At 38.0% G+C, this 72,089-nt stretch overlaps 2 protein-coding genes across 3 annotated transcripts; one reads left to right on the top strand and one right to left on the bottom strand.

Moving 5' to 3' along the window:
* The first annotated feature begins 780 nt into the window (after window positions 1–780).
* LOC140233825 (echinoidin-like) lies at window positions 781–4,029 on the top strand. Its single transcript, XM_072313916.1, has 3 exons — window positions 781–899; window positions 2,082–2,250; window positions 3,790–4,029. The coding sequence occupies exons 1-3, from the start codon at window positions 781–783 to the stop codon at window positions 4,027–4,029; spliced, it is 528 nt and encodes a 175-aa protein (XP_072170017.1).
* Window positions 4,030–20,682: 16,653 nt separating this feature from the next.
* Window positions 20,683–71,650, bottom strand: LOC140234126 (hippocalcin-like protein 1). Of its 2 annotated transcripts, none has more exons than XM_072314200.1 (5): window positions 71,550–71,650; window positions 59,301–59,380; window positions 27,400–27,766; window positions 23,282–23,550; window positions 20,683–21,631 (listed from the first exon to the last, which is right to left on the bottom strand). In XM_072314200.1, exons 3-5 carry the CDS (start codon window positions 27,506–27,508, stop codon window positions 21,425–21,427), a joined length of 585 nt encoding a protein of 194 aa, XP_072170301.1. In that variant the 5' UTR covers window positions 27,509–27,766; window positions 59,301–59,380; window positions 71,550–71,650; the 3' UTR covers window positions 20,683–21,424. The 2 variants fall into 2 exon arrangements, with proteins under 2 accessions (XP_072170301.1, XP_072170302.1); XM_072314201.1 differs by having other exon boundaries at window positions 71,520–71,600.
* Window positions 71,651–72,089: the final 439 nt, after the last annotated feature.

Raw genomic sequence — 72,089 nt, 5'->3', positions numbered from 1 at the left:
TACGAAGGGTAGGGAAAGGGGCACAGAGAGAGGAGGTTTGAGAGGGGCATGCCCCCTCCCAAGCACAAGAGATATTGCCCTTTTTGAATTGAACTTCAACGATTTGGTGTACACTTTGAGTGAAATATTGAAAAAAAAATTATGATCTTACTTGAGAAAAGGTCCGCTTCATGCACATGCATACAGTATACACGCATTTTTTTTTTTTTCCGCGTCCCAAATCCCCGGTCCAAATCTTTTTTTTTTTTTTTTTTTTTTTTTTTGGGGGGGGGGGGGGGGGCGACCGCCCCTCTTGGCTCCGCCAGTGCTATCAGAGACCTTTGACTCATGACCCCACAATTCCAAAGAGAGTCAGTGATTCCGAATGCTCAGAAAACAAAATGCATCTTGACTGCAAGGTAATGAGAAAAAGAAGACAAGAAAACAAATGTAAAAAACAGAAAACAGTGAAGCCGAGGAGGCGTGCATGGCTGGAGAATCTTGTGAAGTGCTAAGACTATCAGAGATCTTTGACTCATGATCCCACAATTTCCAAGAGAGTCATTGTCAGTCAATAAGGGGAGACTAATTTCATGAAAATATCTTGAGCCATTTCCAAGATAAGAACAGAAAAAGTGAAATCATTGTGTAGTTGTATTTTACTAACCAATGCGATCAAATGTCAGAGAGTGTCTTTATATAGCAGGGCTGACTTCAGGAATTTTTCATGTTCTCCAAGGAGGTACGAAGCAAGCTTGTTAATACCACTTCCAGTGATTCCGAATGACTGCTATATCAACAATGTACGCAGTCGCTGCTCTTACCCTTCTTCTCTTGGGAACGGTGGCCGAAGCGACCGAGGTGGCTGCTGGCTCTCGATGCCCACCACTCTGGACCGGCTTCAAAGGCAACTGCTACAGGTACTGCCCTGCAATTTTCTTTTGTCTCACCTCCCTACTTTGAAATCTGTCTCTTTCTTACTTCATTAAAAACCATCTCGCAAATTTCATCAGTTCTTGAGTTTTCTTAGGAGATTAAGCTTAGATTATAACCTTTATGACCCCTATATGACCTTTGACCTTTCATCTCATGACCCCTAAACTTATTCTGTAATTGACGTCATAATTCTTTCATCCGTTTTCAAGTTATCTTGTACACAAATAGATAGACAGACAGACAGACAGACAGACAGAGACAGACAAATGACAAAGTAATAATTATGGAACCGAAAACAACCTTCGCCGGCAGTAGGTTTCTCCTATGAAGATGATATTATGCTGGCACGACTGGGGGATATTTATTAGCCGTATCAGGTAGGTAAGAGTATTCCTTGGTCGTACCAGGATGTCAACATTAAGCCGTGTGCTGAAATGCTTTAGTGTCGCCACATGGAGTTGAATCTCCAGGCTGCCAGATTAGATTTACAGACAGAAAATTTAGATCTTAAACATTGTGAAAATGATGCACATAATGGATAGGATAGGTACCTTGATTTTGTTGTAGCGGTTACTCCCATTACGGCTCAACATCTCTCCCTTCACTTGCGTACAGTGCACTCTCGTTATAATGAACACGCTTATATCGAAATTCAGGTTACAACGAAGTAAAAATTCAGGCGGCAACATTATGCACTCTGTGTATCCTTATTGTTTATTTGTTCGGTTATAACGAAAGAAAACTGCCGGTCCCGAGGACTAGTTCGTTACAACGCGAGTCCACTGTATCAGAAAGTTTTTTTTTTTTTTTTTTCATTGGCGAAACATAGTATAAACGACTTTCATTTGATTTCATCTCCATTCATTCCTGACAAAGTGGGTTTCATTGGTGCTTGTCATGGTGATGACAAAGTTTACTTTTAATTGTCACGTTTATATCTCTTTTATTGCTCTTCCTGCTTTAAGCATAAATCTCTAGGTCATCGCTAAAAGGTGAGATAAGGAGGAAGGAAAATTATTTGTATTTTCATTTGCAAGATTGAATTTTTCTTTAAATTCACCCTTAAGTCTTTGACAATACATGGCATTGATATAAAGGTCACTAACCATATTTATGAGAAAATGATTCACGTAACAATATCAGCTTCCCATTTCTTCCATTGTCAGATATTTCAACAGACTCAACCAGTGGTATAATAGCGAGCTGTTTTGTCGAAGTTTCAGTGTACCTCCCAGCGGGTCAGGACAGGGGGCTTTTGGCCATCTCGTGTCCATCCATTCACGAGAGGAACAGGATTTCGTCGACCAGCTCTTCATAACAAGCTCAGAGTATCAGGTAATACATGCACACATTATTGATACATTACTATACTGTCGGCAATTACAAAGGAATGAATAGGACCAGGCGGATATTATGCGGTGGATATGCAGGCCTTCTGCTAGATAAGGTATTTCGGCGTTTGCCAAGTATATAACTCCTTTGTTTGTTCCTTATATACTTTCAGTGTATTACCACAGCAAAAGTAATGTTTGTAGACATTGATCATCCTTATCAAGAATAGATAGCATTTACGAAGAGCCCCAACTCAATTTAGTCTTATGAAAAATAGGCAAAAATCAAAATTCCGAATTAAACATAATTGATATTGATGAACCTGAAATGTGTAATGGTTCTTTGTTTAACCCTAAAAGGGCAGGGGGCGGAATCCGCCCCCCCCCCCCCCCCCTCGACGTTTCTCGCTATCATTATTCTGTAACGCGAGAAGGCCTCGTCGCGAGGCTTCTTGACTTTATTTGTTCAAGTCTCGCGCAACTTGTGAGACCAACTTTGCAACGTCCGGCATACTTTAGCGAAGCCACGCCCATATTTGTAATGGAATGTCGCCCCAAAACGGGCACAATTTTGTGATTTTGTGTGCATTTCCTATGGAAAACAGTGCTCTGTCATGAAAGTCATAAAAACCTGATTTTTTTTTTTTTACAATTAATCACTTTCATTGATTAATTTTGTGCTAATTATTATGGTAGAAAAGTGGTCAGTGACAATTTCCAATGAAAAAACAAAGAAAAAAACAAAAGTTGAAAAACATAGAAATACATAAGAAATTCTAAAAACAATAAAATACATAAGAATTGAAATTAGTTTTGGAAGTTTTTGTGATGTACAATTGTGTGATATGTTAAAACAGATTTACAGATCAAAAATTAGACTCTCAATGCTTTTGTAGGCTAAAATATGATCTTGAGCCTAATTTGCATAATTACTTAATCAAAATTAGAAATTGATTGTTTCAAAAAAAAAATCTTATGACACAATCTTGTAGATTATGACGTGGGTCTCGCGCATGCAAAATTTCAACGTGATCGCACCACCGATGGCCGAGATCTCGGGGGGGGGGGGGGGGCGGCGGAATCCACCCCCCCCCCTCCCCCGGACTGAGCATAGCCAAAAAGCCCTGCCCTTTTAGGGTTGAGGGATCATTTCCAATAAGCCTCATTGTGTGTTTTCAATTTTGTGATCCCTCCATTCAAGATATATAGGCCCTATACATTGTAACATGATAATTGTATTTTGAATTTTGTAAGTAGGCCCATTATGATTTGAAATGGAAATGAATGAATGAACAGTAGTTCAAATTGGCATTATAGGGAAACCGTTACGACCAGTTTTTATTCATATCAAGTATCGATGTTCATTCCTTCATGGTCAATAGGTCTTTGCCAGTTTTGATCCCCGTTAAAATGAACACATGCGCATAAATCATGTTATACAAAACCCCCCTCTATTTTTCTTTTGGTGACATCCATCATGAATCCCGTTCTCTCCATAACTGACACAGCTCCTTTTTAAAACTCTTACCACATTGTACCACAGGCAGATAAAAAGATGTGGATAGGGTTAAAAGACTTTCGCGACGAAGGCAACTTCACCTGGAGCGACGGCACGAAATTTGATTACACCGACTGGTCAGTCGGCAGCTCCAACGGGACCAATGCTGGGGGCGATAACTGCGTGGCTGTGAAGCGTGAAACTCTCGAGAAAAATTGGAATGTCGTTCCTTGCGGGGAGAGCAGAAATGTTGAACACATCGTCTGCAAGTTACCTATGTGGTAGATTGCTCAAACAAATCAAAATAGTCGAGACACTGTTTGGCATTGTGGTGGCTTAACCTTCACATAACGTCACTTTGCTGCCTGATAATTTGTAGAATGATGTCCAAATGGCTGGGAAATATCTAATACTCTCCATGCGTCAAAATTAATATGACTATGGGAAATTCTGAATGAGTGGAAATCCTGTCATTGACTGGTTTTACTTTCTCTGTTTTGAATGACTTAATAATCATTTAATACTTTGCATACCTTTTTTATTTTTTCCTTAACGCAAACTCAGATATACCATTTTTTTTTATATATGTTTTATTCAATTATTTATTTATTTAGGTGACTATTATTATTACTATTACATTTCTGTTTTGATAAGCTGGAAACAGTGTGAAACAGTGCCACCAACCCTCTATACTCGACACCGGAACAGGAACGATTTTAATTCTTTGAATTTTAGTTAAGTCCGTCTTGTTTTTGTGAGTATTAGTCTTTGTCGGTATCAAACTTCAATACTGCATTTACATAGCTTTAGATTGCATGTTAGTTTTGTGAGATTAGTGGATAGATATCATGCTTGAAAACTGAAGTAATAGCTGATGCCTTTACGAAAGAGACTCGGCGTTTTACTTGAAAAGATTGACACAGATGTCGCAACATTCATTAAAGGTCCTGTTTACCTCAGGGAGCAGTGATTCAAAAATTTTTCAAGATATCACTTTTAATGCATATGTGTAGGTCAGTTGCATCACAAAACTATACCATATAAAATTTTTGCAATAAAGCCCAAACATAAGGAGATGTCATTATTATTTTTTATCAAACTAAAACTGTATTACGGTTTAGTCTGGAAACATTCTTATTATAGCTATTGTTCACAAATTGTATAATTAGCAATACTTAAAGGGATTGTATAGTTTTGGTTGAGACTTAACTTCAGGTTTTTATCATTTCTTGGTGAGATAGTGTAAAATCTCTTATGAAATATGAAAGAGCATGTAATTCCATGGGGATTTCAACATTTATTTGATGAAAATTGATCTTGAAATGGCTGAGATATCCAAAACAGAGCGATCCTAATAAAGTGTGGGACCCACATTTTATTACGATCGTTTTGTTTTGCTCTGTTTTTGGATGTTTCAGCTATTCCAAACCCGATTTTCATCAAATAAACTTTAGATTCCTCTTAAAATGGTATGCTCTGTACTATTTCATTAAGTGTTTTCTTGGTATCTCGCAAATAGTTAAAGCCCAATTTTCATCTCCACCAATACTGTACCATCCCTTTAAAGGTCCAGTTTACCTTTGGGAGCAGTGATTTCAGAAATGTTCAAGATATCACATTTGATGCATATGTGTAGGTCTGTTGTATCACAAAACATCCTACCACATAGAATTTTTGCAATAAAGCCTAAAATATGAGGAGATATCAGCATTTTTCTCAATAAACCATAACTGTATACGGTTTAGTCTGAAAGCATTCTTATTATAACTATTGTTCACATTTTGTGTATTTAACAATACTTAACATCGATTATACGGATTCAAATTTTTACAGTGGTTGTTTCTATCCCTAACTCTCATTATAGAACTATTTTAAAGCACTAATGTTGGGTTTTTGTTTCATCTGCAAATGGTAAATTATGCCTTTAACATTGACTCTACTGGTTCAAATTTTTACATTGGTTGTTTCTATCCATAACTCACATTTTAGAACTATTTTGAATCATGAATGTTCGGTTTTTGTTTCATCTTCTGCAAATGGTAAATTATGCCTATAAAAGTTTCTCGGACTGATTCTAGACGAAAGTAGATAGGTAGGTTCCCAACTTGGTATAACTCTGTTGTTATTTCACTGACAACGTGTACATCTTGTCACAATGAATAAACAGATGCATGGAAACATAAATGACGCAAAAACAATGACTCGCTGACCAATTTGCATTTTCCATCATGTTTGCGTGATGTTTCACCTCCACACGATATTATCTACATTATTAGTCATCAATGGAGAATATTTCTCAGCACGGATGTTTTGAATTGACTTCACTTGATTTGTTATTTCTTCCATGATGGTGATATGATGCAAAATCCGCAGGAAGGAGAAGAAAGAGAGGAAAGATTAGGAGCTGTGAAGAAAAGATAGTGGAAAGAAGACAAACAAAAAAGAATGATGGGAGAGAAGAAGATATAAGAGAGTATAGAAGAGAGAATAGGAGAACAAATGAGAAGGGATGGTGAGAAAAGAAGAAACAAGACACACAAAGCAGCTCGAAGCAGTTTTCAATTTTATCTTTACAATTGTGAACTCCTTCCTATGCGGGTACTCATACATTCAAAGATACCAGTTCTATAGTGGGCAGTGGATCCAAAGCTATCCTCTTTTTGTCATCAGCATAATCAATGTTTTAACCCATACAATGTAGCATGGTTAAAACGGTAAAACGCACGAACACGTTCAGTTTGTATTTTGACAAGGGAGGAGTAAACGGCATAAGTCGAATGTGATTCTTGTCGCTAAATAATGCAGTAGTTTGTATGATTTCAGCTACTATAAATACATTCCGTATCAATAACCTTGAAACTTCCATACAGTGTGTATTCATCAAAATTATCCATTGGCTTTAAATCATGTCGCGACGCTGCATGTTAGACATTTATATGTACATTGATTGTGTGTGTGTGTGTGTGTGTGTGTGTGTGTGTGTGTGTGTGTGTGTGATTGAATACGTGTGTAAAACTACACATACAAGAGTGGTACGTGTATAACATATATGCTGAAACAGCAACGGATGGCGAGATATGTGGGCGCACAAAATACACAACATGCAAAAGAAAAAGAAATAGACTTACGATATCGAATATCATTACATCCATTACACTATGGAGGTACAGTGTATAGGCTTACCCCCTTGATTACATGAGTGATCATACATTCACATGAATTCCGTAGTTAAATTCAGCCGCTGACCCTTAACTTTGAGGATACCTAACCTCGAGGATAAGTTCTATGGGGCGCCGCATATAGAACGTATTCTTATTCACCGTCCGAACGTAAGCTTAATAATAATCATAATATACTGATCCTGACTAAATGTTATGATTTCCTTTCCTCGACAAACCAAACTTGAGATTTGGGCATCACTCGTAATAGCAGCCCTGCATTTACCTTTGGACATGACATTGTATGTGCTTTCTTAAAGGGGAAGTCTCCGCAAATATGCATGTGGATTGAGCGAATGCGGTAACCTTTAGAACACATCAGAGAATAATTCCTCAAAATTTAACTTTCCTATATACACCCAAAATGAAAGAAAGAGCAACTGACTTACCTCTTTCAGAAAGCAGGGGAAAAATTTCCTAAACATTATTATGTCAGTAAAAGAAAAAGTCACAGGAATATGTGCTTTCCATGAAGAATGGTTTTTAACGAATTCTCTTTGCATTGTTGTTCTGCAATGACGTCAGGAACTGTTGTAGTCTTCAGGCGCGCCGGAAGCAGTTTTGGATTGGGGGGGGGGGGGGGCAAACATTGTAGGGGGCTCAAGATTAGACCATGCATATGTTACACAATACACACACACACACACACACAAGCACACATATCTATTATATATATATATATATATATATATATATATATATATATATATATACATATATATGTAAAGTGGCGTACTGTGGGTCGAAACATGGGGGAACCATAAAGTAATTTTGACGGTCTGTATATGCTTGTGCGTGTGTGCGTAAGCAATAATGGGACTACAATACATTACAGAATGTGATACATTCAACAACGCAGTCATTGAGGAACATTGTAAGTTTTCCTAACATGGATTATGGAATGACGGTGTGAAACGACGACAAATTATATACTGTCATATTTTTTTTAATTGTAGCTATAATATATTTCGCTTTGGAAATAAATGGGGGCGTATCGGGCGCAACTGCTGGCAATTATTGGCAGCAACATTAGGAGAATTGCATAACGATTCAATGCGAGCGAGCGAAGCGAGCAAGCTTGAAAATTTTGACATTCTACAGTCCCAAAACTGCGGTTTGTAGCTATATCTTTCACTTTGGAAATTAATGGGGCGGCGCATCGGGCGCAACTGCTGGCAATTACTGGCAGCAACATTAGGAGAATGGCATAACGATTCAATGCGAGTGAGCAAAGCGAGCGAGCTTGAGAATTTTGACATTTTACAGTCCCAAAACTCCCGTTTGTAGCTATATCTTTCGCTTTGGAAATTAAGGGGGGGGGGGGGCATCGGGCGCAACTGCTGGCAATTACTGGCAGCAACGTTAGGAGAGTAGCATAAAGATTCAATGCGAGCGAGCGAAACGAGCGAGCTTGAAAATTTTGACGTGTTACAGTCCCAAAACTCCCGTTTGTAGCTATATCTTTCGCTTTGGAAGTTAAGGGGGGGGGGGGGCATCGGGCGCAACTGCTGGCAATTACTGGCAGCAACGTTAGGAGAGTGGCATAACGACTCAACGCAAGCGAGCGAAGCGAGCGAGCTTGAAAATTTTGACATGTTACAGTCCCGAAACTCCCGTTTGTAACTATACCTTTCGCTTTGGAAATTAAGGGAGGCATCGGGCGCAACTGCTGGCAATTACTGGCAGCAACATTAGGAGAGTGGCATAACGATTCAATGCGAGCGAGCGAAGCGAGTGAGCTTGAAAATTTTGACATTTTACAGTCCTAAAACTCCCGTTTGTAGCTATATCTATCTTTCGCTTTGGAAATTAAGGGGTGGGGGCATCGGGCGCAACTACTGGCAATTACTTTCAGCAACATTAGGAGAATGGCATAACGATTCAATGCGAGCGAGCGAAGCGAGCGAGCTTGAAAATTTTGACATTCTAGAGTTCAACAACTGCCGTCGTAGCTATATTTTTCGCTTTAGAAATTAAGGGGTAGGCGCACCGGGCTCAACTGCTGGATGCGAGCGAGCGAAAATTTTGACATTCTAGAGTCCAACAACTGCCGTCGTAGCTATATTTTTCGCTTTAGAAATTAAGGGGTAGGCGCACCGGGCTCAACTGCTGGATGCGAGCGAGCGAAGCGAGCGAGCTTGAAAATTTTGACATTTTACAGTCCAAAAGCTGCCGTTTGTAGCCATATTATTCCCCTTTTATTCATATATGTACATATTTATTTTATTTTCTTTGTTTATTCATTTATTTTTATTATTATCATTTTTTTTTTTTTTGGGGGGGGGGGGGGGCAAAAATGCGTTTTGCCCCCCCCCCCACTTTTTGGATTGGGGAGGGGGGGGGGCGGCCGCCCCCCCCCCCCCCACTTCCGGCGCCTATGGTAGCGAGCGATGGCAGTATGAAAGTTTCGAAATTCCATCCTTTTGAATAGATCCTCAAATTTCACTGATGTGTTGTACCGATATTGCTGCATTCATTCAATCCACGTGCATAGGGAGGAGGGGGGGGGGGTTAATATTTTCTATAAAATGATTGGTCCTGATAAGGCCATCGTCAGATCATGCAATTAACGCACATTTTACAATAAAAAACAACAACTACGTTTTGATCAACGACGTCAGTTATTCCACTCCATGTCCAAAACAATTTGAGAAAATTCGGACAAAAAATAGCCATATAAATAATCCGGTTACTCACATTATATGCGTAAACTTACGAAGGTTGTTGTGGTGGTGGTGGTGGTGTGCAGTGGCGGATCCAGAGGGGGAGCACCGAATGCGCGTCCCTTCTTCATTTTTTTTTTTTTTTTTGGGGGGGGGGGTGGGGGGGGGGTTAAAACTAAAGAAATAAAAAGAAAAATGGGGGGGGGGAGAGCGCGCCCCCTTTAATTTTGTAAAGGCGCCTCCCCTTTACGGAATCCTGGATCCGCCTCTGGTGTGTGTGTGTGGGGGGGGGGGGAGGTGGGCCGTTTGATTAATGTGACACTTCCATCGTCTCGTTTGTATCGCCCTTCTCTTTCTCTCAGAAGTCATCCTCTAAACATGAAGCAGTTACCCTGAAAGAGATCACATAGGCCACGCGCAGACTGTTCGCAAAAACTTACCAATTGAATTCCACCACGTTTTCCATTACCTGCGTTATACTAGTAACCGAGTTATTCGTTACAAAGGGTAAACAAAGAAGTACAGCGGTAGTCGGTGCAGTATAAACGGCTACGGCACTGGTACTGTACTAGTAGTTGCATAGCCCCCTCTACGACAAAATTGAAGCTAGACGAATGGATGCAACAACGTCAACAACAATGTAAAGAGTACTATCATAATAGCAGAATAGCAGAAGATCTTATACATGTACTAGTAATTGCTCACCCGGTAGAGAGCTCCACAATTCAAAAGAACAACAACAACAACATCTTATAAAATTGGAAGTAACTAAGACAGCAATAAGATTCTTCAGTTATATAGTGTAATTCTTTGACATGTTTGTATTTGTTTCTATTATAAATGAAAGCACATCGGAAACCAAATGCATCTGTACGATATAAACAAAATTGGACTCATTACATCAACAACCTTTTTTTTTTTTAAGTTTAGAATTTTGCATATCCCAACGAAAAATACGATACCGGGAGCAACCAGAAACGTAAAGCAGAGGAAGTCACGATATGTGAAATTACCTCACAATTTTCCTCACAACAGCAATGACTTTTTTTTTTTTGTTAATGGTGAAACATTATTATTTGTGCGTGAGTGTGTGTGTGTGTGTGTGTGCATATGTGTGTGTGCGTGTGTGTGTGTGTGCGTGTGTGCGTGTGTGTGCACATACCAGTGAGATGGTTATGAGGTTACTGGCCACCATTTCCTCTTCCAAAAGTTGCTTGTGTGGATCTGACTAGCACGCTGTATCATTCTCCAGCTAAAACAGACCCAGAATTCCATAAATTTGTTTTTTCATGTTTGATTCTCCACTGAAATATCCACCATACCGTTCATCTGATTTCATTCGTTCATTAAAGGCATGATTTACCATTTGCAGATGAAACAAAAAGCCAGCATTAGTGCTTTAAAAATATAGTTCTAAAATGTGAGTTGGGATAGAAACAACCACTGTAAAAATTTGAATCGGTAAAATCGATGTTAAGTATTGTTAAATATACAAAATGTTAACAATAGTTATAATAAAAATGATTCCAGACTAAACTGTCAGATGCGGTTTATTGAGAAAAATACAAATATCTCCTTATATTTTAGGCTTTTTCGCAAAAATTGTATATGATAGGATATTTTGTGGTACAACAGACCTACACAATATGTATTAACTGTCATATATTGATTTTTTTTTTTTTTTAATCACTGTAGCCAAAGGTAAAGAGGACCTTCAAGAACGACTGGAAAAAGGTGTGCCACCGCACTTATCATCAATAGGCCTTATTGAAGTTATCCTTGTCAATATATTACACTGTATTTCGTAAAAGTGCATCCATTTACATATTATGTGCATTCAAATTTGCATGTTTAAAGTAGCGAAGTAACTTTGATTAAAAAAAAAATCTTATAGCTTTGAAATTCATTTTTCGGTACTCGATGAATGATCAGATGTTCGATTTTGGATGTAATCATTGGACATGAATTTCTAAATTTGTACCTTCAATTAAGGGTGATGGACTGAGTTAACACTTAAAAGGACTTTCAATTTCATTTTTTGAAAGATCGACTTTCACAACTGAGCATTCTATTTTGTAATACACATAGGTATAAGCAAGGCTGAGTGTGTCCATTTAATCAGTGAATGTGTCTTTTTGTTGTTTATTCTCGCCATAATGATAATTTTTATTTTAACCTGAACATCTTCTTTTAGCTGAATATTTTATGTTGATTTAGTGATATTCAACTTACACCTTTAAGCACTTTTTTTAATCACGATCATCATAATCATCATGCCTATTATTCCAATTTTACATTTTTATTTTCATTATGATTGTTGCATTGCTTTGGTAATCTTCATTTTACACATTTTTGTTTTCATTATCATGTCTGATCCACATTATATCATAGAAGTAGGCCTACTTAATTCAATTTGAAACGCAGTACAAGTTATGTACTTTTTTTTAATGGACATTACAAGGATTTGATTTGAATGCTCCTTTTATATCACAAACTTGCTTTCCTAAATGTGAATATGAATATTGGGAATAACCTAGCGACAGGTTGACATGAAGTTGAATAGCCATTACCAAAAATATGTGCGCACTGTATTAGAATGCTAAATTTGCCACGTCAGTTGCCATGTTAGTTAATTTGAACGGCAAAAAATTATTTTGAATAATGATGTTTCAATACTTCAACGCACGAGCGCATTTGTTGAAAACAATAAAATTATATAGATATAATCTCATATACACATTAATATTTGATTGGGAAGTTTGTCTAGGGAAGCATATAAGAAAACCCCTCAAATTCAAAGTAAGAGATTTTTTGGCTGTTGTTCTCAACTACCTTAACCTTTGATCATTAACAAGATTCAGGACTTTTCAACAGACTATCCATTTTTCCTCAAACATTTTTACTAAAAATGTTGCTGCATTCACTCAATGTGACATACGTACATGTGTATTTGGGTTTCATTCTCATCTTCAAGAAGCTTTCTTCAGAATCACCAAAAATTGGCAAGTCAGCTTTATCAGCTTTATCCCTGCTCTTAATACTGTTAACACCCATATATGGATTCGACAAGGGGGGGGGGGGGAGGAGAATTGGAGAAAGCGAATGACTCTCATTTCAGCCTTTTTGTATCAAGGGGAATACATAATTCATGTATTGTACATCTTGTGTCAATAGCCTGCATTTTCGTTTTTAATCTAATTTTACACATACTGGAAATTGATTTATCAGAGAGTAGCCTCTCTGTGCAAATAAAATCTTTCTGTATTTCCATAAACAAAAATATACTTTACAGGGGTGTGAGTCTGTTGCTCTGTTAAGTCACTTCAGCATTGCTCACTTTTCAGAACTATGAACAGGGCACCAACGCTCCCTTAAAAAATATTAGATGAATAAATAAATGAATAAATATAGATAGATAAATAAATGAATAAAAAATGCCCAAAATGGAAAGACGAGTACATAAGTTATGAATAATTCATACTTGGTTTATTCATATTCATTTTTGTTAAATAACAATTCATGACACAGACAGAGTAACAATGACAGAGAAAGCTGAAGAGATAGAGAGATTACATATAATCAATTTAATCTTCTTCAAAGTTTATACAAGACAGGCAATATACAGTATACAAAAAGAGATGGTAACGCCCTTCAGACTTTAAATGTTACCCACAATCTTCTACCTACACCAACTCCTCAAGTTTGTAAATGTGCCACTATGATAAAATGTCCACTGTAATTCTGCATGGTAGTAACTGTAAATAACTTGATAAAATGCCTTTATTATCATTTTTGTTGTTGTCAGTTTGGAATAATGCATTGATATCACAAGAAAAAGGGAGAGAAGTCGTGATATGAGGCTACCTCCATAACACAAAGAAAAAAATTACATTCAAACTTAGATTTCTTCATGCGCTCTAGTGTCTAAATATTGTCTCATCTCCCTTGTTTCATTTCAACTATTTATCTTCTTTTTAAATGCACTTAAGGGAGGAGATTCAAATGAAAATCTGATCTCTCAAGCCTGGAACAGTGAGTAATGCTATGTCTAGCCAAGAAAGAGAAATTACTATGAAAGCCTTTCAGAAAAAAATCTACACCAGTGACATTTCACTTTGATGTCCATTTATTTCAATGACTCACGTTATTAGATCTCAAGATTTCAAACTGCAAATTTTTTCAGGTCACAATAGATACTCAAAGAATCTTCCCATGCCAAAAAGAAAAAGAAAAATGAATAAATAAATCCAGAATACCTCTTGACAGGATAAAAATCATCTGCGCTTATTACAACATTTTTGTTCCTCGCCCTCCATAAGCATCACTGTTGTTCCTACCAGCTTTCAGTCAAGGCTAATCAGCGCCATTTCAATACACACCCACTCCAGGCAAACTGAAGTATGTGAAGGAACTCAAGTCTGATATTTCCTGCACATATTGTCCCCAACATCCTCCTCTTCATGAGGGAAGGATTGACGGGGTGAGGAGACAGAGATCTGGTCAAAAATTTCACTCTCTTTTTTCATAACATTGGAATGCTTGGCAAAAATGATAAAGAAACCAGTTCTCATGTTTATGGATGACTCTTTGCAGTATGTATGACAAATTCACATCTCATTCCATTCATTATGTAAACTTTGACCAATTTCAGCCAATGTACATGAAAGCTTTCTATAGATATATGTATATATATATATTTGCATTATATTGATATCTTTTTGTATTTTCTCACACAAAACCATTGTAAGAATAAACCCAACAGAGACTACTTAATTTTTAGAAAAAAAGATAACATGACATAAATACCAACAGTAATAAACTCTTTGCATAACAGACAATACACATTGGTTCAGTAAAGATTAACCAGTTACAAAATTAGGAGAAAAAAATTCAACAAAATATCCCCTTCCAGATGACTTCCACAGGACTACAATCATTAGAGTATTGAATATGCACAATTTCTATGCTAATGGACTCCTCTTCAGGTAATTCTCCTATCTACAATTACTCTCTCTTATCCCAAACCCACTTTTGGGACTCACATACAAGGCTAGCTACTTTGTATTTGCTTTCAGCTAATGCACATTGCTCGTATCAACAGCTATGAAAAAAAGAAAATATACACAGAGTATTTACAGAAAGATTTCTCACTCATACCTCTCATTATAAACCATGTATAACAGTAGTAGAATGCATTTCTTCAGAAATGTATTTTTGGGCAAATTGTTTCACCACAAGATACATACACAAGACTTTTGCTTTTGCATACCATGAGGCAAAGCTGGTGCTGAAATGCACCATCGATTCATCCATCGTCTTTCTTTGCACATTCCGACACAATACATCCCAGTAACACATAACTTTATTCATCTGCAAACATAGCCTGTGGAGCAGCGAATACAGACAGGTATTGTTGGACATAGAGGACTGCTGGGTCTAATACTACAGGGTGGTACTATCCGACTAGTATGAGAACAAATTGTGTGAGCCTACCTAGTAGGACCTACTAAATGCGTGGAAACTTTCCAACACAAGCCAATCAAATCAACATGAACTACTTTCCATAATGGGGCTCTCAGTTCACCGACCATAACAGTCAACTTGGGGGAATTGCATTCCTGTTGCATTGCACACAAGAGCAAAAGTGTCATTGTATCTCCATCTACTGTGCACACTTTGATTGGGCATCCTGCAGAAAGACATAAGTTTGTTCTGTGTATTTCTGGGCCCATTTTGTTTCATTGTTTTTTTTTTCACTCTGAAAGGGCAATCTTACATCATCTGAACAAAGAAACAATAAATAATACTACGAACTACAATGAAGACTCGGTACTGGAACAGTAAAGTGCCAAACTCGGTACGCCCATCTGAAACTGGTCACGATCTTGGATACTCACCTGAAGATTCCTTTATTCCACACACTCCCACAATATACATGACAGGGAAGGATAGAGGTGGCAAGGGTAGGACAAGAAATGTGTCTATATCATTCTGTGTTTAAGCAAGAGGCCTAACTCTGTGAAGATGCACACTTTCAGTGTACTCATGGAAAATTCTTGAACCCACTACAATGTCAATTGGGGTCACATCTCTTCCTTGCTACAGGTCTATGAAACATGCTGGGGAAAGCCATATACCCAAAGGCTCAACATTCTTCTCCATTGTATGCCTTCTTCATTGCCACATTTTTTTCCCCCTCCTTTTAAGTCTAGAATTGCGAGAATTATTCTTTTTTAATTTACTTTTATCAAATACACTCAGTCCAATATGATGCAAATAAGGAAGAAAAAAATATAAAGTTTGAATTAGAAACTCATAAGACACACATTTTCACCATCCAGAGACTATTGTTTCTATTATTTGTGACTAATGCAGCAAGTCAGACTATACAACCTTAATCAAGAGACAAAGAATAAACTTGATGTTCTAAAGGCAAACTAGGCATTCTTACTCTCTACATCCAAAAAAAATACAGATAAAGAGAAATACATTAACTGGCTGAAGGCAAGGCCTAGATGACAGGATCCAGTGAATGAATCCTGAAAAACTCAAACAATTTTCACTCTTAGCCCGACTTGCATTTGATACCTTTTCCAGCTTTCATTCCTAATTAGGAACCATCATTCTAGTCATATTATTCATTAATATTCATTTATCCATTTAGTTAGTACCGTATTGATTTCTTAATTAATTTATGCATTCATTTATCCCTTTATTCATTGTGCTTCAAGTCACATCTCTCAGACCTGCACCCATCACTTTCCAGAAGGCCTATTCTCAAAATAAAGCATGTCTGTTTCTGAAGCCTTCAAATGAAATCTAACTGAAGTCAGCTAGAAAATTATAACAAAAACTGTTATCAAAATACTCATTTTGTAACCATACCAGGGGTATCAACTTCTCTTTTGCATCCTTTTAAACATTTGTCTAAAAGTAAATTAAGAGGGAAAAGAAAAAACAATTACAAGAACACATACTTTTGTCTGGTGCATTCAGAGAGAGAGAAAGAATATACTTTGAAAAAACCTTTTGTTACTGTGGAAAATTTTTGATGAATGGATAGAGTATTCATATCTATGTAATTATAACAAAATGTTACATTAATAGATCTCAAGTACATGTAGTATAATTGCTCACTGACTGACCCACAATGCTTCTTGTTTTAATTCAAGGTTACAGCAAAGATGGGGTAGGGGTAGAAATAGGAATCCTGCCCTCTTGTGGTTCAAATTGGTAATGTTTGCTTGTTTTCGCTTTTTGTTTTTTTTCCTAGCAATCTGTGTAGAACTTGTGGTAGTCTGGGTAGGATACAGAAAGATGCGGAGCCACATTGCACTTTGCAGGTAATTAAACACACACAGACACACCACACACATGCTCACATTACATACAAACTGTCACGAGGACTTTCTTTGATTCAGATATACATTAAGGAAAGAAACAGTTAATCAACTTAACACTTGTTTCAACAGTTCCACTGAAACATACAACGGTAGCATCCATGACATGGAATTTGAGGGGGGAAACAGAAGTATAACGAGGAATTATATGAAAAGAGTAAAGTACCAAAGAATGACGGATAGTGACATTCATATTATTGCCAGGGCTTTGGGCAATATATCCAAAGTGCATAGTTTTACTGCTAAACATGGTACCAGGAACATTTCTTTTTCAAACTTTGTCCGATTAACAGTTCATGATCTGTGGTTTTTCAATATTGGTCACACGTAGAAGAAATGTGGATGAGAGAGACAATGAAATCCTCTTCTCTTTTTTATGGTCATACGGAATGTCAAACAGCATTCTACAGCCATTAATCATGCTGGAGTACTGCAGTAAGCACAGGATATTTCTGTGAGGAAGCTTTTGGAGAAACTCACTGAAATTTCTGGCTTTCATATCACCTTAATTACTAACATTTGGAATGAATATTAGTCATCATTTCAAATAATACCATTTTTTTCTTCTCTCTCTTTTTTTTTTCCTACGAGAAAGATTCTGTAATGTATTTAGAATGTCAGCTTTTTACTCAATAACTTATTTGAAAGATGAAAACAAATCTATAGAAGATTAATTACGAAAGAAAATATCAAAGCAAAAGCAGAACAAGGCTTTCAGTTTAACTCATCTACATATAATCACTGCACTTTTAATCAGTAGATTTGTGTAACAATTATAGTAAATCTTTAATTCACTTGCTTCTTTTTCTCTTTTCTTTGAAGGGACAATTTCATGAGCCGCAGTGACAGCTATGATAACGAAGTATTGCAATGCATGCAAACTTACAACATGTTGGCAAAGATCTGGTTTATAATGATGAAGGTTAAAAAACAACCCTAAAAAAACAAAACAAGACAAACAAGACATGTTTTGAAAATATGAGGCTTGGTACACTACATACTCAAGAACAATTCAACCATGAACATTGAAGTTAGATATATACATCACAATATTAGAAGCATGCATGTTCTTTCAGCCACTCTATATTCTAACAGATCACATGAAGCTAACTGAGATACAACACTTCTGATAATTTATACCACAATAAAATTCAAGAGTGTTCTTGTACCTTTTTTCTTTTTTGGAGAAGCCAGACAGAAAGATGCCTGCATCTTTCAAAGAGAAAATAAATGAAAAAGCAAATCAAAGTCCTTTCAAATGTCCTACTAAACTTTTGTTTTTTACGCTAGGATTTTAGTGCCTTTCTTTTGTGTGACTGTACATATGTATCTGGTGATAAAAGCTCGTCTAGCTACAAGACTGAGCAAGAGAGAATTGTGCCTCGAAACACCTTTCCATGAAGAATGTCTGTGTTAAATCAGATTCTATCTACAAACGCACTCATGTAAATGAAAATGCCAGAAAAAGAATTGTATGCCATCAGTGTGTACATATTTGGTACAGTATCAAATTTGGTATACATTTCTATTTGACACCTCAATGCATAACAGCCAAGGTATACTTCCGGAAAACTAATGGGAGAAAAAAAAAATTAATTGGATGAATATTTCAGACAAATCATTTTGGGCCATATGTGAAGAGATGCATTTGGTTTCCAACCAGCAGGGTTTCCTTCAACTTGATGATGGCATCACTGTGGATGGAACTGAGTACACCTCATTAGACAGAATTCACTCTATCATGGAGACAGGACTACAAAGTTACTTTTATACTCCGGACTGCAAGGGTGGTACATGTATTCTCTCTTTGCACACTACAAGGTTAGTTCGCATGCCATTTATATGCACTGCTCTGCATATAACAATTCCGGGTGCAGTGGATACACAGTTAAATTAATTGACCTACCAATGTTAAACATGTCTTTCTTTATGCTGGAATTACTGATATCACTGTCATATCATCAATACTTCCATAAAGACCAACATGACAATAACCTCTGCACTGAAAAAACAGATAGATGCAGTAGAAAAAAAAAAGTAGAAAGAATATCACAGGGTGGCAGTACCACGAAATTTAAAAGAAGATACAAATTTGGTCACTCGGTGATTGGACCTGGAATATATAGGCTTGGTCATTAATCTTGCTTGGAGACACATTGTGGAACTAATATGGGGATGGCTCACTTGATCAAGTAAAGATTTAAAATGTGCAAAATTACAGAGATTAACAATAAAAAAAAAAAGGAGGGGGCGGGACGACATTTTCATTCAGAAACATTGAAACAAACAACAATAGAATCCTCACGACAAAATAGCAAATAACCTGTTATTAAGGGCAGTCTGATGGTAACAAAAAGTACAACATGATGATGACAACGATACTGATGACGACGATGACATACGACTGCAGTGACGATCACGATAAACTTACAGAGACAAACAAACGGAGAGTTTGCTTCTAACGCTTGAGAAAGGCGGTCAACATCCACTGGAAAATCTTCTCAATATGAAGAATACACAAATGATCAAAGAACAGTACACATCAATCCATGGATTCACTCAAACTGCTTCTGTCTATGTACAGCTGCTGGAAACAGTCATCAACACGGTGGCGGCTGGAAACCAAGAAGCTTCCAGTCCCATTAGTGTCAAATCTCCCATAGAATGGCTGATATTTAATACACCTCCAACCAGTATATCAACATTACATAATTATTCTAACTACATCTACAACTACAACTCAGCAAGGCAGCAACGTCCTGAAATGGCTTCATCCTCAAATTGGCAACACATGAGAAAGAAACAAGCAAGGCAAGTGTCGGTAATTTTAATTTTCTGGAAAGAAAGGACAACATAAAAATATGCTTGTGTTTACTCACGCTCTGCAATGAATTACTGGGAAACACACAAAAACTGCATTTCTTCCCAAAAAAAAAATCAAGTATGAGAGAAAGGCTAAAAATAAAAGAAGAAAAATCAATCTATAGCCTGGGTCACAAAACAATGGAAAGGTGCTAGCGCTGTCTGGATACTACAATCAAACTCATCATAACACTTCATGGGGAAGCTTCTGTGCAATCAGTGTCCAATGCCAGTGTAACACAGCACAAAATTACACACGAAAGTGTGATTAGTGCATAAAGTTGACTACACTCCACACTAGTGTACACTGTACTGTGTGTTTTACACAAAAGGTCTGGCGTAAGTCATCTTCCACCCTGTGTTACACTTGACAACATGCTAAAATCTTGCTTAAACTGCAGGATATAGTTTGACCTGTTCCATGTCTTAAGGCCTAAACAGTCAGCCCTCAAATGTGGTATTACACACTGCTTGTTTTCCTTTTAGTGTGTGATTCCTAATGTTTGGTTTGCATCACTGAAAGAAGAAAAAAAAAAAAGAAAGAAAGAGTGTGGGACAGACGGAACTAAAAACAGCTGATATTTTACTCCCTTCATAATAATCATTAGCTCTAATTGGTCATTGGCTCTTTCATATTTACAGGCTTAATAGCTTTAATGTTTGTATTTTAAATTTTGGAATGAAACTAAACTGTAACTGTACTTCTGTCCCTCCTCTTGAGTTCCAGGCTAGGAAAGACACAGACAATCTGATTTCTTTATACTGTTTTGTCTGAAATGGCAGCCAAAATTATTGTTTGTTTTTTTCTGACATACCAATAAAAGTTCAGTATGCAAGACCGCATAATTGGCCAACTTGACATAGACTGTAGTGATTATGAAATATAAATCTAGAAAAATGCCCCCAGGAAAACCAACAACTGTGACTGTAACCCTTAAAAAAGACTTGCAGTAAGTCATCCCCATCCCTCCTGTAAAATATAACTTTTGTTTCTTAAACATTTAATCCTCTCTACAGTATTTCTGCAGTACCTCAAAGAAGACTTTTTCAAATGCCATTCATGCCAAGAAACTAGCAATCTTATTTCGATAACATTTACCGGTACTCTCACACCCCTGTCCAGGTGGAGGCAATCCATATTAGCACAGCAATGTTGACCTCAGCGGACTATCACTTTATGGTGTCTGGGGGGAAAGTCATACGGAATATACCACTGCCTTCCAAGTCTGGTCTCACGTCAACCTCCAAAATAACGGGGAAACAGACATGTACATACACCATTCCATCACGTCGTGACTGGAAGTCAAACTTCTCGAGAAGAGCATATTATCTACATAGATAGTCCTTGAACTTTACATCATGGCTTTATAAGGTGATGATACCTCTTGCACACAGTTTTGTATCTATTATTGTTTTTCTTACATGATCTCACATCACTTGCTTGTATGTGTGTATATGTGTATGCATGTGTTGGGTGTAAACGTGTGTTGCTGAAATCTCTGGCTCTCCAGGTTACATCTACAGGTAGAAATCGGTTTCACTTCGTGACGGCGCTCCCGCTGGGGTCGCACTGCAGCAGTCGCACTATCGAGGGGTCTTGCTTCGCCCCCTTGATGAACTCCGCCAGGGACAGCTTGCCGTCCGAGTTCTCATCCATCTGCCGGAAGATTTTATCTGTCCTCTTCTCTGGGGTAGACTCGTCTTCGGGCATCTTCATCACTGTACCAACCATCTTGTAGATAGCCTGGTATATATACAAATATATTTTTTTGGAGGGGGTAAGGGAGGAATGGAGAGAATAGGATAACAGAGAGAAATAGATAGATAGACAGACAGATAGGTAGATAGATAGATAGATAAATAGATAGATAGATAGATAGATAGACATAGAGGTAGATAGGTAGATAGATAGACAGACAGATAGGTAGATAAAGAGATAGATAGATAGATAGACAGATTGAGAGATTGATAGATAGAGAGAGAGAGAGAGAGAGAAGGAAGAGGGAGAGGGTGAGAGGGAGATGGAGATGTATGAGATTATTGATGCGTCCAAGCTGCACAAATAACAATATTTCCATATCTTTGGGATGAAGACTGATATTGTAGAGGGAAAGTCATCAAGAGTATCCATACATTCACACAAATCTGACGAGCAATTACAGTTACAGTCAAACCAAACTTGACAGCCAGTCAAATATGTACCTAGTCAAACCTGTCTATAGCAGCCACCCAAGGGAGACGGAAAAAGTGGCCGCCATAGACAGGTGGCTGCTATAGACAGGTAATCCAACTTTGTGTGATTTGCTTACATGTACACGTATCATCGTTGTATTCTTACATGTACATGTATGTGTGTACATATGCACACGTTTGTTTCATGCATTTCACCATGCCAGTGTATATGAAATTGTTGCACAATAGTACTGTGTACTATCATGAAGCAAGCTTAACACTAGTGCATTATTATGATTGAATGAGGGATGAATGCAGCGGTGGCGATCAATGAACGTCGCCCACATAGCTACAACCAGGAAAACATGCTGAATTATCCGCTCAGCTATGGCTCCATTGGGTTTTGGGCCGCTATAGCCAGGTTAAAATCTACCGCGGGAAACAAAATTTGTGGCCGCTGGCCGCGTTAGACAGGTGGCCGCTATACACAGGGTCTTTAACAGGGCTTTTCTCTTGGGAGGATTTTTCAGTGGCCGCTATAGACAGGTGGTCGCCATAGACAGATGGCCGCTAAGGCAGGTTTGACTGTATCTACTTTTTATTCTTCTAGCCTATTTTTGCAGAAATATTCCTCTATGCATTATTTACTTGGGAGTGGAAAAATATGACCTATGCTTTATTATTCCTTCATTAGCAATACAGATATCCACTGCCTTCATTTTTCTGCAGATCAGCATGGGTGCTTGAAACTAACTCTCAGTCAGTTGGAACCACCCGAGCCCTATTGCTTCAAAGCAGCAATCTTGAGAGACCGTCTCACTCTTACCCACTAGAAAGTCTTGTCTTATTCATGCTGTGGTTCAGGGCCCTGTTGCATAAAAGTTGAGATCAAACATATGTCAGGAAATCAACCATAAATCTTTAAAGTCTCAATTCTGATTGGTTGATACTTGTTGTATGTCTGATTTTCTGACTATATCTAATTGCATCTTTTGATGCAACAGGGCCTAGTTCTGTTTTTGAGGGTTATGACTAAATGTCAAAATAAATGGAAGTACTGTAAAATCAGACATTTTTGGGCGCATAAAACTTTTGCATATTTTGTGGAGCCATGATTGGTGAAAGTTCTTGTCCACACGATACAGTGTTGATTTGCAAAAGTTTCACCCTGCAAATATTTCTGGTCCTACGGTATGTGTAAAGTGCCCTCTAGCCTAGTTACCTGGACAATCTCCAGCATCTCACTGCGAGAAATGAAGCCATTTCCATCCAGGTCGTACATACTGAAGGCCCACTTTAGCTTCTCCTCCAGCTTCCCTCGCGACGTCACACTCAGTGCACAGATAAACTCGCGGAAATCGATCGTGCCGTCGCCATTCGAGTCGAACGTGCGGAAAACGTGTTCGGCGAATTTAGAGGCGTCGCCGTAAGGGAAGAAGTTGCCATATATCTTTTTGAATTCTTCCACTGTTAAGTGACCACTGGGACAATCTGTGATACATAATAAACACATAAAAAAAGGAAAAATTAAACACCAGAAAACAAATGAAAAGGCAGAATTTTTCACTGCATTCTGATTCATTGCATACTTCTGCCTGAAGCATCCATGGTAGCCTTCAAAACTATCCAAACTTTGGCCAAAAATTGCCTAATCATGTCTGACAAGTAGTGTATACTCAACATTGTGAAAACCCCCTGAAAAAAAAAAAATGAAATTGACAAAGGGGGCAGAGGGAGGGGGGAAAAGAGAGATAACTCACACATTGGCCAGAAACATCAATACCTTGAGCTCAATATCGCAAATCACTCAATATGAAGTGTCTGTGCAGATATGACACGGATAATACTATGCATTCTGCATGGTATCTTTTATGCATGCATTTCTCTAACACCTTGCATTCACTTTTCTGAACATGTGGTTGACTTTTTCATCTCCACCTGGAGTTGGAATTACACCACATACATGCACTTCTCATATGACACACAGCCTAGTTTTTTTGTTTTGTTTTTGTTTTTTGTTTTTTTAAAGTATGACCTTTTTACCAACAATTATCCTTCATACTTCACTTTCACAAATGCCTCATTAAGCCGTGAGAATCTGTGAACAAGCAATGTCACAAGTGGAGCCTCACAACTTACCACATGTGAGCAATTATAGCTCTGTGAAGGCTGCAAATGCGAGGACAGTGAGATAATTGGCATGTAGATGCTTTGAATCATGCTTGATAATTGCCGAATATGAAATGACAGTAATATGTACTGGTAATTGCTTACACGTCTGTCTGGTATTTACTGGCCACAGCGACACACCAGCATTTCAAAAGAGGGGAAAAGACTAAAACACCTGCCTTCCTTGGTTTTGGGTTCATGAGTAATTGGTGACATCAAACAATTCAAATGCAGGCGAGATTTCGTAGGCAGGGGAGGACAATATATCAGTGTATAAGACTACCTCCCCCCCTCCAAAAAAAGTATGTACAGTATGAACGTGTATATCGTAGGCTAGGAATTCTTTACAGGAGTATCATGTGCATCTCGAAAGTTTCACGATTTAATAGTTTACTTAGTAATAGTAATTTTGATTGCCTATATAATCATCACTGGGTTTGAAAAAGATATGTTATATACAAGCTCTATCACCCTCTTTGGGTGCTCATCAAGTAGGATACAAATCCTGAACACTGCTGAGTACAAGAGGTAGGCAGCTACACAAGACTCTATGAAGGCAGACCGTATCTAGAGCTCAGTTGCCAATATTTTTTGACAATGATGCATCCACGATGCCTGCCTCTGGCAAAGAATGGAATGATTGATTTGTGGGGGACTGACAGATCATGGTGACGCTTTGGTGATAGAGGTACAGCGGAAGGGTGGACGGGGGTTGGGGCAGTGTGGGGTAGATACAGAACGTACCAAGAGATATAACACGGAGAGAGAAAAGTAAGATATTAGAATTAAGAAAAAGGACAGAGTGATTAAAAAAAAAAGATAATCCTGAACAAAGGGATGGGGAAACACACAAACAGACAAACTAAGAAGGGAAGAAAAAGCAAGAAAGAGAGAGAGAGAGAGAGAAAGAAAGAGAAACATAAAACATACAGGAACAGAGATACAGAAATAGACCATTCACTGGCAAAGTGCAGCTGTAATAACTTAAATGCCTTCTAACTTCTCCGACTACTGTGAAAGTGGATATTTTCGCGCGACTAATTTTACGCGCTTGGTCGGGTAAGAAGAGTTTCGCATGTTTTCAATTGCGCGGAATCAAGACATCACACACAGGAACATATGGCTAGCAAAAATATTCGCATGCATTTATTTTCGCAGTAGTTTCTGGTCGCGTGAAATGCACGAAAATTTCAACACCGCGAAAATTTCCACTCTTACAGTACTTGGCTTCCAGTTCACAAGTTATTATCAAGAGACCCTCAACCAGCAGCTAACATCGAACAGAAATGTTTAAATCTCTAAATTATTCATGGTGAATTTGGTACCATGGGTGAATAGAAGTCCTGCAGAACAAACCATTCCCTGATGCTACAAGAGTTCAGGTAAGGATCTGTTGAATAGTCAGGGACATAGCTCACACCACCCCCTTAAAAATGTCATTCCTCTGAGCTGTACTAAAAGGCAACTGGGCTAGGTAGTAACTGGTCTCACCATCCAGCATGGCTTGTGAAGGTTTTACATTCAAAACCCACTGGATTCTTTTATTTCTGGGCAATTTGTCCTGGTACTGGGGTCACGTGCTCAATATTCCATACAGCCTGATCCTCAAAGACCATTATGTAAACAATGCTTCATTAAGGCAAGTCATAATAAAATTGATAATAAAAACATCAGTAGATCTATCTCTGGTGGTTATGCAGAAAGAACAAACTGCTCAGGTTAGAAAATTTGTCATAATAGTCACGTAATGGAGTGGGGCCATTACCACTGCAAGAAATTGAGCCATTGACCGATCTCTAATATGGCCACACTGATCTAGTCTCTTCATAGATGGCCATAATTTCCACTAATACCATTATACAGAGAGAGATGGGGGGGGGGGGGGGTTAAAGAGGGCATTTGTTAGGAGGGATGATGTATTTTAACCCCCTTGCAAGGCAAATATAATTTCTACCTTAATCACAGGGGGGAAAAAAGAATCTTGTATGATACATATTAATGTATGTACTGATTCTTAGAAAAGACAAGACTATCTCAAAAATGGATAAAAACAAGAAGAAATATTACATCCACACTTGCCTAATACAAATGTGCTGACCTCTTTGATAACAGTTGAATCATTCTACAAAGAGAATATACAAATAGGGATCACTTCTGAACTTGACTCATTGAGGACGGACTGATTTTGCTACAACATTTCCCATAGACACTTGCCAGATTATACTCGGGACTCGTGCTCAACGGGTTAAGCTAAACAATACTCTTTCGGATTTATTGGAATCATCAGTAGGAGCAGAGAGGGGTTGGTTTGAGATAGGTAAGGTGTAAAACAGGTGGAGTGTGAGTGGACAGGGGTTGGAGAGAGGCATGGTGGAGAGAGGGGTCTAGGGCAATTACCCTGGAACCTTCCCCTTCCCCTAACCCAATCCTAACCCTAAACCTAACCCTAATCTTTACTTTAACATTATCACTAACAAGTAAATAGCCGGGGGGGGGGGGGGGGGATGATACGGGAGAGAGGTAGTGGAAGAAGGTGAGGTGAGGTGAGGTGAGAGGGGTGGAGCAGAGACTGGTGGGGTGAGAGGGGGTGTTGTGGTTTCAAGGCTGGTTTGAAGGGAGTGTTGTGGGAAGGGCAGTGGTTTGAAGGTTGGTTTGAGGGGTAGGGTCAGAGGGGGTGTGGTAGGAAGGGCGGTAGTTTAAGGGGGGAGGGGTCGAGACCGGGTTTGGTGTGAGGGTGGCAATTTGAAGGATAGTTTGTGAGGGGTAGGGTGAGAGGGGTGTGAAGGAAGGGTGGTGGTTTCAGGGGTGCTTTCAGAGGTGGTGTGGTGGGTGGGATGGTGATTTGAGAGTGGTATGGTGGGAAGGGTGTTGGCTTGATGGATAGTTTGACGGTTAGTTTGAGGGGTGTGGTGGGAGGGGCGAGGGTCAGAGGGAAAGTGATGGGAAGGGGGTTGGTTTGAAGTGTGGTTTTCAGAGGGGTGTGGTAGAAAAATCAGGTGATTTGAGGGATAGGGTGAGAGGGAGTGTGTTGGGAAGGGTTATAGGTTCCAAGGATCTTCTAATTAGCCACAATGTACAACGTATGTAGACGATATGTTACTACAAGCACTTAGCAACTGGGCCGGCAACTTTTATAGGAGGAATGTTATCCTACAAACTGTGCCGACTCACCTTTGAGAAAGCCCTTGTACCATTCTTGCAGTTCATGCTCATTGAACTCTGTGTTCTCCCTCAAGTCAGTCAGCATCTCCGGCCTCAGCTTGCTGTTCTGTTTCCCCATGGTGGTGGCTCAGTCCTGCCTTGGTCCACCCAGATCTGTCCTAGCCAGTCCTCTCTTGGCCGAAGGTTTGGTCTATCTCTCTGGATGACTTTCTGCTCCGCTCCCTGTGACTGATGGCCTGGATATTACTCTTCCTCAGTGAACGTCTGTTACCAAGGGTTAATCTACCACTAGACTCGGCATCCAGTCTACCAAGTCGGTCCAAGAGATGGAGCTTGTACGGCTTCCAGCAAGAATGGCAAGAAGCTGACTGCAATTCTGGAGAAGAAAGAGATGATTTATATACAATGAAGGTTAAGTGATGACATACAATGACTTTGACGCAGCTAACATGATAATGACGTCCCTTTACCAAGACGTCATGGAATCCATTCAAGTTTCTTTTCATCATACTCAGTAATAGCATTCCTCAAGACTAATTATCAGACAGCGCCACGGGAAGTTAAATTTATTCTTCAAGGACTACTCTTGATTTTATTTTGCAGTAAAATGGAGACTTCAGTTCTGATTTTGAGACTGAAGTCCACTACGAAGCAGAAGACATAGTAATGTGGTGTGTCATTGTGTTACCCCATTAAAGTCAGAGGTCATGAAAGGACAACAAAATGTGGTTAATGCAGACTTTGGCAATTTCTTCAGTCAGGTTTACTCCCTTGTATAAACCCAGTATACAAATTGTTGAGATTTCTAATGCAGAACTGAAACTTCTCCATCTTATCTTCCAGTGTAAAGTTTCCAACTCCTGTATGAAGAAAATTACTGTATACTGTGTACACACAGTGTTTATTTCTGGAAGTTGACTGACATTTGCAAATTATAAGCTCACAAAAGTATTGTCTCCCATAACATAACTGCACTGCATGTTGACTCCAAGTTAAAGGTCCTGTTTACCTTTGGGAACAGTGTTTTAAAAAATATTCAAAACATCACTTTTTATGCATATGTGTACCTCAGTTGTATAAAAAAAACATCCTACCATATAACAGTTTTTGCAATAAAGCCTTAAAGGGACTGTACAGTACTGATTGTGGTGAGGATTCAGGTTAATAACATTCCTAAGTGAGGTAATGAGAAACCTGTTACGAAATATGAAAGAGCATTTAATTCTAAAAAGGATTCAACGTTTATTTGATGAAAATTGGTTTTCAATTGGCTGAGATATCAAAAAAAGTAAATAAAAGGCAACAGGCCACGCCTTTTATTAGGATCTCTTTGTTTCACCTTGTTTTTTGATATCTCAGCGATTTCAAAACCAATTTTCATCAAATAAACTTTTGATTCCCCTTAGAATTGCATGCTCTTAGACATCTCATAGAGTAGTTTCTGAATATCTCATTCTGAATATCTGAATATATGATTCTGCTATGAAGAAACTTAAAATGACAGAGACCAATGTACTAACTCATAGTATAAATCTTAGCTCTTTCACTTCTGGTTCTAGAGAAGAAGATTTTTATAGACTCCTTAATTTTTTATCACTTTCTTAATTTTTTATTTCATTTTTATTTCTTTATTTCTTTATTAATTAATTAATTTATGTATTCATGTATTTATTTATTTATTTATTTATTTATTTATTCATTTATTTACTTATTTTTATTTTTTTTTTTTCGGGGGGGGGGGGCACCTGTTGGGGCATGGTGCCCATTTGAACAATCTGAGATCCAATCCCCCTTGGTGTGCTACCTGCCAAGTTTGGTGAAAATTGGTCGTGAGGTTTTCAAGAAGATGAAAATATAAAAAGTTTACACATGACGTACGACGCATCACTGACGGCGGACGCCGGATGAAGAATGATCGCAATAGCTAAAAACCAAATTTTCAATGTGCAAGTTAATACATTTTCAACTTTGTTATACTGGTTTTGCAATTAATGAATCATACATCTTTAGTTGATGTATTCACCCATCGCTAATATCTGGAACAATTAGTCATGCCAGAGTGTAAGTTTGTGTATGTGTACAACATTTTCATATGAATACAAAGTTTAGAGATATATACAAACATATATAAAAGATTAGGAGTAGAAACCCTTATACACTGATGGTTATCAAGTGAAGGTTTCATATTGACTCTCTTGACCTTTCGTTACATCTTCAAATTCATCCCTCGCAAGGGTATGTCAATGCTGTCTGCATTGAATAAACCCATCCCTAAATTAAATTTATGATCTGACCTACTTCTAAATACCACCACGCAACGATTCAATTGCCATCTTTGGCAATCATCTCTACATTTTGTCATTCAATCAACTCAGACTCTATGTGGAGATCGCGTAGGTGCGCGGGAGAATAAGTCCAGTGTTTCGTGCAGCAGTCCATGCAGCAGCAACCCTGCTGGGCCCGGTTGGGAATAAGCAGCCAAATGAAGACAGGGCACACTCTAAAATGACTGAGATCCTTTTTATCTCTATGACAAGAGTAATGGCTGCAATGGTTGGAACAGGTGGAGCCGGTTTATAAAGATGGCTGCACATTTCTTTCCATCTCTCCCTCTTTCACTCTCGTCTGTTCTTTTCTTACATCCACATGCCCTACCAGATCTTGATCAATCCCATCCTCAATCCCAACTCAAATGCCAAGCAGTCAATGCCATACTGCATGAATATTCCATATCAAATACTGAGACTGTCGTCGGTATCTAAATCTGAAAAGGGTACTGCTAAATAAGGCTTGGGTAAACTTTAGTTTACTGTGGCTTCAGCAGTTATATATTCTAATAAACTTTTTTGTTTGTTTTATAAGGGGAGAATAACGCCTGGGTTTACAATACAGTATATATGTATGGAATGCCTTAATCTGGAAATAATACTATCGAGTAATGCAAGAGATCCATCAAAAAATAACATAAAGAAACAGACTACACTGGAATGTGAGGAGTCTTTATAACACATTCCAAACAACACACATTCTTTGTAATATCATTGTAGATTTTCACTGAGAGTCATCACTTAAAGTTGACAGCATAGTTAGTACATGTAGGCAGTGAACTCCATGACAGAAAATCGTGTATCTTCATAGTGAGTCAAGAGGAGTCTTAGGGGTAAAGCCAGGCTGCATGGCAGATTAGTGACACAAATCTACAGGAACTATACACTGGCAAAACGATAAGTTTGATGTGAAATCCCACAAGAAATTCTAATATCTTCCCTTTGAGTGCTTTTAGATATTTCTCAGCACAGGCAAAAACAAACAATCCTTTAAATGCAAAAAAAAAAAAAAAGAAAGAAAAGGAAAAAAAAAAAGACACAATGACCCATTACCCAGCTCTGTTTGATCTCTCTGTGAAAGACAATTAGGTTTATTTAGCGTCATTCATATTGCAATTCAAATCATGCTTTTTTGTGTGCTCTTGTTCTAGTTCAAGTTCAAGTTCAAGTTTTATTTAACCAATTCATTAAACATTTGACATTTTACAAGAGGATACAGCATTAAGAATAATGAATGGTTCTCATACAAAAAATAAATTGCACTAAAAATCACACCAGTTAAAAAAAAAAATCACAACCAAAATCACACTGGTTTGAGTAAGGCCAAACTGCATGCGTGAATCTCACAAGATCGACCTGACTTTGACCCCACTGAGGTCGTTTGAGGCGGTATCCATACAGGTGGTGGGAAAAGAACCCCTGCCTTCCTGGTGAAGTCAGACTAATCTCCCATTGACACTGAGGGCAGCAGACACCTGTGCCAGTCCTGCTTCATGCAGAGGAAGTGTCCGTGTGTGGAATGTCAGGAAATGTTTTCTTTCTGACGTGATTTAGCGCGTCAGAGCGAAAGCAAGTTGAGGTCAAAGTGGCAGACTTGACACGCTTAGTAGAGTGTCTCCCCGCCCTGGACCATAATTCATCCACGGTTTGGCTCTCAGGTGCCACATTCATGTACAACAAGCCCACGCACCCAGATTTACCACATTTACGCATAATAGAACAATCACAACCCACTTGCTTCAAAATTCAACACACTTTGTCTGGTTTATTTTTTGGAGTATCTGGGTCTCTCTCCCAAGGTCAAAATAATATTCTCATAAGATTTTTTTTTCTCTCTCTCCCATGCAGAGATAGAGCTTGAAAGTACAATACAATATCACATTCAACTTGACTTTAATACATAGAGGCTAATCAAATAGAATGACATAGTTCTACGCCCCGGCTTTTTTTTTTTTCTTTTTTCCCCCAAAATTGGAATTAAATTTACAAGTTATAGAAATTTTCAAGTTTTACATTTTTTATAAATTCAGTATCAAAATAGTAATTTTGGTCAATACCCACACACAGACTTGGAAAAGGCTGTGACATTATTACCTCAGAAGGGCTGTACTAAAAAAAAATTATATAAATAAATAAAATTACAATCATGTTTTCTGTTGATGATTTACGTGTTGCTGTTCCTTTCCCCTTAAATATATTGCTGCTGGATCATTACAAGGCTCCAACAATTTGATGCAAAGGATGTTTAACTTCTAAGTCTTAACTAATTTTAGGTTAACAACTTTAGGAGATTATTGAAAATTTGTGTACAATTCATTAGGAGAGTTTGAATACCAAAACTTGAGCTTCTTTTGCAAGGATAGACACAGAAAGCAGAGAACAGCTAACAAAATTTCTGACATGAGCAAATAACAAAGACTTCTATATGTGGGACTGATTACCATATTCCAATGTATTTTCGGTAACCTATGGGTAAATTTTGGAGGTTTAAATGACATATCTTTCTCAAAAAAGGCTGAATGAAATAAGCTGCTAAAACTCGCACGCGAATACAAATGGATGTATATACATAGAAATGTCCATAATGCCGAAATCCCTTTCTGGCATTTCAGAAACCACCAGTATTATCACAATGAACAACTGGTGCACTCCATATAGAATTACCTAAATGGTATCAAAACATAGCAAACTTTAACATTTTTCAACTGTGTCAATTTAATGTAATGTGGATTGAACTTTAAACTCAACAATCATGTCAAGATACCACATGCTTTCCTCCAAATATCCTTGCTTTCATACCTCCATGCACACACACATAGTTTCATGCCTTCTTCATGTCCAAACTTTAGATTTGTTGTAGGTGTACATTGTCCTTTGTTTGTTTTGGTGTCAAATTTTCCCATAATTTGTTTCTCTTTGGTTGTTCCAACTTTTACTGGTTTGTGTTACTATGAACACAAGAAATTTACACTTTTAACCATTGCCATATTTTCCTCTCCCACAATGACTGTACTTTGGCTTCAGAGGTCAAATGAAGGTCATCTCACAGATGGAGAGTGAACTCATTTCTTTGGCTGTGAGTGACAGCCCCAGCAAATAGGAATTGATATGTTATCTATGCCAGAATTTTGATGACAGTCTGGTGTCCATATATACACCCAGACAGGCATTCAGACAAGAATTTTGAAGCAATGGCTCTTTCAGCAAATGAACATGTTGATTAAAGGAGACCTATGTGAGTATCTTTTAAGGTAGAATGAGCGCTTCATAAGAGTCTCTCTATTATTATTAATAGGCTATTAAAGGAGTATTTGTGTTCATAGTGTCAGATTTAATTTATGAATACATGCCAATGATATATCTATAGCATGGCAATGATTTCTGAAAAAAAAAAGAAACCAACAAATTGTCATTTTCCTGGGTATGGATTCCTTGAATCGCGTGCGTTCACATCATTCTCCTGGGCACACGACGAAGTGATTACGGCAATTATGGAATTTGTATCAAGTTATGTAATATATTTTCATGTGCAACATTCTCCTGTTTATGCATTTTCATTTTATGCGTGTGTGATGCTCATCGCTTCTAAATAATCGGGCATCGAAAATCGTGAGGAGCTTTTGCTTCAGGACAGAAGATCCTCAGGATGCAGAGCTTTATAGTAACTGTGTTCATACAATCCATCATCTCATCTGCTAGTGCTTTCGCACCACAAATAGAAGCAACACGTGAAAAATATAAATACTTCCCCCCCCCCTCCCTCGTTGGTCCTGACTCTGTCTTTCATCTGTGCATAATATGCACTAGAGTTCCTACTTGAAGAACTTGAAAAACAACAACACACTCACATATTATACATACAAACATACACAAACACACACACACACAAACAGAAACATACAAATAATATCTGAACTGCAATAAAATCATACTACGGTAGATACCTTTCATCTCACTCAGCATTGCAATATACAAGTGAAAGTCAAGTTGCCATAACTCACTGTGTGAACAGACCTACAACTTGTACGCCAAGCTTTTGAGTTGTTAGACCCCCAACCGCCTTCTGACTGATCTCCTTGATAAAAAGACTTTGCTCACTATCAAGTGCGTCTTCGCTCACTAACTGCGCTATTGTAGTTTGCTTCAATGGTACACTCACGTACACTTTCTATGTCTGCACCACTAGCATAACAGCCTCAATCTAGATATTTCGGGGAAAGAGCTGAAAGTGAAGGAGTATTTCATGAGATTTACTGAAGCATGTCCACTGTACTCAACACACAAACCCATTTATAACTGAGTTAAAGAGAACCTTAAGTGCTGCCAGGTTGATTTCAAAAGGCAGATACACAAGAGGTTAATGGCCTGTCTAAAATTCTACCAAGAAAGCTGTACCAAGAAATATGTGTCCCACACAATACAAAAAGCTGGTATCGACAGCAACCAACATAATTACTCAGGAGCTTACAGCACAAAGGATGAAAATCGTTATAAAACCCTGGTACCAGTTGATACATCATGTGGAAATGACATTAAAGAGATTTGAAGCTGACAGCTGAACATTATAATGTGAATCTATCTATCTATCTATCTTATCTATCTATCTATCTATCTATCTATCTATCTATCTATCTAACTTATCTATCTATCTATCTATCTATCTTATCTATCTATCTATCTATCTATCTTATCTATTTATCTATCTATCTTATCTATCTATCTATCTATCTATCTATCTTATCTATCTATTTATGTATCTATCTATCTTATCTATCTATCTACCTATCTATCTATCTATCTATCTATCTATCTATCTATCTATCTTATCTTATCTTATCTATCTATCTATCTATCTATCTATCTATCTATCTATCTATCTTATCTATCTTATCTATCTATCTATCTATCTATCTTATCTATCTATCTATCTTATCCATCTATCTATCTATCTATCTATCTTATCTATCTATCTATCTATCTATCTATCTATCTATCTATCTATCTATCTATCTATCTATCTATTTTAATACCTACATACATACCTACCTACCTATCTATCTATCTATCTATCTATCTATCTATCTATCTATCTATATATATATATATATATATCTATCTATCAACAGTACCTTTCCTTTCAATTATTTTTAGCATTTAGGAAGATTAGAGGTACATGTACACTGTATGCTTGGTATAGGAAGCAAGAAACACAACTGTGAACGCATCTAATGCAAACAAAACCTACTTTGTGTGTATGTGTGTGTGTAGTTTGCTTTTGCAGGTACATAATCAATGCATACAGACATATCTTCACCTGCTACTTGTTGACTGACTATAAGGAAAGGACGGTTTGAGAATACAGTGATCACAGCATGGGAGGAAAGAATGAGGTAGAAAGAGGAGCTTGTAAGTCACAACTCAAGACCACTTGAGACACAAAAACAGAAATAATTAATCATTGTCTTTAGAGTAGCACCTTACACAGACAAAGTAATGGTTAGGACCGAGAGAGAGCACTCAAAGTGAGGCAACATTTATCCTGGTAAGGCTGCTGTTTTGAATGAAAGCAGGCAAATCAAGGCAGCAAATTGGACGAGTAATGTGATATTGAAAAATGCTTATACAGGAGTGTCATCTCACACGATATCCCACGAGTCATTACTACAATCTGTCTTGGTTTTGATGTTTTGGTGAAAAAGGTTTTGTTATCCACTTTGGCAAGTATACTAGTAGGCATATACTTTTCAACAACAGCAACAGCAGCAGCAGCAACAACAATAACAACAACAACAACAACAACAACAACAACAACAACAACAACAACAACAACAACAACAACAACAACAACAACAACAATAAGAATAATAATAATAATAATGATAATAATAATAATAATAATAATAATAATAATAATAATAATAATAACAATAATAATAATAATAATAATAATAATAATAATAATAATAATAATAATAATAATAATAATAATAATAATAATAACACTAATAACAACAACAACAACAACAACAAAAAGCCAATGAGCAGGAAGTAAAGAAATAAAGCTAAGCCACACAATTTGTTAATGAAAATTTCCAATCTTGACAGGCCTTCCAATATTGCATGAATTCCATACAATCACCACACATCGTCTGTCTGGACGAACTCTCATCTGCCCCTGTACAAAAATGGCACAACCCTTGAGGTGTACGATTTGACACACATTCGCCAGATCTTGTAGCCACCGAGCACGATGCATTAAAACCGCATGGAAATCCACAGGCAAATTTATTGCAAGATGCCTGGGGCTTTAATATGTGAATTAGGAATAAATCAATCTGAAGTGATTCATCTTCCATGACCTGAAGAGTGCAGAAGAATTGAATAGATATAAAATCATGTATTCTCAGTGAGATTCTCCTGTTTATGTAAGCTTCAGTGCAGTGTGGAAAAGACCAGAAGAAGGTAAATGCCAAACAATGTCTTGCTTGCATATTGCAACTTGTGATTATAGTGTTTTTTTTTCAGTATACTTCATTGACCTTTGACCCTAGACCTTGTTTAACTTCACAAATCAAATATTTTAATTTGACCAAAATCTGAGGTGTGAGTTTATTAGTGGTCATAGCTCAAATCTGTTGAAAGTTATTGAGAGTATACCTCTGACCACAATACTGCAGAGTACAGTGCTTATCAGGGAATTCAAAGATGACTGACCTTTTGATCTCTGACCTGTTGGACTTCACCCATATTTACATTTTTTTTTATAGGTTATGTACCTGTGGTTTGAGTTTGGTGGTCATAGCTCAAAGCTTTTGAAAGTTATAAAGAGTAGACCAAATTGTTGATGACACAGACTCGACAACGAGGAAGACGATGAAAAAGTGATGCCTATGTTGGCTTTCGCTGTGTATGTGATACACAAAAGAAATTCAGAAGGGAACAAAATGTAAAAACAACGTGGTACTGTGATAGGGGGCTCTATGGCATTGTGTGCTGGTATAAGACTCTTGACTTTCAGTCAGAGGTCCCAAGTTTGAATCCTGTCAAGTGCTTACGTCCATAGACAAGATGTTTTTACCCACCAAGCACCATGTCCCTCTTGACCCAGGCACAAAAATGGGTACCTTACAACACTATATAGCGTAATAACGATGGCACGGCCCTCTTGCAGTGCTGTGGTAACACTGAAGAGGCTACCAAGGATAAAGAAGGCCTTATAATCACAAATATAATCATATTTCATCATTTCAACTTGGACTCAGAACTGGTACATATCACCTTCTGTGCTAACAATCAAATAATGAAGTCCCTTGTCCAAGAAATCACTACCCCTCAATATTTACGGGTAATTGAAGCACTTTCACTTCAATAACATCATCATTTTTTACAACAGTGCTGCAGAGGGGGAAAAAAAAAGGTTTTTGTATCACATTGTCAAGAAAGGAAATTCTTACAAAACCATTCCAGCCGAAAAGAGGATGCTACACGTTCTAGCAAAGCCGCAAGAAGGATAACACCACCGAGACACCAATGATGAAGACATTCACCCCTGGCAGCTGGGTGATCCGAGAGAATGAATTGCCCTGATATAAGGCAGTCTGATTGAGGTCTATCAGCCATTTGTCATTACACTCTCATTAAGCCAGGTGCCCCGGCCTGGTGGTGGTACACTTCTACTGGCATGATTTCCGGCAGCCTAGAGCTTTAAAGATCATGACTTTGCATCAGCCGAGAAGGGAAATGGCCGTATAATTGCACAGAGTCAGCAAGGGTCAACTCTCTCACGCATTTCTCACGATGATGAGGGATTCAATCCTATCTGTATCAGCATGGATCGGTATCAGTATAGACACTGCAGATGGGCCATCTGCATGCATTGCCTGCTGTCCGAGGCTACTCTCTCAAAGAGTGTGGAATACAAAGTGAACCTTCTTGTATTTCCAATTTGATGGAAGAAAACATATGGCAACTCTTGAAAAGGTAATAATTTTTGCACGGACACACAGACACAGACAGATAGACACACACTCACACTGGCACATACACCATATACTCACAAAAAGCATACAAACACATTGATACAAACAGCTTGAAAGGGTGAAAATGTTCAAATGGAAGAAAAATTAAGACTAGATAAAGAAAAAAAAAAATCAGTCTACGTTGAAATAATGGTACCTCTAAATGTCAACATATTTGTGTTGTCAAACGTAAAAATAGCTTAAGTAAAATTGATTGGGAAAGTGGTGATATATTGTGAATTTCAAAGGGTAAATAGACATGAAAAATATGGACGAACATCCTTTGTCTGCTTTCTAGTTTGACTGCCTTCCTACATCTACTCTAAATTATCATGTTTCAGCGAATAGCTGTTTTTTCAGAGTTTTTGAATAATCACAAACACATTCATAAATCACATATTATGATAAATATACAGAGAATGTCCCACACTAGGTATTCTCTGTTCGGATAATCCACTTTATCTATGATTTGACCTTGATTTTAATGTTCAGGCTGTTCAAGGCATTATAGCATATTATACATGTACTTAATAAGCACTGCATGGGATACCACTGTAGGGCAACTATGCCATATATGAATGAGTCTTTTGTATCAAGTAGTAATGTTACAGATACAGTTATCATTAATGATATTTATGAAAACTGTTAGTGTCAATAAATAGTGCAACAAGCAATCTCATTACTGTTGCAATTAGGATCATCATCATTAGCCTTGTTTTATCACAAGGACTGTTTTTTTTTTTAAGCCTAATTGACAACAGATGAAATCAAGTTTTATACATATATCTCTCTCTCTCAATTACAGCACAGTTTTGATTCTATTTTGTGCATATGTAGGCAGTATTACATGTATGTAGACTGTAAATACTGCAGTTCCTCACAGGAAGAGTCTCATAAAGTGTGCATGATTTCCATAGCAACCATTATGATGTCATGTGATTGGCAACCAACCAATACATTTGAGGTTAAGCATGCAGCTGACTTCAGACAATGTTTGTAAAGTTCGGCTAACAGGTAGATGATTTCTGGGCCTAAACTTGGCTCTGATGACATCAGCACCACATGACTCAAGACCCCCGAATATGTTTTGCTCATTAACCGCTATCTCCAATGTCTTACGTCCTGTCCATTCACATTTCCACAAGTCTAATTTTTTCAGTTTTATTTTTTTGTGTTCACATTTTGAAATACTGCAGTATTCCACTACAGGAGTGACTTGGCCTTACGATCCTAAAAACTGCAAATTCTGATTACGAATTTGGGGTATTTGAAGGTTCACCACAAGAAGCACCCTATGGCATGCCATCGTCATTATTCTGCACAAACTACAATCCAGCCTTCACTTTTCAGGAAGAAGATGCCAATGCAAAAACATTTACTTGAGATGGACACCTGGGCCACATTTTATAAAAGATGTTAGAATAGCAACTCTTGTTGGAATGGCAACTTCCCATAGCAACAACCAACAGGAAGCTGGATTCTTGTTGTTACCATGACAATTGCCATTCCAGCAAGAGTTGCTAACATATCAACTTTTTTTAATGAAATGGGGCCCCCATTCTGAATAATCACAATACTTTACTTGAGCAATTCAGTTTGGGTGAGCTAAAAACAAAACAAAACAAACAAACTTAGAAAGTAAAGCATAGAATTTGAATGAACTTTATCAGCAAACTATACAAAGTAACCATTCATGCAGATAGCACTATAATTATGTACAGTCCTATTGCCAACAAAGATACACTTGTATATACTTTAAAATGAGGAATGTTGGCGTGCATTTTAATTTCGCGAATTTCGCGAGCGCCAACATTCGCTGAAATCAAAACGCATGCAAAAGTTCTTGTCTACACTATATGCATCAAATGCCAGTGGCAATTTGCAAAAAATTTCATGCTGCAGAAAAGGCTGTCGGCTCCAATTCGCGAAAATTTAATGCCGCCAATATATGTTTTACAGTAATAGATACCATGCACCATTTCCTACAGGAAAACCCTATCCGTATCAGTGGCCTGCCATTTCTTGAAATGGTTTTTAAAGCAATGGCAAGAACAAATTAAGCATCTCTGTAGGTTTATGTGCATTTCAAAAAATTTGTATTGTGAGAAGAAAAATGTCATAACTTGTTAATGACCTACAATGCATTTGCTTGAACAGAGACCACAGAAACCATCTAATGAGCGTTAGGACAAATTTCCTTAATCCATTACAGGTCTATCCCTTTAATCCCATGGATGCGTGGCAAATATTCCTGGTATTGCAGAATATCATGGCAGGTTGTAATGAGTTTTGAAGTCCTCTGATTCTCTAGCATAAACTGACATAAATTCTTAACAGAAGATGACTTTTTCCTTCATAGCAAAACAAGTAAACTCTCTATCTGGAATAATTTCTACATGGACTCTTTGGATCCCTGCAGTTGCAGTGACTTATTTCAGCAAAGCAAATCATAATCAGCAATATGCAACCATACAATTTTCTGATGGCTAAAAAGATGTGAGCATCTCACAGGTGCTCATATCTTTTTAGCCATCAGAAAATTGTGTGGTTGCATATTGCTGATTACGATTTGTTTTGCTGAAATATTGGATGTTGTTTCGTTAATTCTATGCATAGCATTTTGTCAACTAGAAGTATAATGGGATTATAAAAAGAAAATGAACTGGATGGTAGTTGGCACAAACATACATATCAAAACTGAAAAAGGAAGAAATTAAACAAAACAATCTCAGCACTGTAATGAATGCATTTACTGAACAACCCTTCTCATAATACTGAGCAGGAATTTTTCTTTTAAATCACAGTTGATATAGGCCTATATACATGAATACAACAATATTCAAACCAATCTCTTTGCCAAGAATGATAAATTGATAAATTCCTTAATAATTGAAAAGAAGTAATGCCCTTCAAGTCAGGTGAACTGATCTACGAAGCATGCCTTCAGTGAAAGTCAGATTGGACCCTGCATGGGGTCCCTTTATGGATGACTCATCGCAATAAAGACTGCCAATAGTTCAAGGTAGACTGGTACAAAAATACTTCAACTTTCCCTGTGCATATCATGATTATCTAAAACAAATAAGAAAGAAGCCATAAAAAATGACGGAAATATATCTCAAACTTATTGCTTGTAGATGAAGTTCAAATGATAAAATCTCTGCAAATACTGTGAGTATTATTCACATCTTGAATACAAAAACAAGAAATGGGGAAACTCCTGGATGGGTATTGAAATGCATCAGTAGGCGTGTCTTCATCAGCCCGAAGTTTCAAAATAGCGCGCTATCTTGCGGTTACCAAACTAGTCCGATGTCAAAATAGCACGCTATCTGTGTAGTGAAGACGCAGATAGCGCGCTATTTGATCGGGAAAATTTCCCCCAAAATCTTGGTCTAATTCGTCAACTAGAGCGCTAATTCGTGAAATAGCGCGCTAATTTGGGTGCGTCTCCATCAGCCCGAAATTTTCTCGATCCCTCCACGCTTCTGGTTCGCCAGCTGGCAATGGAAAGCGCATGTACAAGCTAGTGATTGTGTATAGTACATTACACGCACGGTGTATTCACGGATCACATGTGTGTACTATAGGCCTACTGTTGTTGACATCTTTAAAAACCAGGGAGGTGATTTCTCTCACCTCCCTATTAAAACTCAGTGCTGTGCATGCAATCTGTTTGTTTGTTTTTGTAACTTCTTCTTCTGGTCCACTCTACCTTAGCTGAAGATTCTTGCAGATTGTGTGTATTTTGGATTTGTTTAAACACTGCAATTCGTTAATTTCATATAAGATGCCTCACTGGACAGAAGAAAGAGTAGCGTTATCAATATCCCTTTGGAGAGAATTTCCTGTACTGCTCACCTCCCTGGTTGTAGAATCGTACATACGGTGATATAGGAGATTTTGAGCGGGAAAATCCATTCTCGAACCGCGAGCTAGGCAGAGTAATATTGCAAAGTGCACATGCGTCAATTTTCGGACTAATTTCCCGAAGCAGGCTGTTCGAACTGATGAAGACGCACATTCGCTGTATCGGGCTATTTTCTAAGACCGCAAAATGTCCCGCTAGTTTGAACTTCGGGCTGATGAAGACACGCCTAGTGTTAACTACATTGCAGTCTCTTTCAAGTTTGTTCATAGTAATATTGGTCCACTCATGAATAGATGTGGGGATGGATGTATCACAGCTTGAGCAATGTAACTATGTATACAAACATCTAGAATCTGTCAAAGCTTTTATGGAAGTGGTAATTGCTTTAAAAGTTTTCATTGATATGCTGCCCTATTCCTTCTTCAGATTCTAAGGGTGATGTTTTCTTTCAGACAACCTCCAAAATACTTTAGTATCATGTGGTAAAACATGGCTGCTTCCATGTGTGACATCTCATAGTGAATAATCACTACATATCTAGAGACTCCCAACCTTCTCGCTTTTACCGCAGGACATCTCCTGCTTTGCGGCCATTTTCACAAAATTTCTAGCTCTCCCGCTAGAGTTTGAATTTCTACCCTGCTCTAGATGCGTGTCTCAGGCTTAAGATGCATTTTCTCTTGCTTAAAAATTAGCTTTCTCCCACCCAGCTTAAGAGTTTTTTTTTTTTTTTTTTTTTTTAATTTTCCCGCATTTTGTGCAACATGAAACTAACACGTAAATGAAAGCACACAATTTTTCATTATATTTTTTTTAAAAATAAGAATTATTTATTTTATCATTAAAGCCCTTAACCACCGTGGCAGCGGTGAGTTGTTTGAAGTGCTTGCTCTACTGCCGTGACCATCCATGAAATTAAAATACACTAAAATTCATCTTGCCCGTCCATGCGCAAAAAATCATTCATGGGAAAATTTCTGCTTTTACAAAATATAAACAGGTTGCCGGTGGCAATGACAGAATTTTTTTGCGCATAAATTCACAAACTAAGGTTAGTGTAAATCAAGTCCATAGCATTAATTTGCGTCAATGGACTAGTATCATAACAGGCTTGAAATATGCATACAAATTGTGTACCTTACACATATGTGTCAGCATGCATTCATTATTGGATGTCTTATTCAATCCAAACTGGAGTAATTCATGGCCTAGATTAAAACTGCCTTTATGAATTCTGGTCTTTGCTTTTGTTGTTGTGAGCTTACTCTCCCCATCTCTGTAATTATCAACCCTGTCTGTTTCTCTTCCTTTCTAAAGGAATACTAACTGTTAGGTAAATATTTGGGCTAATAATTTAGAGCTTCTTGGACTCCTAATTGCAAAGTGTTCTCCACTGAAAAATCTTGGACCTTCAGCAACAGCAAGTATTGTAGCAGTCGTATATTGTACAGCAGAGACTACTTCAGGTTTATCAGTGCAGTAACTGAGGGCCAGAAATAAATCAATACAGATTCAAATTCATGTTTGCAGTTTTTAACAGCAGCTGATGGTTATCATCTAATAGCATACAAAATTATGACTAATTTTCTATCATGTCTGTTCTGAAAGTAAAGACACAAGCTAGATACTCACAGGTGAGAGTATGCATTGAAGATAATACCAGAATTTTAGGAGTTCGGTCTAGGAGTTCCCAAGAGCACATGGGGATTGTTGCTAGATGATTCTTTTCTCAAAATAAAGTGGACATTCCATTTCAGTGTCAGCAAAAATTCAACTAATATAGGAGGCAGACGCCCTGTTAAAGGGTGTGTACAGTTCTAGTTGAAGTGAGGATTTAGCTTTTAACGTTTGGCGAGATATTCAGAAACCACTCAATGAGATGCCAAAGAGCATGCAATTTTAAGGGGTATCAAAAGTTTATTTGATGAAAATCGGTTTTGAAATGGCTGAGATATCCAAAAACAAGGTGAAACAAAGAGATCCTAATAAAAGGCGTGGCCTGTCGCCTTTTATTATTATCACTTTTTTTGATATTTCAGCCACTTGAAAACCAATTTCCATCAAATTAACGTTGAATCCTTCTTAAAACTACATGTTCTTTCATATTTCATAAGAGGTTTCTCGTTATCTCACTTAGGAATGTTCAAAACATGAATCCCCACCTCAACCAGTACTGTACAGTCCCTTTAAAGCAATGTTCCTTGTGGCACATTCAAGATAACATCTCAATCACACTAATCGACAAGCAAATAGACTATTAAGTACATAATGGTGCACTAGTACCATTCACTCAAACCAGTACTGTTCGTCTCACATAGGCCTATCATGCATCACATCACATCCTCTCTTGAATCAAACCTCAGTCACACCAAAAAACAGAAATCATGAAGGTTTCCTCCACTATTATTAGACTTCTCAGAATAAAAACAGAGAAAAAAAAAGCAAAACAAAATACGCAAATTCACACACAAACACACTGTGCTGTGTTAAATGTCAAATTAATGGCCAGGAATATCCTTCTATTTTCTACCAATATACATGTGTACATGTATGTTGATATTTTAACACACGAAGTATGACTGGTGGAGTGGTTTTTAACACAAATGCAATGATTCAGGTGGCTTTACATACCCCTCTCAGTTGGGTCGTTTTCAGACTGGTAGAGAAACGTAATTGCAATGCTGGATTTACACTTATGATTACAATTATGATTAACGTTATCACCTGTACATACGACCAATAAAGGCTTCACAGATTCTGCTGTTCTGAGTTTCAGAGCAAGGACAGGAGGTGTGGCTTCTTTCCGAATTTTCATCAATCACTTGCGAGTGGTAAGCTGCGCACACTTGCATGTAGTGCAAGCATTTGAGGAATGTGGATTTGCTGCAGAAGTGGTTGTAAGCTCCGTCCCAAAAACATGATTGGAGATCAGTCCGTTCACAGGATTATTTCGTTTCATAACTCAGGCGAATTGTAATTGGAAAACACCTCCGGACCATCATTTGAATCACGACTGGAATTATGATTCAAATTATTCACCACCACAATTCCCGTCTGAATACACACAGTCAAAATGGGTCATTTCGTCGCCGGTCACACGAACCGACGAATCACTCGATTTTGGGTCAAATTTTTGATTTTGAGATTTTCAATCATTTCGATAGTAGACATTCCATACTACATATTCTGAAATTCTCAGTGTGTAATTCGGTGTAATTTTTATGTAGTTATCACTTTTGTAGAAGTATGTAATTCCATTTGTGAAAATTATTTGTTTTCCCCATAGACGCGTGTGTTAAACAATCAGGCAATTCGACGGTTCGGTGACCGCGCGTACTAGTACGCGCGGTCACCGAACCGACGAATCAGTGCGCATTGACTTGCGTGTAGTTTTTGAGATTCAACAGTTCATTGACCGCGCGCACAGTGCGCGTACTATGTAATACATGTGTTGACAATGACAACGCTCAATGTACATGTACATATGGACACACATGGAAAATGACAACGTTCTTTGCTGACCGAAAATATGTGCATGCAGCTCTTTGACGATTTCCCGCTTATTTGTTAACAATACAATTCGATAAAAACTTCACAAGTTAGAGCAAGAATTGAAGTCTGATGTACTACAAAAATAATTGGAAATTATAGACATGAAAGTGTAGCAACCATAAGTCAAATATGGGTTAACTTCAAACGCGATTTTCTCGAATTGTCATTCTTACGCAAACCTGAGGGATTCGTCGGTTTGTGTGACCGGCGACGATTTGAATGAACATTACATGTATAGTGATGTCTCATTACCATTGTAATTGAAATCATGCCATCTTGGTACGCGTGAAAACGAACTTAGTCTGTCAGAAAGAGGGGAGGGAGAGGGGGAGAGACAAGAAGAGAGAGAGAGAGAGAGAGAGGGAGAGAAACGGAGTAGAGAAAGTGATATAAAAAGTTACACACTCAGCAGGCCGCATGCAATATTCTTCAATTCTTGGTAAAGTGCAGGCATAGTGCATGAGGGTTATATGGAAATCAAATTGATATAGATAATCAGATAGATCTAAGTAGAGAAATGAGTAGAAAGAACAGACAAGGGAGGGGAGAGAGAGAGAAAGAAATGACAATCTTATGAGAAGTTAAACACTCAGCAGGCAGCAACCACTATCTCAATTCTAGGAAGAATGAAGGTAGGGTATTGCTGAGTTATAGTGTAAATATGAAGAGAGAGAAAGCAAGGGGGGGGGGTATGTAAGGTATAATTAATAAAATATTTCACCCTATCTTTGCACACACAGACACAAACATACAATGCACACAATGCAATGCAAATGATTTCACTGTTTCACATTTGCATAATAGAAATAATATTACTGCAGTCACATATAATGCTGTATTCTAGTATGCCAGTATACAGTGTACATGTGTGTCTGTGTGTGCATTGTACACTGTATGTTACATGAGTGTGTGAGTGTATACAGCGCATTTGCTGACTATACAGGGCATTTGCTGACTATACAGGAGGGGGATACTTCACAATTACTAGTAACTTGATTTCTGTTCATGTTTTGTTGCATGGACGTACAGTAGAATTTCCCTATAACTTGTACAACATACTGTGCTACCCTTTGTCTTGAAACACACACACACACACACACACACAAACAAAACAAGAGAAAACAAAACAAACTGTAGTCTAATATACTACACTGTAGTCTGTCAGAATAAGAAGAACTATATACCAAAGAAATAAGCCAGAAAAATTAATTCTTCCTTGTAAGCTCCAATGTAAAGCTTGCATAATTTAGCAGTGGTTGGACAAAGGTTCCACTTTTACCTGTCTCTATTTTAATTAGTGGGGAATTAGCGGAAGGCTTCAGCTAGTTCAGGAAATTCACCAGAAAGGGATCCAATATTGCAGAACCCCTGGTATTAGTAGCGAAGCGACCTGTACATCAGCCAATGACGTCTAGATGCCGGGCAGGAAATAAATGATGTATGCCTGGTGTATACACACACGGGATTCTCCCCTCTCTTTCTTTTCATTCAGTAATCCTTGACACGGGACCCTTTGCTCACACAACATCAACAGATCAAATTAGACGAAAATTGACTAACAGTCCATGCTGCGGGATCTGAAGCTAACCTACCGCACAGTGATCTGAGGGAATGCTAATTACAAGTAATGGTAATTTAAGTGAGTGCCTATGAGCTTGCTGACGACATTGCTAGATTTCTCTCTCTCTGTCATGGTGCATTTGTCAGTCTGAATGAATTCAGATTGATTAAAATGCCGCCAGAGCATATTTTCTGTTTAAATGAAACATCCCTATGATACTTACTGCTTGCTTTCAGTACAATCCAATTTTGTCTCATTTAAACCATGATATATGTGGAAAAGAAATATTTACGTCGCCACAGAGCAGCCTATTGCAATTTCAGTATCAATATGGATGCATACAAGCATTTGTTAATGCAATGGATAATCTAATCATTCAAAATCCTGAGGCAACAAGTTCAAAATTTGACTCTGATTTTCTTTCAGCCAAAGAAAATGATTACTTTTTTTTATCAGTATTCTCTTTTTGCTATGTAAAATTGATCATAAAATATTGTAATGAATGAAAGGATGCACAAATGAAAGATGTGACTAGCAAAAGGTTACTTGTGAATACCAATGTTTACTGAACAACAAAACACTTGCAGCTGCAGAAAATATCAGAGAGAAAAAAAAATGGGATTGTCTGCCTTTACTTATTTCCTCATGAAATGAGGTGTATGAAGAGTGCTTGGCCTCAACTCTATTCATGAGAAAATTATCAGTAATAAACAATCTATCAAGCTAGGTATCCTGGAGAATATCACAACAGTCTTATTTGGAAGTCTCACAAAACACATATATAGGCATGGCTTGCTGTTAAATAAACAAACGAACAAAAAGACTGACATTGAATACGCAAATTCTAACTATCTCAAAATATGGATATTAACCCATTGAGGACAGACTGATCTTACTACAAGCATTTCTCATAGACACTTGCCAGAGTATACTCAGGACTCGTCCTCAATGGGTTAAATATGAACATTTAAGAAAGGGAATTTCATGTAAATGAACAAACAAACAATCAAATAATAAACATGCGAACATGACAATACCATCTTCCCGATTGTCATGCAAGTGGCAAAGCTATCAATAGAATTATTTAACTTCAGTTCAAGTTGGGGCAATATATACAAGAGCATTATACCACCTTCCAATGCCCATCTGGATTCTATACTTAATGCATACTTAATTAACATGCTGGAACAAAATGGTTGTGATTTCTCAATGTCTCCCTAAAGAGAAGAAAAATAATGCTTCCAAACTACGACACACTAAAATTGGGGTCTGATATTCCAAACATCGTCATTCCTCCCCATTATCTCCTGCATTTTCTTAACTTCAGAATGCTCTTTGTGCTTTACTTTTTTTTTACCCCACATTTGCATATCCATAAATTTCACTTATCATATTTTGTCATGTTGACATATATGTACAGTTGAACCTCTCGTATCTGGACAAGTCCGGGCTCATCCGGATAAGGGATTTGGCCGGACACGGGGGGCTCAATGCTTTAAATACATGTACATATACATACACATGTACTGATGTAGCCCATTGTAGTACCACATGTACAAAGTGTAGTAATGTGTATACTGCAACCTTTTCATTGTTACACTCAGTAACAGACAGTTACATTACCTAATACCGTACCGGGCCCAAGGTAAAAACTGATAGCGCATTGCGATTGGGTTGCTCTCTTCCCCACACTCTCTCTCCCTCTCTCTCTTTGTGTGTGTACTGTGTGTGAACAATTTTTGAGTGTTCAATATCATTCGTTGCTCAGCCAATGACTCGAAACAATGCGTGTCTATCTAGTCATATCGACGGCTGTGTATGGACCTATATGTGGCAATGCGATATGAGAGGACTCGAGCGCATAATCTGTCCATGTTCTTGCGATGATTTGGGGATGTTTGGGGATGTTAAAATGTCTGAAGGTAAGCAATTTGGAAGGAAATTTGATGTAATGTATGTTAATCATGTTGGAAGTAATATGTAATTCATGTGTGTGTGTGTAGGAGTTCTCAAGGAGTTGGGAATCCCCCTTTCCTCCCGTAATTATTTAAAAAAATCACGGCGAGATTGCGTCCGTATAATAGAGAGATCCGGATAAAGGGAGGCCGGATAAGAGAGGTTCAACTGTAGTTATATTTTATGTGAAAAAATTACATTTACAAGTTCTCTTGGAGATGGAAAAAATGAATGAACGTCGATGTAGGGCAATTTGTCAATCAGTTGCAAAGAGTATTATCCCTTTCAAAAGTTGATATGTGATGCGGTTGTGTTATTGGGGGGGGGGGCAATACTAATATTATATATTACTATCCATGGTTTACAAAGATTTCCCAATGATAACAACAGAAAAAGATGTCTGGCATCCTCTATCATAGCCTATGGACAGTGACAAGAAGCTGATATCTACAACTGCAACTGGTATATCGTCGCTGGGGTGACAAGACCTTGTATCTCAATTATTGGTGAAAATGACTTTTTGGGGGATTAATGGTTAGATAATCAGTTAAGTGATGTCCTGTCTAAATCCCAGCTGTCTTTCCCCAAAAATGAAGCCACTACAGCATGTCGAAGGAAAGGTAATCCCGTTTGTTACTGTGCTTTGGCTGCCATGTTTTTTTGCTCTCCTGAACATTTGACATTTCGTAGATATACGAGGTCATGTCACCCCAGCAACGATATGCTGGTTTAATGATGCATTCACATTTTTGGATGTTTTCAACAAAGGGCCCCCATGATTCACTATCTTATTCAGTTCTTCTTATCCATTTTTTTTTTTTTTAAAGATGTGGAATACCCAAGTGTGAATGCATTACTTGTTGCTTTTTTTTGTGAAGGCAAGAACCCAATATGTTTTCTACTTTAGAGCAATCATTTTACTTCATTCTGTAAGGTCTAAATGTATGCGCAAAATTTGACAAAAAGTTTACTGGTCATGTGGGTGAAAATAGCCATAAATCAAAAATCACTTCGAGAAACTGGCTCTTTGGTTTGAAGGGGTTTGATTCAATTTGAAAACGAAACTAAAGATGCATACTTTTTGTAGATCACATAATTGTAATGCAGCTAGGAATACATGCATATATACTTAAATTTGCCAAGCAGAAAACACATTTACTTAATAGGAAAGTTTTGGAACATATTCCGATTTTATGGATACTTCCTTTGGAAGATGCAGGTAATGTGATTATTCCTTGGCGTATTTTGTATCTTTTTGAAACCTGCATATCTGATTAAAATTTGTATTCATCAGTTCTTACTAGATATGGTAGGATAACAAAGACACTGAAGCTTTCTGTTTTGCTCTCAGGTTGCTCATAAAATATTAAAACTAATCCCCCTAATTTCTCGAGACCCATTTCAATGACATACCTTCTGTTTTGCCTGTACATTGTATCTGCCCAAGGGTTCTACTGAAAGCCGACCGCTATTAATAATATAGCATTGAGGCCTTTGTTTAAACTGTTTACACTTTAGCGGCCCTTATTCTTCCACATCACTTTCAATCAATGTCTGAGAAATGGAACTCCTTAATTAAGCCATCTCAGGGTCTGACGGTTTCCCGTCACGAGAAGGCTGCAGACAATATTAGGAAGGCTCTGTGCATTGTTGAACCTCTGCAACATGCACAGAATACTTGAGCTACAAGTGAAATTCTATGACTGGAAGGAATGTCTAGATGCGTGTGTGTGTATGGTTTTTTTTTTTTTTTTTTTTTTTTATGTACATGTGGTATGTAGACATGCATGGTGTATATTTGTGATGCCATCCCTTCCCGCCTTGTGTACAGACTTGTAAATATTTTGTGCATGTATGTAGAACATGAAGTACAGAATGATAAAGTTAGATAGATTAGCTCTGTGTGTGTGTGCTTGTGTATGAATGAGTACCTTATGTACAGTGGTGTACTGTATGCCTGTGTTCATACCCTCCCCCCCCCCCCCAAAAAAAAAAACAACAACAACAACAACAACACACACACAAATAAACAAAAACAAAACAAAAACAAAACCAAGCAAGTTTGTATTTCATGAAATTGGAACTAGTGAGGAAAGAGGCATTTTAGCTTATATGAAGTTTGATTGCCAATCTCAAATGGGTGACCTTCCTGCTTTTCCCCCCTTTGTTTTATCTTTCTATTTTTTTAATTGGGTCTGGAAATTTGTTTTTATCTAAACAGCCAATGCTAGACTTGCGCAAGGCCAATGCATTTATAGCTGCTTGTAGATATGAATAGCAACGACATGTGGATAAACTAGAAAGATTGAAATATAAACACAGAGATATGAATATAAATTGGGGTGTAAAAAAAGACTGGACAGACAATGGACAAACAGATCAATTAATGAGAAGCAATAACAGAGTGAAATAAAGAATTAGTGAATTAGGAGTCTATGAGGCTTCATTCCACGTATTTCAAAAGGTCAGAGCCAGGCTGAGAGCAAAACACAGTCCATCAAACTGTGAGTGCCTAAATAGCCCCCCTCACGCCCACTCCTTTCCCCAGACATCATTTCAGCGTAGCCTACTGTTACCTCCCGCTGCTGACATATCCCTCAAACACACGTCTCATCACTGGGGGGGCCCCCGGGGCAGGACCCTGATGGAATGGATGGGATGGACAGGCCGTCATCTTTACCAGTGAAATCAACGTCACTCCCACCCAATGTCCTATTCCCCACACCACTCCTCTACTGTATGTACTTCCTTGATGCTCCATTGGACTAGTTACTCATTAAAGGGGGGCGCAGAAATTAATGGAACAATTACGAGCCCACTGCATAACAGGAATGCTCAGAATTCTTGTCCCACAGATAGCAGTTGCCGATTCTCGTTTGACTGAATGGTTGGTATTGATGGGGGTGGGGTAAATGGGGATGCATTGGTTTGTCTAAGGAAACAGACATATAATCCATCAATCCCACTTTACTTCTGTTTTTCCCTGTATGGCACCACGTGACCGTTTGATAACATTTACTTGCTATTGATGGTCACCTGGGGTGAACTGCTGAGAGTCGGCACCTCCTGCCCTTTTCTTGGGTGTACCTGATACGTGGTACCGTTTACCAACAATTTTACTGGATTTGCACCTTGCAGCACTCAAAATTGTTTCAGGTCAAATGCTGGGAATAAGTCTTAAACTCTACACATCATCATCTGTATCAACCAGATGATACAACAATGATAATCAAATCAACATTAAAATTGTAAGTCACCAAAGTAATAATCTACAAAGTCACTAAAGCCCTTTTTACACTTGTGTTTCTTAACCCCGGACTTTCTCTGACCCAGGACTATCGTTAGTCCCGTACCAATTTTTTCAGCTTTTTACACTGGCCAATTAGTCCCGTACTATCTATTGTCCGGGGCTAAGGAGAAAACTGACCTTTTTACACTTGTATTTCTTAGCCCTGGACTTTCCAAACCACATGAATATTCATGATTACGCTGTGCACTGTACACGTACACGCACGCTCGTTTCTGATTGGTCAGTGGGGGTCGGACTTCGTCTCCGTCGCTTAGCCCCGGATTATTTTCTCGTTCTGTTTACACTCACTTGCTTGGCACCGCAATTGCGGTGCTAACCCTGCTATTTTGCAGGGCCAGATAGTACCGGACTATCGGTGGGGCTAGCCCACTTTGGCAAAAAAGAGTGTAAACAGAAAGTGGGCTAAGGATAGTCCCGTACCAACGGTGGGGCTAAGGCCCCCCCCCCCCCCTTAGCCCCACCGTTGGTACGGGACAAAGCAAAAATTTACAAATCTTGTGTAAAAAGCCCTTAAAGGGAAGATACCCCCAAAGAGCAATGTGGATTGAGTGAAAGCAGCAACATTAGCAGAACACATCAGTGAAAGTTTGAAGAAAATCGGACAATCGATGCAAAAGTTATGAATTTTTTAAGTTTTGGTGTTGGAACCGCTGGATGAGGAGACTACTAGAGGTTATGACGTATGAGTGGACAACAATACAAAGAAAATATAAAGGAAATTCGACAAAAATTCACTTTTCTAGAATTATGAAAGAGCAATGGACCAACCGCTTTCAGAAAGCAGGGGGAATAATTGCTACCCTTAACATATGTCAATATCAAGTTGATGGAATTTGTAATTTTCATGAAAAATGGATTTTTATAGTATTTTCTTTATATTTTCTTGGTATTCTTGTCCACTCATACGTCATAACCTCTAGTAGTCTCCTCATCCAGCGATTCCAACACCAAAACTTTAAAAATTCATAACTTTTGCATCGATTGTCCGATTTTCTTCAAACTTTCACTGATGTGTTCTACTAATGTTGCTGCTTTCACTCAATCCACATTGCTCTTGGGGTTTATCTTCCCTTTAATATGCCTCAAAGGTAACACCTTAAGGTTAAATTCTATGCAACAGCTTGCTATTAGGATCAAATCTATTCACGATGTATGAGAGATCCTGACTCAGACAACTGCCCCAAAAGTGTAATTCTTGCAAAGACTTTGTTAGACTGCATCTCTGAAACAAGTCTGTCTAGATAGCATACAAAACCATTGGGCCTGACAAGATTGTACATCCATCACAATAAACCAACTGCTTACAAGAGTGTATGCACATGCAGAGAAACATTTGTCACCCCTCAGCTTTGCTTTATAATCAACGAGAATAACACAGTTAATAGACTATGTCATAAAACTGATTATTTATTTATATGCATTAATATATAGTCCAATATATATGTAAAGATACCCTCTGTTACAAATATAAGGCAAATTTCACAAGACAATGTCTTTTACAGGAAACAATTTTTATCATGCCAGGAATGCACATATTTCTCGTACAATAGTCAGAATTGGATATAAATATGACAAAAAACATGTTTTCCCCCTTGAACAGAAATCCTTAACGAAGTAAGTTTATCAATATAGGCCCAAATGCATCAAGAAACCACTGAACTTAGACGGGTAGTCACTTGCTCTTAAAAAACACAAGTGTACTAATTTTGTCTGTATTATATTTCTCTGTAGGTTTAAAGTGACATGGGACACATGGAGATCATTTGTTTGGAATTAAAATTTGCCGATACCTCATGGAACACTGCGTACTGAGAGCGAATGGTTGGTGTTTTCATCCTCTGCTCAAAATTAGTCTGGTATTGGATGTCAAGAAATCATCAGCCGGCATGCGTGGGATCGTGTGCCAAAGCGCTTGGTGGCGGTGTGATTTCCCACTCTCTCTCCTAACACAGAGGGGGCTAGATTTCACCACGACAAACATGCGCCCCTTTCTCTCAAATACTGTCGCAAATTCACTTGCTCTATTTTCGGACCTTTGCTGAATACTGCATGGTGACATTAGCCTGCTATTTTTACGTGCATCGGTGATTTGAGAGAGTCTGATGCTGTCTGGTAAGAGATGGAAGCAAATATGGCTACCCCAGATCCATCACTCAGTCTGCATGGCTGACTATCAGCTGCATTCGTGCTTGATGACTTATTTCCAGACTGATGGCTAATTCTCCTATTTCTGAAGCAATGCACTACACATTCTCTACCACAACACACATACTCTACCACAACACACATATATATCTAGGCCAGTACACACACACACACAGACACACCACACACATATACACACAAGCAACTCACAGTGACACAGGATAATCCATAAGTGTTAAATACCACAGGAAGAAATATTCAGCAAAGCTAGTAAACAGCTCCTACGTTCCATAACAATATAACAGTCTCTGCATTATTCTTCTCTACTATCTTAATATTTAGTTGTCAATCTCCACACATGCACTTCTGATCCACATTTTACATGATTAAGAAGTACTTCTTTCCTAAAATATATGTATTTCTTAAAATCACAATTGGTGTAATCTTCACAATTAATAACATCGCAACATTATTTCTAATCTATCATTTCTTCAAATTTGTTTGTTTTGACTAAAAAAAAAAACTTTAAACAAAAGAAAAATGCCATTAATCACTATCATCATCATCATCATCACCATCACCACCATCATCGTCACTATTATCATACTTCATAACAACTTAAAGTACTATGCATACAAATCACCTTTCTCTGGGAGCTACATATGATGTGATCATTTCAGTGTTACTGTTGACATTGCAAATGGACTTGGGCATTTTCTTTTCTTTTCTTTTCTTTTTTTTTTTCCAGGTGGGAGTACCACAACAGACTTTTTATCAGACTGCCATGTGTAATTTCTGCCTGAACATCAGGTTTTCCAATCTAGATGCTATTTTTTCTCTTTTTTTTTTTTATAGAGACGCTAGAAATCACTTAAGTGGACAATGATTGCATTGACGTAACCCTGCTGAAAACACTATGCTACACCATGCCTGAAATCCAATCACAATGGGCGTATGTCGGCCACATTGCATATTTCATACATTGGGCCATTCATTACAGCAAAGTTTGCCGGTGCGCAAACACATGCCTCCAATTAAGTGGCCTGTGGGTACCAGACAAGGAATTAGGCACTCATATTCTGACAATGTATTCTACAGCAAACGTAGCATGCTTTTCTTGTGTCCTCCATTACCATACTACCCTGGAGACCGCTGAGTTCTCATGGTAACTAGATCATCCTGAAGCAAATTAAAAAGAAACAACTTAGCCCCATAAAGTCACAAGAAATAACCTAGTTTAACCCATTAGTCACTGAAATGCCCGAAACCGCCTACCACATTTTTAAAAATAGTTTTTTGCTTTACTATTTTTTGTTTTCATATAGAATAATTATGTAATTATAAATGTCATTTGGAAAAAGGTCAAAGGTCAACAAAAATATGTCAGAAATACTTCTGTGACACACCATTCTCTTGGTAAGTCGTATTAGGCTTTCAAATGAATATAATCTATAATGACCAAAACAAACATGCAGTGAGCTATTTCATATCATTTAGAATGTTGTCAATATGAGAGCAATATTGCTGTACCTTTCAGGGAACCATAGGCCATTATGTACAGAATCTTCAGTAAAAAACTTCACTTGCGTCACGATCACAATCACAAAAATGAAAGTAACACATTCTCAAGTCTGTATGTTCCCATGAAAATTTTGGAAAAATCCTTCAAAACTGATATCCAGGCATTTTTTAACTTCAGGGAGAAAAATATATATAGTGCTAGTCCCACATGCTATAAAGTTTGTAGAAACAATCGCAACATGAAACTTTTGCAAATTGGAACCAATGGACTTTTTCACATGGTTCTTTCATGAATTGCCAGTGGCATTCAATGCTTTAGGCATACTAAAAACTTTCGTACATATTTTACTTCTACTTGCATTTTACTTTTGTGAATCTTGGCACCTCCTTGTGAAATTTGCAAAAGTTTCATGTAAGTGAAAATTGGTGGTTTTATGCTCCTACATCAGTTGAGCATTACACTTTAATCTAGATCTCAAAAAATAACCCTCAACAAACATGACAAGAAATTCTAAGAAGAGGAAAGCATCAATATATAACTCAGTGCCATAATGGCAACACTGCATATATCTAAAAATGTATTTCTGCTCTGTGCTTACCTTTATTAGCACTAATGATAAAAGAACCCGCATGCAATGGGGTGCTTTTCCTGACTGGAAAGTCTGGGTGAGTATGCGTAACTAAAAAATAGCACAAACATGGTTGTTGTTTTCACAAAAGCAGAATCTACAGGCAAGATTCATGCTGTTTTAAATGCATATGTTATGCACCTGCTTATCAGGAGGTTGTTTTGGGATACATTTCCAGCAGACAGGAAGGTGGACTTTGAAAGGGATAAAAAAAACTACAACAACGGAAAGGACACCAAGACTGAGGAAACATTTCATCCACCGCATGAAGTGGCAAGTCTAGTAGAGCTGACAACTTGTCAAAATACAAGTAATTCGACTCGCCATGTGTATATCAGGAGAGCAAATATGAGAAGGTTGGGGATGCCCTCAGCTCATCTCATCACCCTCTAGATACGAGTAAATGGATGCACGTCTGCCTCCCTGTCAGGCTGGGGGTAGTGAGGGATTAAAGGACAAGTTCACCTTCATATACATGTGAACTGAAAGAATGCAGCAATATCTACAGAACACGACAGTGAAAGTTTGAGGAAAATCAGGAAATCCATTCAAAAGTTATAAAATTGTTGAAGTTCCAGTGGCACCATCGCTGGATGAGAAGACTACTACAGCTTGTGATGTCACATGTGTAGAATGATACAAAGAAAATATAAAGAAAATTCAACATATTTTCACTTTTCTTGCACAATAAAAGAACATTTCACTTCCCTCTTTAAACAGGCATGGGAGAATAATATTACCCTTAACATAAGTCAGTGACAAATTGAGGGAATGCATACTTTTTTCAAAAAATAGGATTTCATGAAATTCTCTTTATATTTTTGTTATGCATGTGTCATCATACACTGTAGTAGTCTTCTCATCCAGCAGTGACTGCACAGAAACTTCAAAAATTCATAACTTTTGAACAGATTGTCCGATTTTCCTCAAACAGCCACTGATGTGTTCTAATAATATTGCTGCATTCAATCAATCCACACGTATATGAAATCGTTCTTCAAAGACCCATGGTGGCCTCCTTTGTCTAACACTCCCAATTGTCAAAAATGTTCATCAATACATTCGTACCTGGCCAGGCATTCAACATCAGCAGTTAACTTTCCAACCAAAATTTCAGGTTTTGAGGACAGAAGTTTTTTTTTTTTTTTTTTTTTTTTTTTCCATTCTTGAATATCCCCAATATTTGTCATGATTATGACGTCCTCCCAGTCCTGACACTATAATTCCAGACACTGTTTATGTCAGTACATGTTTGATGTGAAAAATTGTTTGAATGTATCATTTCATTTCACTTCTTAGGTTTGTGAGATCCCAAGATCCTAAGTTCGTTAAATACAAGTAGTCTTAAGAGTATCTCTATAGGATTTAAACTACGTAGAAGCCATAAATGCATCATAAAGGGATGGTATAGATTTGGTTGAGATGGGACTTCAGTTTTCCAACTTTCTTTGTAAGATTATGAGAAACCTCTTTCAGAAATATGAAAGAACAAACAATTTGAAGAGGAATTTAAAGTTTATTTGATGAAAATCTGTTTTGAAATTACTAATATATCCAAGAAAAGAAAAGTCCTAGTAAAAGGTGTGACCCAATCATCTTTTACTACCACTTTGATTTGCTTTGTGTTTGCAAACACAAAGATAAAACAGATGTGGATTTCCTCTTTAACCCGTCGAGGATGAGTCCCGAGTATACTCGGGCAGGTGTCTATGGGAAATGAGTGTTATAGCAAAATAAGTCCACCCTCAAAGGGTTAAAATAGTGTACGCTCTTTGGAAACTACTTGAGACTCTTTAACTTGTACCCTGCAAGGCTGTGGAATTCCCATTGACTTTGAGCCATGCCGATCATTTCTTTTACATAAATGGGCTAGTGTGTATACAGCGTCAAACATAATGTTTTATCATGGCTAATACATGAACACTGTAATTAATTTGGAGCTTATTTACGTCAAAGTAGGGTAATTGTCGATCAGTTGCAGTGTCAAGCAGGCTCCATTTGAATTTCTGCAACATTCTATCTGGCACTATGGTACTCAGTCTCCATAATTATTAATGTTTTCAAAGGACGAATCTCACAGGAGGAGACTTTGCTGTGACTCATCAGTCGTTGCGACTCATGCGATTTGAAAGACAAAATTATGGCTTGCGCTCCCGACAAGAAGATGACTGCAGGGTAACTTCCAAGATGTCTCAAAACAAGGAGACAACTTATTCAGCTGGAAGTCGCGGAGATGTCACCATGACATCTATGATATATCTCCAAGATATCTCCACAATGTGTCTGGTAGGAAACCAATGGGTCTCCACAAGATCACGGAGAGGTCTCGCAGACCTTGCAGACAAAATTATTCTCCATGACATGGCCACATCTACTGAAACATCGCCAAGACATCGTGGACATGTCTTCAAGACCAGTTGGAGACTCAAAAAAGTCAATAAAAATTGAGCATATTTGATTCCTCGCGACTCCCCGATGACTAGGGTAGTCTCCATGAGACAATGAAAATGTTGCAGAGACACTCTATCCATGAGCAGCAAGGGGTCCCCATCTGCAGTTTTAGTCGTGTGGATATTATAATCAATGGAATTAAAAAGTTTGAGCAACCTCTTAGTGAACTTTATTCCTGTCAGCTTTTGTGTTAACCTGCAGTACGTGCAGAAAATTGCTGTTGCATATGATCAGGTTTATTGCCAGCGCTGCGTGTACGTATTTATTCCAGTTTTGTGATTTAATCATTATATGGGATTCTTGTTTGAAAGTATCATCTTAAAGATTGTGTGCTACGTGGACTCTCCTTGTCAGTGATGATTAGCCTCTGTATGAAAAAAAAAAAAAAAAAATTATGAAATTTCATGGATTTAAGGATACAGGTCTAGCATTACTGTCTCAATTGAAGTTTGAAGTCATGCATAACCTATCAATTTTTCCACGTAATGAGGAAATCTTATTCAAGATACACGACCATGTACTATGAAGCTATGTGTACTTTTGTAAGCTTCAAAACTCCAAGTACTTACTTCAGCAAGGCAGAGGGCAACCTGTTTCGGCAATTTCCAGCAGATAATTCCAAAGTATATGTCCCAGTGTGTGGTGAGTCCTATAGAAGACAGGACACAGAGAAAGACAGAGATACATACTTGAATCATTAGGAAATGACTCTGATTACTGCTATACATACACATTCAAGTTTAGAAATTTATACTTTGACACAATGAACAAACATGATATGCAAGAAATGAAAAAAGTTAAAGATGATTAGAAACAAATGAAGAAGATAAGAGAAGTAAAACAAGATGACAAAGACGGAGACAAGATGAAGAGAAGAGCAAAAAGATCATGGGAGGAGAATAAGAAGGAAGGTGACAGATATGGAGAAAGTAAAAAGATAAACCAGTCAAGATGTCAAATCAAACATGACTCAAAGGCAGGAAGGAAAGAAAGTGAGCCTAAAAGGAAAATTGGGAAAAGAGAATCAAAAAGGGGATAACAATGAAAAAACCTACACAAAACAATACAAGAATGTTGGCCTGACATGGAAGAAGAACGATATAACACTGGCATTAATCTGTGTAATGGAAGGTATGAAACATCAGCCAAACAAGTCATCAAGGGAAATAATAATTGCTTTACTCCAACTTGCTGTAAAACACAGCCATAGTCAACATGGAAATCCATTGTTTCAACTCCATACTGTCTGGGCTGACCTTCTCTCTCCAAGTCAACTAATATTCCTTGCTCTCATTTTGAATTGCCCGACTATGGAAAAAGTAGGACTGGTGTTATGATTACGGAAGGTTCAAGATCTCTGAGTACTCCCTGATCCGTATTCATTCCCATGGTTGCCGCCGAATGGATGTCTTATTTCACTCAAAAGTGCTATAAATGCCAACAGACAATTCAAACATAAAACTTCAATCATTCTTGTCTTCCAGTGTTCATAATCACACATTTTATGAGAAAGACAGTATGCATGATAAAGACCTGGGAGATAAAAAGCTACAACTTGATGCAGCATTGCACTCATTCTACTTCCAACAGGATTTCATCCACTCCATGGTTTCCATGTGCAATTAAATTTGCACAATAACAAGACATAAAATGGCATATCACATTCATATCCAGGGTTGTATCACATACGACAGAGAATCAAATCATCTGGTAGAGTGAAAGCATAAATCATACAGTATATGTTCCTGTCCTTGAGAGTCACTTCTCTCTTACAGTAAGTGCGTATTTCATGGTCACATGATGCATTTTAGTACAATTACACACTCCATTCACGATGGTTATAATGAATAGAATACAGAGCCAAATACAGTCTTACAGAATAGAGTCAAGTAAATAGAGTAGAGTCAAATGAACACAGTAGACAAAAATGAAGAGTAAAGTCAACTAAATGGAGTAAAATCAAATAGAGCCATATGTATAGGGTACACTCACATAATGATTATAGTACAATGAACACAGTACAGTCAAATTAATAGAAAAGAGTAAAATAAAATAGAATCAAAGAGAGTAGAGTCAAATGAATACAGGTAAATAGATTGAGTAGAGTCGGATACACAGAGTAGATTCTGTAAAGTCAAATAAGAGTAGAGCCATATGAATAGAGTAGAGTCAAATAAAAAGTCAGAGCAGAGTCAAGTGAATAGAGGAGAGTCAAATTAATAGGGTAGAGTCAAATAAAGAGTAGAGTGAGATGAACACAGTACAGTCAAATGAATAAAGTATAGTCCAATAAAGAATAACAAATAGAGGAGAATCATTTGAATAGAGGGAAATAAATTGAGCAGAGTCGAATACACAGAGTAGATTCAGTTGAGTCAAATAGAGTCAAATGAATAGAGTAGGGTTAGTGAATAAGGTAGAAGTAAATAAATAGAGTATAGTCAGATGAATAGGGACAGTCAAATGAACAGGGTAGAGTCAAATTGATAGAGTAGAGTCAAATAAATAAGAGAGGAGAGTCATTTGAATAGAGGGAAATAAATTGAGCAGAGTCTAAAGGGCTTTTTACACTTGTGTTTCTTAACCCCGGACTTTCTCTGACCCAGGACTATCGTTAGTCCCGTACCAATTTTTTCAGCTTTTTACACTCGCCAATTAGTCCCGTACTATCTCTTGTCCGGGGCTAAGGAGAAAACTGACCTTTTTACACTCGTCTTTCTTAGCCCCGGACTTTCCAAACCACATGAATATTCATAATTACGCTGTGTACTGTACACGCACACGCACGCACCGGCAGCACTTGATTACCTCGTTTCTGATTGGTCAGTGAGGGTCGCACTTCGTCTCCGTCGCTTAGCCCAGGATTATTTTTTCGTTCTGTTTACACTCACTTGCTTGGCACCGCAATTGCGGTGCTAGCACCGCAATTGCGGTGCTAACCCCTGCTATTTTGCAGGGCCAGATAGTACCGTACTATCGGTGGGGCTAGCCCACTTTGGCAAAAACGAGTGTAAACAGAAAGTGGGCTAAGGATAGTCCCGTACTATCGGTGGGGCTAAGGCCCCCCCTTAGCCCCACCGATAGTCCGGGGCTAAGCAAAAATTTACAAGTGTAAAAAGCCTTTAATACACAGAGTAGATTCTGTTGAGTCAAATTGACTCAAATGAACAGAGTAGAGTCGATGAATAGAGTAGAAGTACAGTCAAACCTCTATTATCCGGCCTCCCTTTATCCAGATCTCTCTATTATCCGGACGCAATCTCGCCATGATTTTTTAATCTTTTTTTAATAATTACGGGAGGAAACACACATGAATTACATATACTTGATACATTTCTTAATAATTATTTAGGTAAATCATCCCAAGAATTTATAAAAGAATATGATTTCCGCTTGCAAACACGAACCTCTATTTTGGGGTCTGTTACTGAGTGTAACAATGAAAAGGTTGCAGTATACACATTACTACATGTGGTACTACAATGGGCTACATCAGTACATGTGTATGTATATGTACATGTATAAAGCAGTGAGTCTCCCGTATCCGCCAAATCCCTTATCCGGATGAGCCCCGGTCCCAACTTGTCCGGATACGAGAGGTTCAACTGTACACTGTAAATAGAGTAGAGTCACATAAATAGAGTACAGGCTTTGTGAAAAGAATGGAAGATGTGCTATCAAAATTAGACCTAACATGAGAAGTGATATGACAGTTTAATATTTCCCATACTTTCTAGTCAGTGACATTAGTCACAACCACACACTCAAATTGACAGAGGTGATGATGTCACGGCCTCACAAGTCTCCCGTTGAATTCAGCACAATGCAATGTAATGCAAAATGAATGAGAATGAGATGCATCCAATGCATCATATTGTAGCAATGATGACTTTTAACTGTTAAAAAACACACAACTTGAAAGCAATCTATGTACAATTTTTATTGCTCTTACCTGTTTCATTTTTTTCTAATTGCACCAACTCTCTTTACCCTTTTCCCTTTCTCTCTCCCTCTCTCTACACACACTTATCCGATTATCCTCGGGATTCGTCATCAGTGGGTTAAGGGGAAAAAAGGCTAACTAATAATTGACCTAAAACATGACTTTTTATTTTGTTTTCTTGTACAAATTGAAGTGCGTATTCAGTAAAACATGTGAAACTTCACAAATTCCATTACTTTCTTAAATACTTGAAGTCAAATTCTGATGAAACTTCTGTCGGTCTAATCACACTGTCAGCAGGCAAATTGGAACATTGGTGACAGGCCATGACTTTTATTAGGATTTCTTTGCTTACCTTGTTTTTAGATATCTCAGTCATTTCAAAACCGATTTACATCTAATAAACTGTCAATTCCCCTTAGAATTGTATGCTCTTTAACATTTTCCTAGAGTGGTACAAATCTAAATGCATGTATCTTACAAAACATTAAAAGCTGAATCCTCACCTAAACCAATACTACCATCCTTTTAAAACTACTGTAAAACAAGATATATTCGCAGCATGAAAATTTTGCGGATTGGAGCAGACAGCCTTTCTCGCAGCAAGAAATTTTCGCAAATTGCCACTGGCATCCAATGCATATTGTGTAGGCAAGAACTTTCGCATGCATTTTAATTTCGCGAATGTTGATGCTCGCAAAATTTGCGAAATTTGAATGCACGCAAACATTCCTCGTTTTACAGTATTCCTTCCACAGAATGTCAGCTAACTGCTTCAATGGCAGAGCAGTGACGAAAACATGCAGACAATACAAAGCAGTACAGGATTAAACCAGTTAACTGCAAACTTGGATGTGATGCCAAAATCTCATCCATATTACATGAAGGAGGCAGGGAGGGATGTCTTGCTCAATTATTAATGTCAAAAAGCCCCGTTAGGAGATTGCAGGGAGGGATCATAGCGCCGGTAATGACTTTTGCAACACCTCTCCCCCCATGAGCCAGGGAGTCACTGGAGTGCTGGGTGTAGGAACCACCACCCGAAGGTGACTCATGGAAGCAATTAATGTTCCCCTCCAGAGGTGTCACCATGCACCTGTGGCCTACACTATGGGTGCTATTTAGCATCTGGCTATACACGCTGCAGGGTGCCAGAAACGGACATTAGGGTAGATGGGAACTCCAGAGAAATGAGCTTAACCCAAAGGTCTAAGGTAGAATCTCCCATTTAATTTTTTACACTTCATCAAGCTCACAGTTTATTGACCTCCATCTAAAGGCGGATGTCTGAACTTCTTGGCAAAGAAGAAAAGAGTTCTTCATCCCTCCCCCCCCCCCCCCCATCTCCAAGGGAAAGGAAAAAAAAGCACAAAACAACATCAAATGACCAAAAACACCATATCAAATCATCTTTATTTCAGCATTTTTCAATGCATATCTATCAGTCTGTCTGACACTTATTATCACATGTCATAATATCTCTTTTTTGAAGTCTATCTTCACAAGAAATAAATGTTGATCAAATCAATTTTTTGTATTGCGTCTAAGTGCCATACTCATAAATATCAAAGATCTTTGTTTCCAAGTGTGATTCCACACAGCATTCAACTAGATTTTTTCATATCATAACTAAAATGTAAAAATTAGGGAATTTATCACACTTTTTCACAAAACAAGCTAAGCAACCACATACTGTTCAGTATGTGCTACATAATTATTTAGAGAGTCTGATTTTCAGTGAATCAGGATTTCTCGACAATTCTCTGAGTGATCAAATTTGCAATCATGAAGCACGGTAATGAAGGAAAAAATGTTTGTGTATTTATGTTGGGATCGGCGTTAACATTTTCTCCTTATAAATTTGTGAACACCACCGGACTCATGAAATATATGGCACATACAGTACAGTAATTGGTGGAGGTGATGTTGTCATCTGTCAAGTTCAGTCTACCTCTATATAAGACCCCATTTACAGTGCGAGGCTCGGCCGTGGCCGAGCCGCGGCCGAGCCCTCCTTCATTTCAGTGTAAACGCGCAAAAGGCCAAATGCGAGGCCAACATTGGCCACGCATTTGGCCACGCTCTGGAGGTGGTCTCGGCTGCGGCTCGGCCATGGCCGAGCCCGGCCTCTTCTTGGTGTCAACGTAAACTGGGCCAAATGCGCGGCCAATTTTAGTCTGGCTTCCAGACCCTCTGCCCGTGCTATTTCGCTATTCACGATATTAACCCCCTCAATGTCGAAAACTAGTATAGTTTAAGGTGGTTTTGTCCTGCAAAGGATCTTTCCTTCGGCAAAGGCCTTTGCCCGAACGGCGACAAAGTCGCCACGGAATCCAGTTGGCAAAGGGTCTGAAAACCAGGCTATACCAAATTGCGTTTGTTTGCAAGCAGAGCGCCACTACGACAAAATATTGAAAGGTTTGAATTAAAAGCGCGGCCGAGCCCAGCAGTGTAAACGGACAAAATTGTGAGGCTCGGCCGCGTACTGTAAATGGGGTCTAACTTGTCACTAGATTTTCCTCTGTGATATGACATGAATGTGATGAAAATAAGCATTTTCAATGCAGTCTAATTCTTAAATATCTGAGCAGTAATACTAACTTTTAGGAGAAATAGGGTTACAGCCATGAGACCATCAACCAAATTATACCTTTTATCATCCCCTTTTCAAATGCACAGTATCACAAAATATAACTTACCATTACAACTCTAAATCTTATAATTTTCCTGTACAGTTTTTCATCTGGTTTTGATGCAAGTTTTACCATATTGTGCTCATTACATTTTACTCTCTTCTGTAAAAGCTGACTTCAGCAAGATACAACATATATGGCTTTGCACTTAAAACTGCCATGAATGTCTACACAGTTTGATACCCTCCTACTTTTAAATAAGAGTTTATCACTTGTGCACGTATTGTGTCATCAGTAACCACTACCTTGATTTGCATCAAGCTGTGATCTAAGGCCCTGGTCCTATGTCCCTTCATTTGCCTATGAAGATCAACATTGATTTGATTACCTGTTCCATAAAGTCTCCAAAAATCTCTATTCTCTCCTATCCGTACTACGCCAGCCTCCCTTTGTCCTCCAGCCATGCCAGTCAAACTACAAGCTTCCTCCATCAAATTAAATCTTGATTTGTTCGAGTGGCATTGAATAAATGCGAGGGACACCAAACGGAATGTTCATCATGATGATGAAATGCAAATAGTGTTCAGAGCACTCTGTCGGCCTCCAGTTAGACTGTTTAACCCGCTGACTGCTATTCTCAATCCACTGATGGTATTATCTTCCAATGGACAGGTGTGGATATATCAATCATATTCTACTGTAAAACACGATATTTTTCGCGAGTTGCCTCTAACATTCAATGAATATAGTGTAGACAAGAACTCTCACATGCATTTTAATTTCGCGAATCTTGGCTCTCACGAAATTAAAATGCACGCGAACATTCCTCGTTTTACAGTATTTTCCCCGTCATGTATACCAATTTCCTAAATACTTCATACAGTACACTTTCTTGATTAGAATAATATATCATGACGGGAGACCAGTAGATAGTTTTAGTCTGTAGCTACACTTTTTACACAATACCATGCGATATTTTTTACTACCATGGTGATGCGTCATATCATCATTATCTGATCCATTATCTGCTATCTTATTCACTTTCACAACACAGTCTACCATGACTGGCTGTATGTCACTTGGTAAGGTATGTTTACATTTCTCAGTATCTACAAATTATATGAAGAACTGCATACAGTGAATTACCACATAAACAGATAAATGGTGTTGAGAGCAATTTACTTTCCTGTAATGAAATACTCAAAGCTAAATATAATGACTACCAGTACCACTCTCTGATTGAATACCATTGTAGGACCCTATTCACTTCTCCCTTACACACCCACTCTTCCCTTTCATCCAATCTAAAGGTAGATGCCTCTTCTTTTGGAGGAGTATTGCCTCTTGTTGCTATGGGAACTGACAGCCAGCTAAATGGCCTGATTTCAGGGCCTGGTAGCAAATGAAATCATATTGATTTTAAGCTAGCTTCACTGTCCATGAACGAATGAAAATGACATGTGATAATTCGTCCTACAACTTCTATCACCGTCCCCCTCTTCTAGTAGACGACCTAACCTGTAGATTCTGTGTTAGCAGTAATTGACTGGAGATCTAGCTCCTCCAGCTCTTTATTAGGTGCCATGTACATACCTGCCAACATTTCAAGATGAAATATCTTACTCGTGGATTGCAAAAATCTTATTTTATATGCAAACTGAAGTTAAAAATCTTACTTTCGGTCAAATCTTCAGAAAATACACATGAAAGGTATATCTAAATATTTTTTTTTTAAATCTGATTTCTCTGACAGAAAATCTGATTTTCATATTTTTAACGCAAAAAAAAAAAATCTTATTGAATCTGATAAAATCTTACTAGTTGGCAAGTATGCATGTAAGAGACAAGTTGCTGCCTAACCCTTCCTGTGCCAGGAACTGTGAACAGTGTGTACAATGCACTGGGTTTTTCTGTGCCACAACGCTCTCAAAGGGTTAACCCGTTATTACTCTTCTCCTGTGTTTGCTTTTGTCTGGCTTTGTTTTGTCAAATCTAACTCTCTCTTCTCATCCTTTGTCTTGTAAATGCTTTATTTTTCTTATCTAATGGATCCATATAACTTGTAAGATGGGCATACTGCAACTCCCGAAAAGCTTGATATGAAAAAAAAAAATCAAAAATATTTTTTACAAAATGCACTCTGAATTTGCTGATAGGAGATGACTAGTAAGGACAGATTGTTATCACAAGTGATTTTGATAAATGTAATTAAATCTTTTTTTGATTCAGTCTCATAAAATCTTAATAGATTATTATTCCTACATTTCCCCTACAACTGTCCACATCATCACTACTTTGTAAGTAGTAGCATATATCTTCCAATCATAAATGCTATCAGGCTGACACTGACAGCACAGAAAACATTTCAAGAATAAAAAAACAAAGTAATGAAAAGAATATGATAATGAACTTACTAGCACTGAAATAATTCCTCCTTTTCTTTGTACATATACAAGTACATGTACATACACAAGTACCCCCCCCCCCCCCCCCCCCCGCCCATCACACACAGGTATGCATGCACAACTAAAAATTTTGCACAACAAAACAAAGAAATGTATCAGTCCCGATCAGCTACAATGTATGTTCATGCTCCTTTGATACAAAACATCTGAATTTTACTAGAATTCATATGCTCATAGACACATCAGATTTTAATCAAGATTTAGCCCATTTCTAAGAGCAAAAATGTTCATTACAACTGTCCCAAATTGGGGCTTTAAAGACAATATCTTGTCTCTTCCACTGCCCAGATAAAAACAAAATCAGAGAGGTTCTTGTCTCCTATGCTGCTCTGGGTCAGAGTGCCTCTTTATTTAAATGTCATGTCCCATGCTGGCAAGCATATCATGTTTATGTGAATGGCATTTGATGTCTTGCTGTTCAGCAAATATGGATTTATATATTAGAAAAAAAAAGGATGGGGGCAGTGTTGTCACTGGTCTGCTTAATGAAAATCTCAGTTTATTTCCTATGCACTTTGCCAAAGCAAAGCTGTATAATATCATGGGAGGGAGGTGAAATAAATACCAAAGGATGCAAATGAATTACTTCTTTTTTCTTCATTCACATGTAATAGTCAATTTTAGGCAACTTTATGAATGCTAAAGCATTTGGCAATCTCACACATTGAAGCTGTAGCATTCACCGAATCTCAGTCCAATTATTGTAAAACTGTTTTCATTTCACTTACCTAGTGAGGACAGGATGAGTGGGCAAACAATAATTCATGTTCAGACTGTCATATTCCTTTAAATATAACACATTCAGAATCTATTCTGCATTCTAATCCTCAATACTTTGCTGAATTTCACAATGATTTGTAATTTAACAATTCTCCTCTCATGACTGACATACATTTCAATTTGCTTGATTTTTTTCTCAGGGAAGAAATTTCCATTTATTTATTTTTTTTTTTTCAAGGAAATGGAATTTGAATTCAAGATTTGAGCTACATGTATGATGACAGACTGCAAATTGAGTTACGACTTACTATGACGCTTAGAACATGAGAAAAGGATGCTTTTGGCATTGCCAGATGAAAGGATTAATAGAGCGAGCAGGATTACTAGATGGCAATTAATCAATCATTTGAAAATCTACTGGGCAATGCCCCATAAAAAACAAAACAAAAAGAAAATACAAGACAAACAAACAGAGTTAATCACGGAGTCCCAGTGGTTTGACCTTTAATTGACATCCAGAAATAGTAGACAGGTATATTGCTTTCCTTCTCTGTGTTGCTTTCTCTGATCTAGAATATTTCATATTCTCCAGTACATTTTTTTTTTTCCTTTTTATCTAAGATTGACCATCATTATTAGTTTGGGGTTTCGTTTCATGTAACTCCAAAGTACTTTCTCTGTTTTGCTCCAAGGCATGAAAATTGACTGTTATAATACCAACAGAAGCCACAACAAACATCAAGTCTCTTGTTTGACTTTCCCCTTTGAGATATGACAGAGACAGAGACAGAGAGAGAGAGAAGAAAAAGACAGCAAATTTTAGTTCTACATGCTTTGTGCCCAGTCAGAATTGAAAGGGAATAAACAGTCTATACACAGGAAAGGACAAAAATATATCATGTTTCTGTTGTAACCCGAGAAATTTAAGATCTAGGTCGCTGACATTATCACTGGTTCTTGGGATGGATATTGGTCATTGTCTATCACGAGGTGATATCGCTTGATATCGGCCATATGCAATAGGGAGAATTGAATGGCTTAGTATTGAATAGAAATGATAATAACAGCTCCAAAATTCTATTGAACATTGTGTTTTATACGATTTCTAGACTTATTGTGTAATGTATGCTACATGGACAGACAAAACTGTTGCAGATTTGGCAAAACTTTTCATAGATTGCAACAGTTTCGCCTGTCCATGTTATACAAATGTATGACAATAAGTCTAGAAATGATAGAATGATTCCAAACTGCAAGTAGAGAGAGTTACTGTATGAAAGTCAAAATGTGATGTTGTTTAGGTTGGTTACTTGTCAGCTTTCACTGAAATGTAATTCATCCAATGTCACCCTATAATTGCAACTCACCATGTTACCATGACAACAATTTAGACAAAATCAAGTGTGCGCCTACATGTCATATTTTGTTGATTATGCAGCAGATATATGTCATTATGAATGTAATGCCCTAGGGAATATGACTTTATTAGTAGAGTGATGGTACATGCTGATAATAGCACATTCCTTTTTTCTTTTTTTTTCAACAGCCATGATAAACTGGCAAATCTTTTTAAGCTTCAGATCCATGCTTTACATTGCAGGACTATCAGTATTAGATAATCATGTGACTACTGAATGTAATATCTTTTTTTCTCTAAATACAGGGGAAAGAATAATGTACTGTAAAAGTGCGATTAATTATTCACATTCAGCCGGGTAAGAAGAGTTTCACATGTTTTTAATTCCACGGAATCAAGACCTCAACTACTTCTGGTTGCACAAAATGTGCGAAAATTTCAACACTGCGAAAATGTCCACTTTTACAGTATTGAGGTTCTCTCTCTTAGCCACATGAACACTTCAACTAAATGTACAATAATATTACATCACATGACATGATGTAAACGTTTATATCACAAACGTCTTTTGTCCATTATCACTGCATTGTACATATGAATATAAAGAACTATGAGCACACAGTGGACTTGCACATGCTACTATGCATTTTAATCACTGGTGATCCCTTTCGAGAGCATATTACTTAACGAGTCCCACAATAGCAATAGGACACCATGGCACAAGAGATGAAATATGAGAAAGGTGATTATCAACTGATGATCAGCGATTATGACTCGACTAATTTGCAGTTGGTCTTTACACCATCAAGTGATCATGGCTTTCAGAAAATGATGCACAGATTGACAGGATGTGGCGCAGGTAATTAGAGTTTGGAGATGACTACAATAGACATGTGGTTGCAAGTTCATCGTGTTTCTAAAGCGCATTTTTATTCAGAGCTGTTTACAGTGTATCCGTTTGAATGGGACTCTCGGAGCCTTAAGAACTGCTCTTGTGAATTTGTTTCTCTTTCATTGAATGTACACTAAAACCTAAATAAGCAGTTGAGAAGCATCTACTGTGAAACGAGGAATTTTCGCGTGCATTTTAATTTCGCGAATTTCGCGAAATTAAAATGCACGCGAAAGTTTTTGTCTACACTACATGCTTTGAACGCCAGTGGCAATTCGCGAAAATATCATGCCACGAAAAAGGCTGTCGGCTCCAATTCGCAAAAATTTCATGCCGCCAATATATCATGTTTTACAGTATTATTTTACATGTACACATCAGAAAGTTTGAGACTCTCCCTTTCTGTAATGTAGCAAGCACTCAATGTCCCTAACCTTTGCCAGTGAATTCATTATTAGGAGTAAAGATAGTCCACGGCAATTAATGATTGTTCTCACAGGAGAACAACTCACGAAACACTCTACGCAAGGCAAGTCTCTGTGCATGGTTCGTTAAATCCAAGCAAAACACAGGCAGCAGCAGAGCCCTAGATGTGCTTGTCCTTCTAACACAGTGCATTATCTCTAACACCTTCTTACTCCGCATACTCTCTGACTGTGTGATAACGCAGCTACACATCACATAGCACCTTCACTGGGAGACAAAACAACACCCCATGCAAATGACGAAACTCGTCGTATTTCATCTGTGTAACCCAAACCAAATACAATGTACTCACGAACATGCACAGGGGTGGGCGATAACGTACAGACTCAGCTCAACATCCCTCCACGTAACACGGCAATGCATAAATCCCAACCTGCCCCTGCCACAATACTCCCAAAATATTTCTCCATCCACCAGCTTGCAGAGTCCGTCCGAATCAAACCTGAGCGACCTGATGCGCACGGAAGAAAACAAACATTCTACATCTGAGGTGGGAGGGAGAAAGAGAGGGAGAGAGAGAGGGAGAGATGGAGCTTTCCTATGAAAGCCGACATGCAGTGTGTCGTCTGCATAATAATTGCATGTGTGTGTCTCCAATTGTGGGCTCATAATTGTATAGGTACGGCAGCATGCACACTGGTCGGTAAAAGGAGAGATGGGAAAGGGGGGGGGGGGTATAAGCGGCGGTGGATGTGGCGCACACTGGTAGACCTGTATCAAAATCTCATTTGCCTAATGCGTGGCTGAGCGACGCACTGCCTCTCACGTGCATGCAATGCGTGTGTGCTATGCATTTAGTGTTGCAGCGCACGGGCTCCACCGGGCCGAATTGTGCGTGGGAGGCCCGTCCCCCTGGTGACCA

Source organism: Diadema setosum, chromosome 10 (assembly GCF_964275005.1).
Source record: "Diadema setosum chromosome 10, eeDiaSeto1, whole genome shotgun sequence".
In the NCBI taxonomy this organism is placed as follows: domain Eukaryota; kingdom Metazoa; phylum Echinodermata; class Echinoidea; order Diadematoida; family Diadematidae; genus Diadema; species Diadema setosum.
This window is presented reverse-complemented; position numbering and strand designations above follow the sequence as displayed.

Bases quoted from the DNA above. Each gene is read 5' to 3' on its own strand.
- LOC140234126 (XM_072314200.1), bottom strand. From the start codon at position 27,508: ATGGGGAAACAGAACAGCAAGCTGAGGCCGGAGATGCTGACTGACTTG. The intron at 23,551-27,399 runs GTGAGTCGGCAC...TATGTATCACAG, and splicing joins GTACAAGGGCTTTCTCAAAG to ATTGTCCCAGTGGTCACTTA. The intron at 21,632-23,281 runs GTAACTAGGCTA...TATATATACCAG, and splicing joins AGATGCTGGAGATTGTCCAG to GCTATCTACAAGATGGTTGG.
- LOC140233825 (XM_072313916.1), top strand. From the start codon at position 781: ATGTACGCAGTCGCTGCTCTTACCCTTCTTCTCTTGGGAACGGTGGCC. The intron at 900-2,081 runs GTACTGCCCTGC...TTCCATTGTCAG, and splicing joins TTCAAAGGCAACTGCTACAG to ATATTTCAACAGACTCAACC. The intron at 2,251-3,789 runs GTAATACATGCA...ATTGTACCACAG, and splicing joins TAACAAGCTCAGAGTATCAG to GCAGATAAAAAGATGTGGAT.